The sequence below is a fragment of the Azolla caroliniana genome, unplaced genomic scaffold (genome assembly GCF_043228905.1).
Source record: "Azolla caroliniana isolate FFs.n. ecotype wild unplaced genomic scaffold, voAzoCaro1.0.p SCAF_17, whole genome shotgun sequence".
Classification (NCBI taxonomy): domain Eukaryota; kingdom Viridiplantae; phylum Streptophyta; class Polypodiopsida; order Salviniales; family Salviniaceae; genus Azolla; species Azolla caroliniana.
In genome coordinates this window covers 13187645-13253767 of record NW_028230452.1, presented here as the reverse complement: position 1 = coordinate 13253767, position 66123 = coordinate 13187645, and the positions used below count along the sequence as shown (strand labels likewise).

Sequence of the window (66123 nt, the reverse complement as noted above, 5' to 3'; positions counted from 1 at the left end):
ATCCCGAGGAAGTAATGAAGGTCCCCCAAGTCCTTCATATCAAATGATGCCGCGAGTTGGAGCTTTACGCGGTCAATTTCACCTAGGTCGGCGCCAGTGATGACCAAGTCATCAACATAAAGTAAAATACTAACCGGCTCGAGTCGACCTTGCCAAATGAATAGTGAGGAGTCCGATTTGGACGTCGCAAATCCCATCCGACGTAATCGTTGCGTGACTTTTGTGTTCCAAGCACGCAGGGCTTGCTTTAGTCCGTAAAGGAACTTCTTCAATCGGCAGACCGTCGAAGGGTTCATTCCGGAGTGAATCCGAGGGGTTGTACCATGTACACATGTGTAAGGATTTGACGCTATCAAATCTTTCGCCTCTCGGCCACAACCGAGACAACACGGATCAATGCAGCAGAAAATGGGAAAAAGACACAGAGAGACGAATACACAGGGTATAACATGGAAAACACTAAATGGGAAAAACCACGGGAGTGCAATACTCCAACTATCACTATACGCGGGAATGTACAATGGCGAGCTGCAAGGCGACGACCTTGAGCTCGCTGTCCTCGCCACAGGCGGCGGTATTACACAGAGGCGTCGACCTCTTCCTTCCTCCTTCTCTCTCACTCTCTCTCGGCTGCTCTCACTTCACTCCCTCTTAGTGGAAAACAGAAAATGAGCAACAACAGACTTAACTGTTTGCCCTAAGTCATATTTATACACATATGACTTTCGGGCTATTTACAAATATAGCCTCAAGGGCTCTTGGCAAACATATTCACAAATATGTCTCCACATCCGGATCTCTCTCCGGGTACATTCGTCATCCGGCTCCGTAACCGGGGTCTTCATCATCCGGCTCCGTAACCGCAACCGGGCTTGCCGTCATTCATCTCCGGACATCCCATCCGGAGGGACCGAAATCCCAACAAACTCCCCCTTCACTTCGGCATGGGATGTCTCTCTAGTCCGATCCTCTTCCGGCATGCTTCCAGCTTGTCGGGTGTGAGCACCTTGGTCAGCATATCCGACCCGTTCTCGTCCGTGTGGACCTTCGTCAGCACGAACTCCTTGTCTTCTATCCTTTCCCGGATCCAGTGATATCTTCGCTGGATGTGCTTCGTCCGGGAGTGATAAGCCGCGTTCTTCGCAAGGTGGATGGCACTCTGACTGTCGCAGTAGAGTCGGTACTCCTCCTGCTGGATACCGAGCTCTCTAATGAAGTCCTTCATCCATATTATTTCCTTGCCGGCTTCAACAGCCGCCATGTACTCCGCCTCCGTGGTTGACAACGCAACCGTCTTCTGCAGCCTCGACTGCCACGAAACAGCTCCACCTGCATACGTCATCACATACCCTGATGTGGACCGGCTGGTATCTGCATCAGCCGACATATCCGAATCGGTAAAGCCGTCGAATTCGGGTTTACCGGAGCCGAATCGGAGGCACACGTTTGCTGTGCCCTTCAGGTATCGGAGTATCCACTTGACCGCGTTCTAGTGCTCTTTGCCGGGATTGCTCATGTACCGGCTCACCACTCCAACTGCATATCCTATGTCCGGTCTTGTACACACCATTGCGTACATTAAGCTTCCGACGGCAGAGGCATATGGTACTTTCATCATGTCCTCCTTCTCAGCCTTTGTCTTGGGGCTTTGCTTGCTGGACAACTTGCAGTTTCCCGGGAGGGTTGACCCGACCGGTCTTGCTTCCGACATGTTGAACCGGTGAAGCACCTTTGTCACGTACTTCTCCTGTGACAGCCACAACTGCTTCTTCTTCCGGTCCCGGATGATGTGCATCCCTAGTATTTGCCTCGCCGGACCCAGGTCCTTCATTGAGAAGGTTCGGTGAAGCGCTTTCTTCAGCGTCCGTATCTTGACCTGGTCCCGTCCGACGATCAACATGTCGTCCACGTACAGGAGGAGTATTAGAGAGTCTCCTCCTTCGAACTTCTTCACAAACACGCAGTGATCAGACTGCGTTTTGTGGTACCCTTCGTCGGTCATGAAGGAGTCGAACTTCCGGTACCATTGCCGGGGAGCCTACTTCAGTCCGTAAAGGCTCTTCTTCAACCGGCATACCAGGTGCTCCTTCCCTTTCTTCTCGAATCCTTCCGGTTGCTGCATGTAGATCTCTTCTTCGAGGTCACCGTGAAGGAATGCCGTCTTCACGTCCATCTGTTCTACCTCGAGGTCCATGCTTGCCGCTATGCTCAGCACCGTCCGGATGGAGGTCATCTTCACTACCGGGGCGAATATCTCGTCGAAGTCGACGCCCTTCTTCTGCTGAAACCCCTTCACCACGATCCTGGCTTTGTATCTCGGGGGGTTTCTGGCATCTCCCGGTTTCAGCTTGAACACCCACTTGTTTCGAAGTGCCCGCTTTCCTTTCGGCAACTCCACAAGTTCATATGTGTGGTTCTCATGCAGGGAATCCATCTCGTCCTGCATGGCACTCAACCACCTGCGGCTCTGGGTGTCATGCTTTGCTTCTTCAAAGCTCTCCGGCTCCCCTTCGTCGGTTAGCAGCACGTGCTCTGGTTCCGGAAATCTCCGGGGGGCCCTTCTCTCTCTTAGAGGATATCTCCGTTCCGGAGCTTCGGTAACCGGTTCTTCCGATTCTTCTTCATCCGAATCCATTTCGGGATCGGGGCCGGTTCCGGTATCACTTTCATCTTCTTCGGCCGGTTCTGTTTCCTCATAGTCTTCGGCCGGATCCTCGAGTGTTAACCGGTCCCTTGCCGGTCGGGACTGCTCCTCGTAGAGTTGATCCTCACCGGTCGACTTGGAGCTCTTCATCTTCTTCTCCGACTCCCAGTCGGCGAGTGTCTTGTCCTCCATGAAGATGATGTCTCGACTCCTGAATATCTTCTTGTCGACCGGGTCCCATACTCGGTAGCCGAACTCGTCGTCGCCGTAACCGAGGAATATGCATGGCCGGGTCTTTGGATCTAGCTTTCCTCTCCGGTTCTTTGCCACATGCACGTATGCGAGACACCCGAACACCTTCAGATGCCGGTAGGACACTTCCTTACCGGTCCACACTTTCTGCGGTGTGTCTCCGTCCAAAGGTACTGAGGGTGATCTGTTTATCACGTATGTCGCCGTCGACATTGCCTCAGCCTAAAACCCCTTGGGTAATTTCGCATGCGCCAGCATACTCCGGACCCTCTCCATTATGGTCCGGTTCATCCTCTCGGCCAGCCCGTTTAGTTCCGGCGTCTTCGGCACAGTAAACTCGAGCCGGATTCCCTTCGAGCGACAGTACTCCTGGAACTGCCCCCGGTATTCCCCTCCGTTATCCGCTCGTATCGCTTTCAGCTTCTTGCTGGATTCCCTTTCCACTCTCGCGTGGAGTTCTTTGAAGACGGACAACACTTGGTCCTTTGTCTTCAACGGCGCCGTCCACAGCTTCCGGCTGTGATCATCAATGAAAGTCACGAAGTACTGGGCTCCGCCATGTGACTTCGTTTCTACCTGACACACGTCAGTGTGCACCAACTCCAATGGTGCGCTACGTCTCGTCGGTGGCCTTGAGCGGAAGGAGGTCCGGTTTTGCTTACCGGCCAGGCAATTGGTGCACTTCTCCAGGTGCACGTGCTTCACTGGAATAAGGTTGTCTTCTGCAAGCCTCTTCATCCCCTTCTCACTCATGTGGCACAGTCTCTTGTGCCACAGCTCACCGGCAGTGTCGGCTGCCACGTTCAGCTCCTCCGGACATAGCCGGGAATTCATCAGGTACAGGGTGTTGACCTTCCGGGCCCGAGCCACTATCAGGCTCCCCTTGCTGAACTTCATGACACCGTTCCGGATGCTACCCGTGTAGCCTTCATCATCTAGCCTCCCGGCCGAGATCAGGTTCAATCGGACCTCCGGAACGTGTCGCACATCCTTCAACAGCATCTTGCATCCGGTTGATGTCAACAGCCACACGTCTCCTATGCCGGCAATCCGGCATGTGCCTTCATTTCCCATCCGGACACAGCCGTGCTCACCGGCTGTGTAGGATGAGAAGTATTTCTTCTCCGGGGTCAGGTGGAACGACGCTCCGGAATCGACCACCCAGGTCATCTCTACACCGGCAAGGTTCAGCTCCCTCTCTTCGGTAATAAGCATTATCTCTTCTTCACTTGCCGCGAGTGCCGTCGTTCCTTTCCGGTCCTGCCCTCGCCGATCCGGACCTCTCCGGTCCGTGGCTCCCCGGTATGCACCGTTTCTCTCCGGTGACTTCTTCGAATCGGTGTCGTCGGCTCCGTTGTCCTTTCGGTAATGCCGACAATTCTTCCGGAAGTGCCCCGGCTTCCCACAGTGGAAGCATGTTGGCCTTCCTCTTGACTGCGACCGGGTCCCCGACTTCTCCCGTCTTTGCGGACTCCGGTTCCATTGTCTTCCCCGTTCCGATTCGGTAAGCAGCGCCTTCGAGTCGGAGGCCGGTTCTTTATCTCTCCGACGCGCTTCTTCGTTCAAAATACTTGTCTTTACCGTTTGTAGGGACAAGTTATCTTCCGTGCAGGAGGTGCTGAGAGTCACCACCAAGTTCTCCCAGCTTTCCGGCAATGTACACATCAGAATGATGGCTTGCATTGCATCCTCCAACGGGAACTTGATCGCCGCAAGCTGGTTCACGAATCCCATGAACGTGCTCACGTGTTCCACCATATTCTCGCCGTCCCGGTACTTGAGGTTCACTATCTTCCTCATCAGGGAGGTCCGGTTCAACGCATTCTTCCTCTCGTAGAGGCCCGACAGCTTCTTCCACATCTCATATGCGTTGGTGTCGTTCGCCACATGTTGCAGAACACTTACATCTACATATTGCCGGATCGTCGCTACGGCTTTCCGGTTCAGGAGCTTCCACTCCGACTCTATTACCCCCTTGGGTATCTCGGCATTGTCGATCGGTTCGTACAGGTCTCGGACGATGAGGAGGTCTTCCATCTTTATCTTCCAGTCGGCGTAGTTCTGTGAGTTCAACACCATCATGCCCGGAGGCCCACTACCGCCGCCTTCCATTTTCTGTGTTACCGTGCTCTGATACCAGTTTGTAAGGATTTGACGCTATCAAATCTTTCGCCTCTCGGCCACAACCGAGACAACACGGATCAATGCAGCAGAAAATGGGAAAAAGACACAGAGAGACGAATACACAGGGTATAACATGGAAAACCCTAAATGGGAAAAACCACGGGAGTGCAATACTCCAACTATCACTATACGCGGGAATGTACAATGGCGAGCTGCAAGGCGACGACCTTGAGCTCGTTGTCCTCGCCACAGGCGGCGGTATTACACAGAGGCGTCGACCTCTTCCTTCCTCCTTCTCTCTCACTCTCTCTCGGCTGCTCTCACTTCGCTCCCTCTTAGTGGAAAACAGAAAATGAGCAACAACAGACTTAACTGTTTGCCCTAAGTCATATTTATACACATATGACTTTCGGGCTATTTACAAATATAGCCTCAAGGGCTCTTGGCAAACATATTCACAAATATGTCTCCGCATCCGGATCTCTCTCCGGGTACATTCGTCATCCGGCTCCATAACCGGGGTCTTCATCATCCGGCTCCGTAACCGCAACCGGGCTTGCCGTCATTCATCTCCGGACATCCCATCCGGAGGGACCGAAATCCCAACAACATGTTCCTCAAACTCGCCTTGCAGGAACGCATTCTTGACATCGATCTGATGTAAATGCCACCCTTTTGCCGCTGCTACGGCTAGCAAAACACGCACGGTAGTCATCTTCGCGACAAGCGCGACGGTGTCCTCGTAGTCCACCTCGTGCTTCTGCGCGTAGCCTTTCGCTACTAACCAAGCCTTGTACCCGTTGACCGAGCCGTTGGTGTTGTACTTGACCTTGTACACCCACCTACATCCGATCGGCTTCACACCCTTCGGTGCATCAAATAGGTCCTAGGTTTCATTCTCCGCCAATGCGCGCATCTTTTCCTCCATTGCGGCACGCCAATTTGCGTTCGTCGCCGCTTCTGCGTAGCTCTCCGGCTCACACACTTCCGCTACACGCATCATGTACGCATAGTGATGCGCCATGTACTCGTTGTATCCGAACTGCACAACTGGGTTCTTCTGGTGGGTAGATCGGTGTAATTGCCTATTAGCAGATGTTGAAGCTCTCTTGGCCAACGCGGACTACGCTCTTGAATGTCCTTCATCATTCTTCTCGGAGTCGGATTCATGACGATCCAACTCGCCCTTATCCGTGCCGTACTCCAGCATCTTCTTCTTCCCTTTTTCCTTGCGTGTAAGCCGTCTCCACGGCTTCCTGTGGGGGGAATGCACGGCTAAGTCTCCACTACTCGCCGGCTCTTCTTCGAACTGGTCAAACCGACCCAGTCGCTCGTTCGGTCCACTTAGCCGAAATAAAATCGGACTCTCATCGAGGGTCTTGATTTCGTGGTCATCCGGAGTCATTTCAACCTCATTGACCTCATCATCAGAACTCGGGTCCGAAGGTCTAGAGTTGGTGTTGACGTCCGAAGTCGAAGGCAAGTACCAGGATGCGGACTCGTCAAACACAACATCATGGCTCACATGAGCTTGTTTGGTTCCGGGGTATAACACTCATAACCCTTCTGTTTGTCTGAATAGCCGACCAAGATACACTTCTCGACTTTCGCGTCCAACTTCCTCCGTTTCTCCTTCGGCACATACACATACGCAATGCTACCGAAAACTCTCAAGTGTCGTAGATTCGGCTTTCTTCCGAAGTACAACTCATGTGCCGACACTTTGTCTCCGATCCGATTCTGGATGTAGACCATGGTTCGTACCGCTTCGACCCAATAGAACTTGGACACACTCTTTTCTTCCAGCATTGCCCGCGCCACTTCCACAACCGACCGATTTTTCCTTTTGGCTACGTCGTTTTGCTCTGGCGCATACCTGCAATTGAATTCCCTCTAAATTCCCATTTGTTGCAGATAATTGTTGAATTGGCCGGAAAAGTACTCTTTTCCGCCATCCGACCGTAGGCACTTGATCTTTCTCCCTGTTTCCCTTTCTACGAAGCTTTTGAGGTCCCGGAAACAGTCAAAGACTTCACTCTTCTTTTCAATGAGATAGATCCACGTGTGCCGCGAGTAGTCGTCGATGAAGGAGACAAAATATCGACTCCCGTCAAGACTAACGTTCTATGTCAGCCCCCATACATCCGAATGTATCAAGTCGAGCTTGTTCCAACACCGGTTACGCTCGTTTGGGAAAGGAAGTCAGTGTTGCTTCCCTAGCTAGCAAGCTTCACAAATTTGGGCCTTCCGACCACTAAATTTGGGCAATCCGAACATAACTTGTTTGATTGCAAGTCTTGAAGCCTTTGATAGTTGACGTGGCCTATCCACTTGTGCCACAAGTCGATATCCGACTCGACTTTTTTTCCTTTCGCGAACATTGCGGTGCCAACATCGTTGGTGTCGAGGATAAACATCCTCCCGTCTCTACGCCCTTGCACAATAACTTGGCCTTCCTCCTCCATGAAGCACCCGAGATGCGTGAAAAGGACTTGCATCCCCTGGTCGACGATCTGCCCGACCGACACCAAATTCTTCGTGATTGTCGGGATGTGTAACACGTTCATGAGTTTTCCTTTTTTCCCGACATGGCTCAGGGGAACTTCACCGACATTCTCAATTGAATGCGGAGTGTTGTCTCCTGTTGCGACTAGTCCCGGTTGCATCGGTTTCTCAAGGTATGAGAACCACTCCTTATGGCTCGTCATGTGGTTTGACACACCGGAGTCAACGTACCACACCTCGTCCGATTTTGGGGTGGTCTTCTTCATCGAGTTTGCTTCGTATCTCGTCACGAAGGCTCCCCCCTTCCTGACTTTTTCGGATCCTTCGGCGTAGTGCGATCACTGTTGATTTCCTTTGTCGATTTGTCCGTATCCGGATCCGGTTTTCTCCGAATTGGCACGCTTCTTCCAGCACTCGCTCTCCTTGTGGCCTTTCTTTCCACAATACCAACATTCCGTGAAGGTTTTCCCTTGTCGGTTCTCGTCGCCTCGACTCCCCCTGTTTCCGGAGGGTTCGGAATTGCTGTCAGCATCACTTCAGTGCCTTCTTCCTTGATCCCGTCGGCCGCCTCCATTGTGCACAGACTCACCTCGTCCACCATGACCACGGGGCCTATCTCCCTCCATGTACATCATCTTGCTATCAGTGTGCGTACTCGTCGACGCACCCATGTGGTTCTCCTCTATAAGGAGCATCGATTGTAGGTCCAAAAACGACAACGTATTCTCACGTGTGCACACAGCAGTTCGGAACGCTCCGAACTTCAACACTAGTCCCCCAAGACAGATCTACACCATCTCGCCTTCCTCGTCGTTCACATCGATGGAGGCTAAGGAGTCACATATATCTTTCATCTTCCTGGTGTAATCAGCCACCGACAAATCGCGTTGTCACAAGTTGCTCAACTCCTATCGGAGTTGGAGCTTTCTGGCTGTGGTACTTGTGGTGAAAATCTTTTTCAGATTTCCCCAAGCATCCGTCGGCGTTTTCGAATCCCGAATATAGCTCAAAAGTTGTTTGCCCACACAAGACGTGAAGCAGTAGAGAACTCTGCTCGCCAACTGTTCCCAAGCCATGAAGTCTTTGTGTGTCGACTCGGGTGTTGTGTCATTTGCTCCGTCAACATAGCTCCAATATCCATGCCCGAGCAGGTACTAGTGCATCTTGTACGACCAAGACGCGTAGTTGTTTCTGTCAAGCTTCTCGATTGGAAGCAAGCTAGCCATGCCTCTATCCATTCTGTTTTCCTGTTCTTTACAAAGGTTAGGTTTTCTTCTCAAGTTAAGGTCGGTTGCAGAGGTTCTCAACCCTCGCGCTCTGATACCATATGAAAAGAACAACGTGCGGAAGCAACAGAGAGCAAAACGTAGGAAAACACAGGTTTAATGGAGAGCTTGGACACACACACAATACGCAGGAGAGAGGGAGAGAGAGAGAGAAATACACACCACTCTACTTCAAAAAATAATACTCAATCTGTACATAGGATGTGCTCAATGAGCACTTTTATACAAGTCCATACGGACTGACTGAAGTACTGACACGTACTTCAATGCTCATAACTGAGCTCTACACTAACTCCCAAAATATATTCCTACACGGAATATCTTTCCAACGGCCTCGCGGTTTATGCACCGCTACGGCTTCTTGTTGCGCACCGGTTTACGCACCCAGTTTATGCACCGGTCCAGCCTAACCGATCAGTCCCAACCAATCCGATTCTCGGCTTGCACAGTCGATCCAGCCAACGTTGAGCTTGTATCTCAACAAATACAACCTCTTGATCAAAACATACTTTGTTCTCTTTTAGGTTGTTAAGAAGAAGAAAAAAACACATACCACACCCAAATCATTTTGAGACTTATAAGTACAGGTTTTGATTGTTGTGTGATCCAATCACAACGATTTTCATATTGTGTTGACCGAATGGGAAGGTTCGTGTCAAGCAAGATCCGATCGTAGACCAGTGATCCAGTTGAGGTATTTCCGACCGATGAGAAGATCAATGGAGGAAAGAATGAATACACATACACACAATGCGATCTTACGATCCATGCCCCAGAAGACGAGCGGATTGGTATGTGATCCAAACGTGAGATGTGCTGACCGGACGAGAAGGTTCGTGTCAACCAAGCTCCGATCGAAGTTATCGATCGTAGAGAAGTGATCCGATCAAGGTATTTCCAACCGACGGGAAGACGATAGATTTCCGGTCGACGAGAGTTTGCCATGGCAAGTGGGTTCGACACGCAATGCACTGTCCCATAGGCGTGCCAGGTGTTACCCATATAGGTGTACAGGAGGGTTAAGGTGTAATGTGTGAGGAAGAGTGTGTGTGTGTGTGTGTGTGTGTGTACATGTGTACAAGAGTGGGGTAAGTAGGTGTAACTACTCCCATTTGACTTTTTGTACCCGAGAGAAAAACCCACTCAGTTGATTCGGCTATGATGACCACATGGCATATCATTATGCCTTTATGATGAAGGTGGCGACACTCTGAGAACCAAAAAATGTTTTCGAGCCAACCAAGGATCCACGATGGGTCGAAGGCATGAACGAGGAGATGCAGGCGCTATGCAAGAACGAGACATGGGATCTCATCCCTAACTCACCACACAAGAAATTGATTGGTGAAGGTTGATTTACAAGGTGAAATATAATGTTGACGGCTCGGTAAACTGCTACAAACCACGACTCGTAGCAAAAGGATATGCTCAAACGCTCAGAGTCGATTACAAGGAGACCTTTGCCCCGATGGCAAAGATGAAAACTATTCAGACAGTCATTGCACTCGTAGTTGCTAGAGGGTGGCGTCTCTATCAAATGAACGTGAAGATGCCTATCTTCAAGGAGAATTAGGAGAGGTGGTGTCATGAACTGCCCAGTTTTCAATTGACCAATTACCCGACCATAGTCTGCCAACTCAAGAAGCCATTGTACGCACTCAACCAAGCACCGCGTGCTTGGCATTCAATGATTACTCAGTATCTTCACCAAATCGGCTTCCGAACGTCGAAATCGAACAACTCCGTCTACATGAGAAGCGATTCCAAAAGCTTGATTGTCATCATCTTGTACGTGGATGATCTAGTCATCGAAGGAGATAATCTAGCCAACATGAGTAAGGTCAAATCCCTCATGCCTGGCAAATTCGAAATAAAAGACATGCAAGAGCTCCATTACTTCCTCAATATAGAAGTAATTCGGACACTAGTCAAGATCATGATCTTCCAACGACACTACATCCTAAACTTGTTATACAAGTTCGGGATGACAAAGTGCAAACCTATGTCAACCCCTCTCGATCGAAACCGAAAGCTCGATGTCGACTCTGCGACATAAGAGTGTGAGTTGACTCAATATCGTCATCTGTTTGGTAAGTTAATCTATCTTACCATCACACAACCCCACCTCAGCTATTTGGTCGGTCTACTTAGCCAATTCATGCAGAAACCTTAGAATATTCATCTAGATTGCGCTAAGAGAGTACTTAGGTACGTTAGTGGGACGATGGATTATGACATCTTGTATATGTCGGAAACGGTCGTTCGACTCAGAGGGTACACATATGCAGATTGAGTCGGCTACAAGTTTACAAATGATTGACCTTGGGATTTTTCTTCTCCCTCGGTAGAGGACCTGTCTCCTAGAGCAGCAAAAAGTAGCCGAGGTAGTTGCCTCGTTAATTGTGAGTGAGAGAGAGTGTGTGTGTGAGTGTAACTCTGTAGCCGTCTGTCAAACAAAGGAGAACTTGAGGTCATTGCCTTTGAGTTTCTCATTGTACTTCTCCTCTATCTTAGTGATCTGTTTTGGAGTTTGTGGACTCCACGTGGTTTTTCCCAGTTCGGGTTTCCACGTTAAACCTCGGTGTCTCTATTCTTTCTTTTTCTTTGTTTCTTGCCCCCCGTTTTTGTCTGTGCATTGCCTTGATCGTTTTCTTACTCACACACACACACACAGTTTCCTTGCGCTACACGAGATCACCTACACTCTCCATTTCTTTACAAGATTAGATCAAGTATGTTTCGGCTCCAATTGTGCTTGTTGGGGAATATAAGCTAGTGTTGCTTCCGTAATTGACAGGCTTCGTGAACTTGGCCCTTCCGGCCACAGAATTTTGGCAAGCCGAAAAAAATTTCCTTTGTTTGTATCTCTTGAAGCCATGGGAAGTTGATGTGGTTGATCTGCTTGTGTCTGATTCGACCTTTTGTCCTTTGGCAAACATACTAGTGCCAACATCGTTGGTATCGAGGATGAACTTCCTCTCGTCTCTACACCCTCGCATCATGATCTGGCCTTCATCTTCGATGGAGTAGCTGCATGTCTTAGTCGACGATTTGTTTTGTGGTTCACGCCCATTTGATTGGTTTTGTGCTATGACAAATGCACGGCCTATTCTGGCCTGCTTGAGCCCTCGGTGTAGTGCGATCTTTGCTTTCTCTTGGAATCAACTCTGCTTGATTCGAATCTATCGAAATTGGCCTTCTTTTTCCAGCACTCGCTTTCCCTATTGCCTTTCTATTTCTTTTCCTTGCCGGATTCTGAGACCACCCTGACTCCCCCTACTCGTGGAGAGTCCACTACTATCGGCACTCTTGTTGTGCCTTTGGTTCTAATCATATTGGCCATCATTTGTTCGTGCCGATCCGCCTCGTCCTCCATGACCATGGGCCGATCCGCCTCCATGTACAACATCTTATTGTTGGTGTGCATGCCCGTCGATGCACCCGCGTGATTCTCTTCGACAAGACACATCAACTACAACTTGAAGAAGTACAATGTTTTCTCCCTTGTGCGTACTGCCATTTGGAATGATCCCGACCTCTGTGCTAAACCTTCTAGGAAAATCTGCACCATCTCATCCTCATTCACTATCACATTGATAGATCCCAGTGTTCGTAGATCTCCTTGATTTTTGAGGCATAATTTGCCACTAACAGATCTCTCTACCGAATGTTGTTGAGCTCATGTTTGAGTTGCAACTTCCTGGCCATCGTGCTTGTAGCGAAGATCTTCTTCAGATTTCCCCAAGTATCTTTTGGCTTCTTGGGGTTCCAAATGTAGCCAAGCAATTGATCACTCGCACAAGATGCAAAGCAATACAGGACTCTACTTGCCGCCTATTCCCAGGCCGGGAAATCCATATGTGTCAACTCTAGTGTTGCATCGTTTGCTCCTTCTACGTAACTCCAATAGTCATGTCTGATTGCTCACACAAGATGCAAAGAAATATAGGACTTTGTGTGCCACCTATTCCCAGGCCGAGAAATTCATGTGTGTCAGCTTCTAAGCTACATCATTTTCTCCTTCCACGTAACTCCAATAGCCATGTCCGAGCAGATACTGATGCATCTTGTATGCCCAAGATGCATAGTTGCTCCCATCGAGCTTTTCTGTTGGCAGTGAATTACATTCCTCTATCCATGTTCCTGTCAATTTTTGTTCTAAAGATATTCGCCTTGTCTGTGTTAAAGTGCTTGTTGGCATCAAAGGATTCTTCTCAACTCTCACACTTTGATACCATGAAAAGAGTTACTTGCGGAATGTACAAAACAAACACTATCGGCTGACCCAGACAACAAGAGACAGTTAGGTAAAACAGGCTTGGTCACATGAGTGAGAGAGGCATGCATATCCTAGCCGAGAAGAAATTTCTTCGAGAAGTGAAAGGGATACACCTTGAGAAATGTGTCAATTGCCTAGTTGGAAAGCAAAACAAAGCTGCATTTCACTCTAGGCCACCAAAGAGAAGAGAATGTGCACTAGAACTGGTCCACACTGATGTATGCTACATAGATGCTCAATCATATCGTGGTGGACAATATTTTGTAACATTCATTGATGACTATAGCATAACGTTGTGGGCTTTCGTGCTAAAGTCAAAAGACCAAGCGTTGTTGTTCTTTAAGGAATTTCAAGCTAGAACTGAAAGAGAGTCTGGAAGAAAGTTGACGGTTGTCCAGACCGACAATGGTGGCGAGTACAGAGGACAATTCGAGGAGTATTGCAAGACCCAAGACATAAGACTCGAATATACGGTGCCTAAGACCCCTGAATTGAATGGTCTTGTAGAGAGGATGAATCAAACCATAATGGAAAGAGTGAGAAGCATGTTGTCACATGCAAAGATTCCAAAATCGTATTGGGCGGAAGTTATGTTGACAGTAATCTATGTGATTAACAGGTCTCCCTAAGTGCCCCTGAAAGGAGAAGTCCCACAACGGGTATGGATAGGTAAGGATGTGTCTTATCAACACTTGAAGGTGTTCGGATGCCTGTCATATATGCACGTTGCTAACGATCAAAGGTCGAAACTCGACAGCAAGTCGAAACCTTGCATATTTATAGGGTACTCTGAGGATGAATTAGACTACAGGTTGTGGGATAAACTCGACAAGAAAGTGGTGAGGATTCAAGACAAAGTATTTATGGAAGACAAAACGATTGAAAACTGAAAATAGCGAAATTCGGGGTCGTCTTCCTAGTCGACTCTCACTACTATGGACACAGGACTAGTCGACTCTACACGGTCGGTTGTTAGGAGACAGCCATTCAGCACAGTCGACTCGGAGCAACCGACTAATATGTATATGAGTCAAAGTTGGCTGACCTACAGAGATCAATTGATGCATACAAGTCAAAGTCAGTCAATTTCCAACAGCCGACAAATACATATGAACCTAAGCCTGATGAAGAGTCGGCAAGAACATCTGAACCTGAGCCGACTATGGGAGGAAGGAGATACCCACTCAGACAAAGGAGAGCACCCTCTTGATACTCCAACTAATATATTCTATTCACTGAGGAGGATGAGTCGGAATGTTACGTAGAAGCCATGGCAGATGAGCACAAGGAGAAGTGGCAAAGAGCAATGCAAGATGAAATGGACTCCTTGCATGAAAATTACACTTTCGACTTGGTAGAGCTATCGAAAGGTAAGAGAGCCCTAGAAAAAAATGGTTCTTCAAGCTGAAAATGGGGAAGTTGGCAACTCACCAAGATAAAAGGCCCGAATTGTAGTAAAGGGATTTCAGCAAAAAAAGGGGGTCGGCTTTGATGAGATTTTTGCACTAGTCGTAAAGATGACGTCCATTTGAATAGTGTTAAGTATTGTTGCCAGTATGAATCTAGAAATAGAGCAAGTGGATGTCAAAGCAACATTCTTGAATGGGGATTTAGATGAAGAAATCTATATGCAGCAGCTCGAAGGTTTTGTGGAGAAAGGAAAAGAGAATCTGGTATGTCGACTACGGAAGAGTTTTTACGGTCTAACACAAGCTCCATGACAATGGTATAAGAAGTTTGAATCCTTCATGTTGGAACATGGATTCCATAGAACACAAGTTTATCACTGTGTGTTTGTCAAAAGGTATAATGAAGGAGACTTCTTGATTCTCTTGCTATATGTGGATGACATGTTAGTGGTCAGACAAGACACCAAGAAGATTGTGAGCTTGAAGAAAGAACTAGGCAAGTCGTTTGCCATGAAAGATCTTGGACCGGCCAAACAAATCTTGGGGATGCACATAGTTCGAGATAGAACTAAGAATGTGCTATGGTTGTCACAAGAGAAGTATGTGACAAATATTTTGGAAAGATTTAACATTCCGGACGCAAAACAAGTAGGATCTACATTGCCGGCAAATTGCAAGCTTAATGTTGGCCAATGTCCGAAAAGCGAAAAGGACAAGACCAAGATGAGGAAATCACCATATGCCTCGACCATCAGTAGTTTGATGTATGCTATGGTCTATATGAGACCAAAAATAACATTTGCATTCGGAATAGTAAGCCGATATATGAGTAATCCAGGAAGAGAACACTAGGTAGTTGTGAAATGGATATTCATGTATTTGAGAGGCACCTCAAGGGTATGCGTTAGGTATGGTTTTGGAAAACCTATGCTCAAAGATTTTACCAATTCAAACATGTCGAGGGATATAGACTCCAGTCGATCCACATCAGGTTATGTAATGACCTATGCAGGGGGAGCAATTTCATCGCAGTCAAGATTGCAAAAGGTTGTGGCTTTGTCCACCACAAAGGTAGAATATATGGTTGCAGTAGAGGCCGTGAAGGAGTTAATATGGATGAAAAAATTTCTTAGTGAACTAGGAATGAAGCAAGAAAAATTCTTACTTCACTGTGATAACCAGAGTGCCATACATCTAACCAAGAACGTTGCTTGCCACTCTCGAACCAAGCATATACAGAGAAGGTATCACTAGTTACAAGAGATAGTGGATGAGGAAGAGTTTACCCTAATGGATCCGACATGCTCACAAAAATCCTACCTATGGACGAACTCAGAGCTTGTCGATAGAAGACAGGATTGACAGACTCTCCCTATGGGAGTGAAGGGGCAGTTTGTTAGGATTTTATCCCTTAGACGTCCTAATGGGAGAAGCCAGTTGTTGATTGGAAGAATCTGTTTTTCCTCTTGTATCTCAGATATATAGTGAAAATATGTTGCCTCGTGGTTTTCCTTGTTGTAGAGTTTCGATGTAAACGAGTGTGTACTGTGTTTTTTGTTTTTTGTTTTGTATTTTTTAGTCTATCTTTCTCGTCTATCTACGGTCCTAATCCTAGCACAATGTGCTCATAGAGCACTTTTTATACAAGCCCCTAACAGTGGGCTGACACAAGTATTGACAAGCTCTTTAATGAGCATAAGTGAGCTCTGACACTAAATTGTCTATATAATATTCCTATTACGGCTTCCAGCCGATCCGGTTTTCGGCTTCTTTAGCCAACTCGGCCTTTAGCTAGTTTGGCTCATATTGAGCTTGTCACTCAACATGGATGAACTCTAGGGGTTGTGATGTTGTCTCGTAGTGTAGAGAGTGAGGGCTTCAGGATTGTTTCCCCTATTGACAATGCCCGTAGAAGTCATTCTCAGCATCGTTGAGCTTTGGTATGTAGCCGATTGTTGATAGATGTTCGAATCCAGCTTACGACATGTGTCCTAGTTGGCCATGCCACAACGTAGGGGTTGGTAATTCGGCTATATTTAGTGATCCCTCCCATTCGATTACAGTGAGCAAGTACAAATTATTGTACTTTGTGCCATAACCGATTCGGAGATTTCCTCTCGTAATGTGCCATGATGACTCGCTCAGTGTCATCTTGTACCCTTCTTCGGCTAAAATTACGATGGAGATTAGACTCCTCTTTAGATCAGGTACATGTCGTCATAGTGCATGGTGATCATGCTTCCATTCAGTAGTTGAATGGGTATTTCGTTGATTCTAGCAATTTTGCACTCCTGCCTATTGCCAAGTTAGATTGCATCGGCATCTTCGGCCAAGTAGGACTTCTTCCGACCAGGATTCAACATAATTTTATTGGTTGATAGTTGGAGGGTGGTTCAAAATGGATTATCATAAATTCCAATCAAATTTTCATGCAATTCTCTTCCTTTTTAGCAACTAGTTGTCGACAACACTATGTTTGGCCTTTCCTGTAGTGTGTGCAGTAGGAGCATTTGGCTTGTCATTCTGTGACTTCGACCGTTATTGGTCATTTCTTCTCCTTGGTGGGCTTTGGATTTGGCCTATTCTCTGAGCCGTATTAGCAGAAAAATGGGCTATGACATTATCATTGATGGTGAGTCCCATCGATTTTCTTTGAAGATCTTTTGAGAGGATCTATCTGATCTCTTCCTCAAGCATTAGCTTTGTTGAGCTATTCGTGATCGTCTTGCAGAAGACTTCCTAACTTGTCGATAGGCTCGAGAGAAGTGAACGGGATTTGATTTCTTCTTCAAAGTTCAATCCTTACGAGGAGAGTTCGATCAACACCTAGCTGAAGGTGTTGACGTGGGAGGTTGCCAACTCAGTTTCATTCATCTTCATATTGAATAGTTGTTGAATCAATATGAGTCTTGATGAGTTCGACTTCTTTTCGTATTGGCTTGTAGCTTCTCTCACAAGGTGAATGCCATCGTCTCTTTTACCATGTTGAAGTAGATGTTTTCGGCCAAGTGCATCCGAATGGTTGATCTTGCTATTTCGTCAAGTGATGGCCATTCGTCAGTAGTCATCGAGGTCAGCTTGCTATTGTGCCGAATAGCCTCGATTTGATGCCGGATGATCAATACATCCTACATTATCTCCTTCCAAAGGGCAAAGTTTCTACCATCGAATTTTCTGATCTTACAACCAGTGTCCGATGTCAAGGCCATCATTCTTGTGGAAGTAAGTATTTGACCTAGTCCTTTCCTTTAGTCAGTTTTCCTCCTTGTGTTGTTGTTGAAATCCGAATTGTGGCTTAGCCAGCTATGGTATGATGATATGCCGACTAGATTGGAATAATATGGATCTAGTGTATGGAGTTAGCAAGCAAGTAACAAGAGAGATATGGTATATTGTTCCTGTCAATGAGATATACACAAAGAGAGAGAGAGAGAGAGAGAGAGATTATCATCTTCGGAGGTCAAATATGACATATGAGACCAAAAATATTACATTTCACGTGATACGTGTGAAAGTGAGTAGCGACTCTCAATGTTCAAGAACTTTATCAAGGAATGTTGCAACCGAGAGTGCACATTGTGGTTGTGAGAGAAATTCGTGCAAGGAGAGAGAGAGAGAGAGAGAGAAAGTGAGTAGCGACTCTCGATGTTCAAGAACTTTACCAATGAATGTTGCAAACAAGAGTGCACATTGTGGTTGTGAGAGAAATTCGTGCAAGGAGAGAGAGAGAGAGAGAGAGAGAGAGAGAGAAATAGTTACACAGTTGTAACGCAAGATGACAGTTGCATTCAAGAGTCCCTTCGAACGACTTTAAAAGAATATAGTTCCTCATATTTATAGTTAGGGAAAACTGAGCCCCAACTTAGAGGACGCGTTCACACTAGGAGTACAATAGGTGGAGTGGGACTTTTAGCCCAACACTAAATGAATGGAATGAAATAGAGAAAATTCAAAAGTTGTTCGTATGTAGACAACACATCCTATTTGGTCATGTTATCATAAACAAGTGCGCACATAGAGGTGCTAGTCATGCAAAGAGTATAAAAGTGTGTCTAAAGGTCAAGAATATGCATGATCACAAATTTTCAAAATAGGCTTGGAACATAGGATGCAATTCATAAAACACTAATAAGAACAAAATCCTCTCACATGGATTGTTAAGAATCTCTTACTAATCAAAAGACCAAATTAAAGTAAAAGAAAGGTGAACAGATTGTATAGAAGAACCTAATCCTCCCAACCACCCCTGAGTTATGATCAAGACATAACTAACCTACCAGTGACAGATATTAAGATGACTAGTACCTTGGAAGAGGTAACACGATCATCACAATGAAAGCCTAGCTTGCACCATTGGCGTCTCAAGACTTCAGCCTTTTGATGTAATATGTCTAATGAGGGTAGCTAGGCCTAATATTTATAATTCTTCCAAGGCCTCTTCAATAGATGTGCTTTTCTAAAACACTCTTCATGCATTGTTTGTCAAGATCATGATACATAACATGGAGAGGTGCTTAACATCATGAAATGGAGATCTCAAGTGATGCTATGAAGTAGGTGATCATCGAAGATAGATAATAGAGGCACTAGGATGAAGTGGTAAAATGCTAAATTGCCAAATTTGGAATATTGAATTGCAAATGTTAACCCTTAATATTCAACGCACTACAACGTAAAAAGGCCAGAACATATCCAAGCACATGTCACTACCCCAATGAGCTTTGGCTCTCCATGAGCCTTAACACTTCTTCAAACTCTCTCATGTAAGTTAGGTGTTAAGATAGCATCATGGCATCATCGCCCAAGCATGAAGATATGCAAGTAACTTAGGAAATGAAAACCTAGCGGAGGATGAACATAACTTACTTCTTACATGCTCAACATATACGATAATTTGTGAGAAGAATGATAGCTTGTTAGAGGCATAATAATTTAAGATTCATACTCAGAACTCCACCAAGAAAGATGAGCACATGCTTTTGTGCATTATTTTCACATATAGTGTAGAGTAATAAACCCCCCTCTTCAGAAGGAGTCACATGTAAGATGGTATGTTGATTTGGTCTCATAGATCAAATTTGTCTTCGTTGAAGATAAAAATATATTCTATTCGTTTCTTTTCATACATGCTCAAGTTGTTCAAATCTAGCACAATCTCCAACTAGTCTTTTGTAACAATGAGTGCCATCATTTATAACTTTGGGACATTAGACAACACAAATAGCAAAATGTATTACACAATGTCATTAGTGATGTGACGATGTTACTGAATCAAGAATGAGCAAAAGTGTCACAATTGTTATTAATCGTGGTACTGCCGTTTGTGGTACCACCATGAAGTTATAAACCCAAAACAAAGGGTTCAAATGTCAATAAAATTAACAATGGGGAACATAAATCTATGACAAGAACCACCAAGTTTGTCTTGAGACCTTTAATTAAGAGAAAGATGAGTTAACAGGATTACTCTCACTCATCATAGATTGCAAGCACCACAATATTTTTCCATTACAAGGCTTCCTTCTTTCTCATACTACATTTGATACAAGAATTAGAAAATCTAGGGAAAGAATTATAACTGAACCAATTGTTTATCACAAAGAATTTCATAATTAGCATGATACTATGTTCTCTTTGGTACGGCTAGGCCCTCAACCATTTTGCGCCTCTCACACTAGGGATGTAAGTTGTTTTGATTGTGTTGTTTATATTGTTTATGTTAGGTGGTTTCCAAGAGTGCTCTTGATTGTATATTTTCTACCTAAGGATGAGGATGGGATGGCTCATCCCACAATTACTACCAATGTGGAAGGTGCTAATAAGACTAAAGGTCTCAATATATCTATGCTTGACCTCGATTGAGAGCGGCCTCAAATTGGCACCTAAATCAATACAATTGGCATCAATGAGGATACAACAACTAGCTTTATTCACAATTTTTTGGACTCACATGTAGCTCACAACTATCAAAAGCAGATGAACCTATAAACACAAAATTTTGGTAAATAGGAGAGTCAAATTTTGCTCAAGAAAGCACTTACATTTCTTGAAGTAAAAAAGAGCAATGAGCGCACATCCCAATGTAAGTTCCAATGTTCAATATAAATCTAAATTTCTCTTTCAATTCAATTTGTGTGTTCTTGTATCGTGTTTTCGTAACTTTTGCTTTCTTCTTCAATCCAACTCCACAATTGGATAGAGGTTCAACACTTGTCTACACGCATGACACATTCATAATGCACCATCGACAAACATCATAACATTTTACACTAATTGAATATTTGTAATTATAAAGGGGTTATATTGTAGGACCAAACAATATAAGCAAAACCAATTATTATATGCATATGTAAATGAGGATGAAGGTCATAGTTTATCTCGTTAAGCTTGAATATATTAACCAAAGTACTAGTAGTCAAGAGCCAAATAAAACATGGTACAACTGGAAGTTGGGTGATTGAACCACCTTGGTTTCAATATAAGATTTGAAGTCAATTATTGTGTTTTCCCTTTCTTTAATCTCAACCACCTTGTGTATGAAGTGTTTTGTTTATTATCTCATAATTATCAAGTGATTGTGTAACCAAGTCCTTAATAGCAACAAAGTTTGAGTCCAATGTGTGTCCTAGCTGCCTTTGCCAAAGAAGTGAACATGATGGTTCCTTGCTAACCATTGTAGACCTCTACTGACTACCCAAATATTGTTATTGTGCTTCATTACACTTTATGCATCATGTAAGGGCAAGTTGCCTAGTTAGCTTCCTTAACTCCTAATTGAGCATCAATAATTTCCAATTAGCCTTCATTTTTTCGTTTCACTTCAAAACCACACTAACATCAGACAATGATATCACTAGCACTGGCAATATGGCACACCATTGAGATCATATTACCTCTCCTACATACCCATTCCCAGCTAAACATGCACCTTTGGTCCAAATAATTGGACATCACCCTACCTTGAACCTCAAAAATTTCCACCCCTCAGTTATCATTTCCCACCCATCACACCAGCATTGTTCAAGCCCTACTCAACCTCTTAAATGTCATACAACCATTTCCAGAAGAGGAAATCTATTGCATTGTTCATCCACATACAATAACAAAAATGACAATCTAGAGGCCCGCTATTGCCCTTCCCACAACTTGGCAAGCCAATCACATGTCCAAGAATAACAGCCCCCACATACACACATGCATCTAGAATTCTTCTATGCAACATATAAAGGGCATACTATAATTCCTTATTCAATTTGAACCACTCATAAATTTGCTCAAGATGGGAAAGTTTGTAGATGCCTACTAAATTTTGCAAGTAGTCTACATACTATACATAAAGCCAACATCAACACAAACTCACAATCAATTTGATGAGACAGATACAATATATCAGATCACGCTTTCAATTATTGAAGTAACAAGAAAATAATGAAACAAATACGGGATCCATTTTAATGTCAACTTAAGCTTCATAAATATATCAGATCACGCTTTCAATTATTGAAGTAACAAGAAAATAATGAAACAAATAGGTCGCTCTACGGTCGACCATTTTAATGTCAACTTAAGCTTCATAAACTTAAAAACACTGAGAACATTATAAATAATCATTTACATATTCTTTGATACTGATTTGTGGATAGATTTTGTGGCTTGTTTAGGGTTACCCAGTAAGCGAAAGATGAGATAAGGGGATCAGGCTACACCAGCCTACGAACTTTCCCAAGATGGTCATAAGCAAGGACATTGAACAAATAGTTTGAAATGATCAAGCGGTGAACAAAACAACACCATAAACATTGTGAGAGAGCCTTCAAAAATGATGCATATATGGCATTGTCCTAACTTCATGATGGTGCATACATGGTTCTTATCCTCATGTGGCTCATTTACGGGTAAGTATCCAGTGAACATGAGATCAGGGGTTGATTCCATCTTAATAACTTTCCCAGGATGGTTGTAACAAAGCACATCAAACAAGAAGTTGGTAATGATCGTGTAGTAAGAGCCATCATATGTGAAGTACAAAAAAGCCCCATAAATATTGTGGCAGTCTTTTGGTGCCATTATCCTATCTTTAACACTTCAAGAGTTGTGTAAGACACAGATTATATCATTGATGAAGTGTATTATATTCTGAGAAGAAACCATCTGAAGTTATTTGCAATGACCTGGCACATTCTTGCATTCAGAAACAAAATTTCAAGCTGATGTGATATTTAACCACCATGAGCTATTTGCTCAGGCAGTAAATAAGAAAATGGATCAAAGAAAGCCAGTGACAATCATGAATTCCTTCTGTCTGATTCTTGGCGTGCATATCATGTTGACACAAGCATGTTAATGTCCACTTGCTGATCTAAAATAAGCCGAACCTTCAGTGGAATAAGTTTCAATCACTGTATCATTCAGATTTTGTATCTGACTTAAGACATGTACCACGTCAGTCATTGATGGTCTCATTTTTGGGTCTCGGCTCACACACTTATAAGCCAGGTGTCCAGCTCTTTGTGCACCTTTGATTGAGTAATGGCCATCAAGTCGAGGATCAATAATACTTAACATTTTTCTTCGATCGCTTACATAAGGTCTTGCCCATTCAGCCAAATGGTGCTGCCCATTGGGTCTTGTTTTATCCATAGATCTTTTTCCTGTAAACAACTCAAGTAGAACCACACCAAAGCTATATACGTCGCTTTTTGAGCTTAAATGGCCTACATCAAGGGGGAAATCAAACAAAACAATTGTAAAACTGGATGAAATTGCTCATTGGAAATTTCATCATGATACTTTTGAGGGAAATAAGCATAATGAAGGAATCAAACTCTTACCTGTCATTACATACTCTGGGGCTGCATATCCATAAGTTCCCATAACACGAGTAGATACATGGCTCTTATCACCATGTGGCCCATCTCTTGCAAGGCCAAAGTCGGAAAGTTTGGCTTCATAATCCTGTATTGAACTTGTTAACACAAAGCATCACATATATACAAATAACTCTACATACGAGTGCATACCGCATCAAGAAGAATATTCGAAGTCTTCAAATCCCGATATATGACGGGCTTCTTTCCACTGTGAAGAAACTCCACACCCTTAGCCGCCCCCAAAGCAACTTTCATTCGGGTATTCCAAGGGAGTGGCGAGGCTCCTTCTGTATCAATAACCATTTTATGATACCCATATAAAGACTTCATGAATGTTAATAGTACTAGAACAAGTTTAAGAAGGAAAGAAAAAACAATTACTTCGAAAAAGATGATTTTCAAGGCTTCCCCGCTGCATGAACTCGTAGACAAGAAGGCGGTGATCATCTTCAATGCAAAAACCAATAAGCTTGACAAGATTTGGGTGATGGAGCTGGCCAAGAAAAGTGACCTCTGACTGCCACGCAATTAAAGTGAAGGACATATTAATAAGTAACCATCAAAATTTGGTGTTAAAGATAAACTACTTGGCCACTGAACAGTTACATAGAGTCATTGAGTTGAAAATATAGATTGCTGGGCAGTTTGTCAAAATCCCACTCTAGTCTACCATAATTCCCAAAATACGAACTTCTGCGAATGCCATAAAAGAATGCCTTGGCACCATATTCTTGTTTTATTTTGTCTGTGTGGCACTTTTCTTCTTTTACTTATCTAATTAATTTAACTTCCACATGTTTGAATCTTAACATTGCATTTAATTACAATGATTAGTTGTTAATTTAAACCTAACAAGGATTATTTTATCTATCAAAATCGATCAATCAATGGTGACTAATTTAGAGCACTCACCACCCATTCTTTGTGACCTTGCAATCCATGGTGGTTTAGAGTTTTCACTGCAACTGTAAGGCCAGTGCCAGGTCTAACTGGAGCGGTTCCATGCTCATCGATCCATCCTTTGAACACGCGACCAAACCCTCCTTCTCCTAAGATACTATCGGGCCGGAAATTCCTTGTGGCTAACTTGAGATCTGTGAAGCAAAACCTTCGTAAGTGTGAAGATGCAACAAGTTCGTCCTCCACTTTAGAAATAACCGAAGCAGCCGAAGAAGACTCTGTGGTATCAGACTTTCCAGAGCTGTCAGATTCGATGGATTGTTCAGTCTGCCTGTTTTGTGAGGAAGATGCTGTTGTGGAAACAATATTGTGAGAGCTCACATTTCCTGGCCAAAAATAAGTAAAAATAAACAAACGCTGCTTTTAATAGAATTTCCATGATTTGATTATAAAAAAGATAGTATCAAGATATGCCTAAAAAAGGACCAATAAGCCTAATTTAGGTTGATTTAGATGTTCTTTTCTGTCAGGGGATTCCAAATTAAGAAGAGCATGGTTTAGCTGCGCTTTTTTTAACACAAGCTTTCTCAATTAAACTTCTCTGGTATCTCAATTATGCTACATAGGAAGCCTATAGTTTATATACAATATTATATCATTAAAACAAGTTTGGCTTTCATTCCACAGCACAAGTTTCTCAATTAGAATATAACAAAAGGCAATCAAATCTAGACTCGCAAAAAGAAATAGTCAAATAGAACAGAACATAATTGCTACATACTTCACAAAAAAACCCTAAACCCCAAAATGTCATATCTACAGAGAAACCCTAACTAACAGCACTTCAGAATAACTATGGCGCTATCACTACTCCGATTACAATTCATGTACGAGAAATTTGTCACCACTAAAAATGCTTTGTATCAGTTAATAAAACCTACTATAGCTACTATATTACAGTACAACAAAACCATAACCTGAAAAGCCACCTTCAACTGTATATTTAGCCCCTGGTAAAATACTTGTATAGCTGAACAGCCCATAAAAACCCTAGATTCTCATTTATAGTACACAATAAATCTACGAAACCCTAGGTTCTCAATTTAATAGCTCTAGTTAAAATTGCTAAAACTTCATAGTACACAATAAACCTACGAAACCCTAGGTTCTTAATTAATAGTTTACAGTCCATGAAAACCCTACAAAGACGACGTCAGCTACACAGTTCCCCAAAGCTTAAGGTTCTCAGCAAAGCTACAGTCGCGATAAAGCTAAAGCGCCATAACTACAAAATTCAAGGAAAACCTAGCTTCTCTTATTAAGCATATATATTACAGTTCACGAAAAAGCTAGAAAACGCCATTGGTACACAGCTCACGAAAGCCTTAGCCCTCAATTAAGGTAAAGTCGATATTAACTACACAGTCAGAAAAACCCTTAGGTTTCCTGTTACGCTAAATATGCCAATCATGAAAACGGCTTGTACTACACCCCCACACAGTTTCCCCAAAATCACTAAATTCTCACAGACGCAAACGCAAACGCAATCCACCAAAAAACCCTAGCCACCACTAGTACACCGCATAAATTTTTGGATTCTTTATTGATTTACACGTACCTACACTCGATCCACCTGTTTTGGAGCTCTTAATGTTTATGCTCTCTGACGAGAGCTTTGATTTGCGGTTTCTAGACCAGAAGCTACCACAGTCGGGAATAAGAAAGGACCATATATTTATACATCCTTCGCTTTCCTTCTGATGCCCTTCATCACCATCAAGATGAGGATGGATGTTTTCCTGTTGCGTTAAATGTTTTCCTGATGCATCTTCCCACGATTGAGCCTGTGCCCCCATTGAAGCTTCTTCAAGCACAATCAAGCAGAAGCAACCATAGCCAGAGAAGAAGAAGAAGAAGATCTAACGCGTTACAGAGGACTGGAGAGCCTTACTGAGAGATTAGATTCGTTTTCCTGTGATTATGGATTTTCCCTGTGAGATTAAGACTTTCTTCTGCGAGATTAGTGAGCTTCCTCTGCGACACCAAGGGGCCGTTTTAATGAGATGGGGAGAGCTTTTTCATGGGGGATCAAAATGGCTTCTTCAGCTTTACAGATAGAAGATGTGAAGAAGATTGAATGAAGAAGAAGAAGCAGAAGAGATGGATAGAAGGAAAGAGAGACAGAAAGAAAAAAGCAATCATTAAAGGATGAGCTATAGACCTTAAGATGATCTGATCTACATACATACATACATATATACATATATACATATATACATATATACATACATACATACATACAAACATACATACATACATATGTACATATGTCATAGTCTATAGATACATCATACATACATATAGACCTTAAGATGATGATGGGCGATGGAGAGAAGGAGGATGACGACGGCTATGATGGTGATGATGGCGATGGCGATGATTGAGTCTTTATAGACAATATTCTACACATATGTATGTATGTATGTATGTATGTATGTATGCATACATATACATACATACATACTCCTCTTCTTCTATCCTTATTAGGGTTAGTTTGGCCAACAATACAAGAGAATAAACTATGAATACATATATAGATAGACACACATATAGATATAGATAGATGGGATGGACACCTCCTTTTACTCGACCCCTTTGTGCATGCCTACCCACCTCTCTTATGTTCATCTGATGCCCGAAGAATAGTGTTCAACTTAGGAGCATATGTATGCATTTCCATACCAACTTCATATGCTCGAGCCGTATCCGTGTGTGTGTGTGTGTGTGTGTGTGTGTGTGTGTGTGTGTGTGTGTGTGTGTGTGTGTTTGTGGATGCAATGCAATTTTCCTCTTGAGGGATTTCGTGGACTTTGGCTCGGGATGGTGTTTGGGAATATTTATATATTTAAAGTTTCCCTCAACCCCACGGAAATAAATGATAGCGATGACGGTGGCCCTCATGATGCCATTCCGCATTGAAACTATACCCCCCCAGCCTTGCTTTCGAAGAGAAATGGCCGACTCAATGGTCGCGTGCATTGAGTGTGGCTAGATGGCACCCATGCATTGACGCATCAACTACTTTGAAATGGAAAATAATATAAGTGTGCCATATCGATAAGGCGAGAGGGATGTTGATGTATATGAACGTGGTACCCAAGAATGTGACATATGAACCTAATAAAGCATGAAGTGACAATACAAAAGGTTTGTCTTTCACACTACACTACTTTGTTAGTATTTTCGTTATATACGTTGATTGATCATTGAATACGTTAGGTTTTCAATAGTTATAAATCTTGCTCTTGATGGGATCTTTTCGATAAGTTTTGATACATTGTCTTGACTCTCTCCAATAATGAATTAACACCATAATTTCCATTTATTTGTCAAATTCCAGATCAAACAACACTCAAGTACCAATAATTGGTTGAAACACTTTCATATCATAGGTTTGATTCAAGCAATTGTGATATGGTCACTTGCGGCTCACAAAACATTGATGACGAGAGTGTTTCATGACATTTTTACAAGCATATATGTGATCTTGTTATGGATAATTGGTTTTTCAAATAGTTTCCAATTATAATTGCTTGGAAGGAATCGATCAATGAGGCCATCCATATTTTTTTCATTGAACTATGGCATCATGTTAATACGTGCACCTTGCACACACATTACATTTGCACAACCTAAAATCAAACAAATTCCTTTATGTTTCCCCGTAATCATGATGTGCATGGATTGCTTTCATTTATGGGATCCTCAAACAACTCTTATTTACAATGGTGGGGTTTTCAAAAACATGAAAACTACCAAACAAATGCATTGAATCTTTGTCATAGGCCTCGATATCTTTGCACAATACATCAAAGTATTCTACAATCACGAGTAGATGTAGAATTATGTTATTGTCAGTATCTGTTTTTTACACGACGTGGGCTTTTAGGAATGTTGGATTACCCTTTCAACATTATTACCTTTGGTATTTATTTTTCTTTCCTTTTTTACATGGGCCTACGTCATTGTTGTTAGGATTTGGTATGACATGGGCAAGGGTTTGGATTTGACGCAAATACTACATACATATTTAGATAAATGTTAAGGTGCTTAAATGGTTATCAAGCATAAGAAACCTTTATTCATTCACGATTTGTGAAAGTAAGCGGAAATATCGGTTTATGCTAGACTATCACAGTTTAATGTTTAGTTCACCATCATTGGAAAATGTTTCATGGTTATCCATGTACATAAAACTTTATATTCTTTGTAAATGTGAATGATGGTTTTCATGTTATTCTCATAGAGATGGACACTCATTTCCCAAGCAAAAATGAGATTAGGGATCCTTACAAAGTTTGGATTCTCCCTTCGATTTAACATCTATAAAGCACATAGAACATTATAATCAAATAGCATAAAAAATGAGACAAAATAGACATACTCCATGCATATTGATGAGATGGATATACTTGAAATGATGTGTTATCGTCATGTGCAACTATAAAGAAAATATACCATCATGCTTGATTTCCAATACGTGTAGGGAAATGAGTGGCAATGAAAAACTCCGGCAAAGTGCTCGATGTGTTTCTTGTACCAAATAACATACACCTTTTGGTGATATGCAAGGCCACGCCCCAAAGTTTTAATCCATGAAGAAGCGCATACGTTCGAAGACACTTAAACCTGTGATGGGACGATCAACATATTTTGTTGGAAGATGTTGAATGATATCAAGGAAAGAATATTGGGCACATGTTTAACAACACAAATGAGTGGCCCACTTTTTTAATTGACAAAGCTTGATATAAATATAAGGAAAACATATGCCAAAGACATATACAAAATGCCTTGTTGATTTCAACTAATGTCTTCTTATGTGTGATCATAGATGTTGAAAATTTGGCACGATTTCTAAGGAGGATCATTTGTGATAACCCTCTTCGTTTTCATAATTGTGAAAATCACCTTAACTTTAAAAATGGTTTGGTTGGCATGCACTAAAATGCCCAAAATACCAATGCCCAAAAATGGGAAGATCAAAACACCAACTTGAGCACTAGCATCTAAACACCAAGTTTTAGAGCATCACTCTTGCATTTGAAGGAGTTTTTTGAAACTTTTGCTTTATAGAGTTTTTCCTTGCTGAATTTCCATTTCAAAACAATATTTCTTGAAGGCTGACTATAAAAGAGTAGTCTTTTTTTCTCCTTCCATTAGTTATAAAATTTTACAAATAAGAGTGTTATATACAAATCCCTATAGGGACGTGATAGTTCCATCTTATGTGGATGCCCACTGACTCAAGAAAGGGAGAGGACAACCATTGTTGGATGAAGGCTAGCTGTTATCTTTCAACTCTATTGGAGCCGACCTTAAAGCCATTGTATTGGCTCTTTAGAGTGGCTACAATTTCGCTCCATATCTCTTGCATTAACATTACTGGATGCGTTGTCTTGTTGGAGAAGACCCGTTTACATCGTTATTTCCATGGAATCCAAAGAGTTATTGGGCTAACCAATTCCAACACAACTTGAGATTTGGCATTAATAGGAGTTGAGTGGATATTGTCGATGGTGGAAAAAAAAACTATTGTGCTTTTATCACCAAAGTCATGCCCTCCTCCTGATGTTTGTACCTATCAACTAGGGCCTGCCATGATAACCAACATACATTTCCCCACTTGATTGTGCCTTGCACCTTGCATAATTGCAATAGGCGGTCAGCCCCCCGCCATATTCGATGGGTCTCTGGGCAGTTCCGCAGAGTGTGTCAGTGTCACAAGCACACCAACGCTAGACTACGACAAAGCACAAATGACAAGGCTATGACTGATAAGGTTACGAACGTGGAACTCGACGTGATGAAGCGAGAAACTCGAGAACGATGAGATGAGGAACTTAAGACGCTAGGAACAATACAAGAGCATAAAGACAGAGCTGTAAATCAAGGAGAGAAGATGGGGCTAAACAAGAATATTAGATTAATGTGTCAATGACTGGTGTTGAATCCCTTGAAAGAGACCAAGGAAGTTACAAGTATTTATAATGTGAGTTGAAGTACATGCATTACAATATTCTTGAGAATATTTTAGAGAATATTCTAGAACGTTCTAAAAACTCCTAGAACGTGAATATATAATGTATGAAAATATACATAACATGAATATGTACTTGGACCTGTTGGTTACAATATAACAATAGACTATAATACAAGAGGTCAAGAGGTCAAGAGTTTAAATCTTGACACAATTGTTGTCATGTCTGTCTTGGCAGTCAGGTTGATTATGTTGCATTTGGATAAGCTATACAATTAGGAGAGCTAAGGTTCCCACATGACCATGCTCCACCTGGTAGTGAGTTATGTATTAATAGCCATTGGAATGTGGTAATTTGCCTAGTGTGTTGTTGTTTCCAGACTTTTTGCCAAAACTCGGTGATTCTAATCCAAAAGCCAACCGAAATGGTGTCGACTGGATGCTTGTCTTGTAACTTGTCGGTATCCCCACAACGCACTTTGTGAATGTGTTCCAATCCGTCAGATTCTTGTTCACAATCTTCTTCAAAATATTCTAGAGTGTCTTGTTTGTAGATTCGGTAACAATAGTCTTGGCCGACAAGGTATTGGTGCATCTTGTATACCCAAGATGCAAAGTTTGATCTATCGAGTTTGTTGGTACAAAGAGCGTTTCCCATGTGAGTGTTCATGGTGTCATTTTTCTTCTCTGTTGTTGAGCTGGTTCTGTTTGATTGTCGGTGCGTGATACAACACAATTGAGCGAGTTTTTATTAGGTTACCACACGCTCTGATACCATGTGAAGGAATGGAGAGTATAGGTGATCTCGAGTAGCAGAAGGAAACTGTGTGTGTGTGTGTAAGACAAACAAATAGAGAGAGAGAGAGAGAGAGAGAGAGCTTAGAGATAGAGAACAAGAAGTTGTTTGAGCAAAAAACAGCTACAACCAAAAAATACATCCAATAGTAATTAGGTTTCAAAAGAATTGGTTTAAATACCAACTAACTTATCTACAAAACTAACCTAAACCTAGTGTGTCTTATTGCCAGTGTGAAAGACATTACATTGGGGAAGTTGGGTTTGACTCTTAACAAATATAAAGAGATAATAACACACCACTTCGATTATTAAAAGAGTGTTTTGCGCACATACGAGAGTTAGAGTGATTAGGGTTTGGCTAATTAGTACTTAACCTTAATCACTCTTAAGCTCTAATGGAAGATTAAGAGGAGAGAGTGACAACTCTATTGCAATAGGTGAAAGGAGAGTCCCTGGAAGGAAGAAGAGCTGCAAAAGTCACAGAAGGGCGACTTTTATAGCTTTTTACAAAGAGGTTGGGCTCCTTTGACATTAGGTTGTACATTTGGCTATAAGCCTCATAGTGAGATTTGCTCTATCCTCCATATGTACAAGCTTAACATACGATATGTGTGAATACACAAGGGGGTAGGGGGTAATGAAACAAACACACTCTTCTTCCAATGGAATACTACATACATTACATTATACATATATGCATAGAACGTAATATTCGTGTTCGTGGAGGCATTCAAACGTTTGAAAACGTACACGTTTGAAAGGGGAAAAATACGTGCTCCTTTTTTTTTTTCTTTTTTTCATTTGTTTGGATAGAACGTAATATTCGTGTTCGTGGAGGCATTCAAACGTTTGAAAGGGGAAAAATACGTGCTCCTTTTTTTCTTTTTTTCTTTTTTTCATTTGTTTACATTGCAAATTTAGCCCATAATATAGACCATAGTTAATCCAATCAAACGTGTCAAACCAATCCAACTTTTAGTTGATTTACCATTCACGTTTTATTGAATCAAACGCGAATGCGAATGCGCGTATGATACGTATGGTTCATTCTATGCATGATATATGTATAAACAAACCACAGACTCTTCCTATAAAATTATAATGGAGAGATTTGGGAGGGAGAGAGTGATTGGATAGACGAGAAAACAGGGGGTGTGTGTGTCCCTCACTTTGGCTTCCCCTCGTCACTTCACAAGTTCTCTGATGGTTTCATACACCGACTCCATGCCCTCCTCTGCACAGGGCTACCGTTTGTGGAATTCCAGCGTTTTGGAAAGTGGGCTCGGGAGAAGACGCCATGAAAGCTTCAGAATTAGATCGATTTCAGAACCAAGGTAACAATGCCCCTCCTTTTTAGAGAGAGAGAGAGAGAGAGAGAGAGAGAAATCCTTCTTAGCCTAAATGTGGCCTGTTTGATGAGCATAGCCTTGCAGGTAGGCTTTTTGGGCCATCTAAGGACAGGTGGGATGCCACATGCTTGTTCCACCCAATTGTTGTACAAGACCCACTCTCCTCACATTGGAGAATGTATTACTATGGGAGGGACTCTACTTCATGGCATAACAACGTCTCTCCCGCCCTCATGTCCACAGGCCGTATTGGCGTTGCAACGAGTGTGGATGGTGCCATATGGTCTCCGTCCCACGGTCCCCTCCCCAAAGGAGCGATCCTCGATCCACGCTCAAACTGTCCTTTGTCCTTTGACTGTGTGCATGTTGGATGCAGTGATGTCCACTTCTACCAAGGTATGTGGTGGATGTACTACTTTGGCGGTGGACTCGATGATTCCATAAAACTTCCTGGTGGGAAATCGCTCACTGGTATGAAACTACGTGTAGGGTTGTGTAAATCTCTTGATGGTATCCATGGTTTTGATGGGATACGATATAAGGACCCGGTTTTAGATGTGGGTGAAGAAAATGAATGGGATAGTACAATGGTTGCATGGGCACGTGTCATTCCTCCTTCGGCCACACATCCCATTTCGCATTGGCTCATGACCTATTCATCTATGGACATGTCCACCTCCTCATCCAGTCCAAGCTTTGCCATTGGATTAGCTATCTCTCAAGATGGTGTTAAATGGACAAAGATGGGTAAGATCTTAGAACGAGGAGAGACAGGATGCTGGGACGATGGTGGAGTTAGTCGACGACATGTCATTTTTTTGGCTGGCCAATACCTAATGTTCTATGAAGGTGTCAATAAGAAAGGGGTACATGCCATTGGACTTGCTAGCTCAAAAGATGGGATTACGTGGGTGAAGGATACCCATGGGTCTCATTCTCAACCTGGAGGTCCTATTTTTGCTCCAAATTCGCAAGAACAAGATGGTTGGGATAGTGGTGGTATTTCTTGTCCACATGTTGTAAATGTTGGTGATTCCTTGCGGCTTTATTATGTCGGCTTCGATGTAACAAAGAAGGTGTCTGCATTTGGCTTGGCTATTAGTGATAAAAATAATATTCGGCGCTTTTATCACGTGTAATACATGAGCATATATATATATATATATATATATATATATATATATATATACTTGGAGATCATGCGTAGAACCATGTGAGTGGGCAACATGTAATTGTCTCCTTGTGAAATTTACATTCCGTTTGATGTGTTGTATATTATTGTAATTCATCAGCACATATTTTGTACAAATAACATAATTACTCGAATGAATTGTGTCGATGCCCATTATACATTCAAGGTTATAAATGCATAATCTGTAAGTATGTTACAAGTCTTTATGCATAAAAATAAGTATAACGAAACTCATTCGCCTAATCTTAATGATAACTATTGTTTTGATTTGTTACTTTCAAAAACCAATAGCTTTTGGTATGCCATGTGTTAGAAGCCATGTATTCTTTGTAAAAGCTCAACAATGTTAATCCAATATGTGCTAGAAGCTAACCATCTTTATTATATAGAGTAAAGCAAAACAATTAAATTGAATTGTGTTAGATATTCGACTCATATTACAATAAAGCTATAAAAGTATACACTTCTCTAATTGCTAATACAACTGTTTTCTTGTATTCATGTGTTTGTTGACTAATGTAAGGATTTATTGTTAACAAGAATTTTGAAAACATCTGAAGACTAATAATAGAAGAAAGTAGGATAGATTAGTATCAGCGTTAAAGAAATCTATGCTTGTTATGCTCCAATTCTATTGAACTAAAAAAATGCATTCCTTTAGTAATGTTTCTTTTGTTTAATGCACCCTAATGGTAAAGCTCCAACCATAACTCTCCAAATGAATACCTTAGCTCGTAGCATGAATTGAGAACATGAACCTGGCATGATCACATGAAACCATTGCTTGTTATGCTCCAATTCCATTGAACAAAAGAAACACATTCCTCTAGCAATGTTTCTTTTGTTTAATGCATCGCCTAATGATCAAGCTCAAACCATAACTCTCCAAATGAATACCTTACTTTGTAGCATGAATCAAGAACATGAACTTGGTATGATCACATGAAACCACCACGGAATGGGTTTTATGAAAACCCTATATCAGCTTATGTTAAACATCCACTTATGTTTGTCAATCAACTTGTGATAAACATCATTCGTTGATATCATAGTCAATGTCCTATTTCTAACAAATGTCCAATCAAGCTCTTGAGATCCACCATCTAAATTAGAAAGTGGGTCATACGATGGTATAATAATCCTAACAACTTGTCCCATATAAAGATATAACCTCTTGGAATACAAAATGTTTATTTAGTTTTTCGAAAATCCATTAATCTTCTTTTACCCTCAACACACTATCCTTAACTATTACTAAATCCAATGTAGTCATTTGATTTAATTGAAGGTTAAGAAGTTGTTTCCTTCCTACCTCAACAACCTTGATATCACCAAAAGCTCCATTTGTAATGAAATTTCACTTCCCCTTTCTTGTGGAGGATGCCATTGCACAAAATCCAACATACTTTGCCATTATATCAACAAATGATTAACTATCACAAACCTTGCACGTTCTTGTTTTCCTCTCTTTCTCTTTTGTCCTCTCTCTTTTTCTCCTGCCCTCCCTCTCTTTGAAGACGATGATAGAATCTATCCATCTATCTATCTCCCTCAATTTACTTTAAGGAGTTGATTGGCCCGCAATTGTTAATGTCAAATGAGGTTTAGTAAAGCACGCCATGAATTTTATGATGTGGTTGGATGTATTGTTGCGCACGACCTCATTAGTCATGAACTTGATGCAAATTTCACAAAGGATGAGGTGAACACAATGTCATGATGTGGGAAATGCATAGAAGAAATTAAGTTAAACTAGGATTATTAAAAAGGTTGAATGATAGATTGAGGTCTAATAGGAAAGACATATTGTGAGTTGGAGGTGAATACAACAAAAAGGCGTAGCTCAATTGGTAAAAGCATCTGCCATGATTGGGAGGTTAGATTTTGGGTCCTACTTGGACCATAGGAGACCAAGTGCAAAAATTAATGTGATCGTGGACATTAGGATTACCCTTTTGCTAGCATCAGGTGCCAAAAGGAAAGATGGAGCATGCAAGCAAAAAAAAAGGTAGTGTGGTGCATGCAAAAATAAGAAACACCCACTGTTTTTATTTGAGAGAGAGCCTTTGAAAACCTATAAAAGGGTGAAGAGAGCTCATTGTTTGGGTGCGAGAAAGCTAGAGACGTGGAAGTGTTGTTGAATTTCTGAGAGAGAACTAGGGTTGTGAATCAGAGAGCTCATTATTTTGGGGGGGAAAAGCTAGAGACACAGAAGTGGTGCCGAATTTGAGAGAGAGCGAAGGTTGTGAATCAAGAGGGTGTGTGAGATCAAAGACGACAAAAGGCAATGTGGTTGTTGTACCAAAACTCGAGGATATCTCCCTATCTTCTCCATTTACTATTATCTTCTTCCTATGCTTCTTTAACTCTTGTTCACTTCATGTAACGGAGCCGAGAATTTTCTCCTTCTAATTTTCACTCTCTTGAACTTACTATTGCTCACAAAATCTTAATATAATTTGTACTTCTCTATTTTGTGAAAATCGTTTTTGAGTAACTGCCACGAGGATCACAAAAAAATTTCAGCTTGGGACATAAAGTTATGTGAACTTTGTTGAAAGAGGCTTAAAATAAGTCATCAAATTGTCTTGTCGGGAAATTCATCATGTCAATATGAAGCCTTCATTACAAGGTTTGTGATGGACTTTTCAGATCTCAATTGCAACAATAGAGCGAAGAATTACATTGACTTGTAAATATTTGGCGATGGAAGTCGAACTCGCCCACACTAACCAAAACTGAAATCTTGTCCACCATGAGGGAAGCAATTTCTAAAACTACCCCATCATCATGAGCGAGGGGTATTTATTATAATAATTATTATCATAAACATTTCTAAAACTATCCCCCCCCCCGCCTCCCTGTTGGAGGGTGGCAGCTCCAGACCTGCACTCTCTTTCATCTTTATTATCTTTGTACTACATTCTCTCTTTACCCCAGATTCTTCTCTCTCTAGAATCTGCAACTCTTTAAATGCCTTCTCTCTCTAGAATCTACAATGCTTTAAATGCCTTTGCTCTCTTCTACTTTTTCCAAGATATTCCCTTTTATTCCTACTTTTTTGTACCTGTTTGGTAGTACAAGGGTCAGTTAACTACCAAACAACCATTTCACCCACATTCCCCAATTTTGTATAAATAGGCTATACCAGCCTCTTTTATATAGTTTTCATTTTCTATTTTGCTACTTAAAAACAAGCTCTATTCCTTGGTTGTGTCTCTCCTCTTTGCAACCTTTTTTTCTACTGTTGTCTAACAGCCTTCTCACAACTTGGCTGTGTCTATTTTGTTTAACTCTTCCGCTGTTGCTATTAACAACTTTTCTCACATGGTATCAAAGCAGTGAGGTCTCTATATCCTCAACTTGATTTTGTTTTTGCCAAAGAGCACACAGACCTATATTCTTTTATCCCTCCCTCCCAACCCTACAAAGGAGGTTCTTCTGTTTTCTTTTCCCCTCATCTGAGCCTCACCTAGCCTCTAGGGAGAAGATTGTCCAGCTCTAGATCAAGAGGAGGATATCCATGGCCTCACATGCCACCATTGTTTCATCAACCATTCCCCAACTTCCCAAAGAATCCATCTTGGATGGGAACAATTACTTGGATTGGGAGCTACAAATAAAGACCTTGCTACAATACCATCGTTTATGGAATGTAGTCAATGGTAGTGACAAGAAACCACAAGCAACTTCATCCTCTTCCACCAAATCAGTTGCTGGCTCATCTAACGCTGAGATTGAAGCTTGGCTAGATAAGGATTCTCTTGTTCATGCTTTCCTCATGTTTAATATTAAACCGAGCATCACTCGTCAATTTCAAGATAAAGATGAAAAGACAGCCAATGAACTATGCATAACCATCAAAAAGAGGTATCATCGAGCTAATCATGCTCAAATGATAGCTATTGAAAGCCAACTAGCAAATCTCAAGATTCATGACACTCCCAACATCATGGATCAAATAACGGAATTTGTCACTCTCCAAAAGGAACTAGTTTCTTTGGGAAGCAAGTCCACTGAAGTTGAGTTTGTGCATTGTCTAATGATAAAGTTGCTTGAGTCATTCTCAGCCTTTTGTGACACCATTTCTCTTCTTCCCAACACACATGACATGAATACATTTCTTGGCATGCTACAAGATAGGGCAACAAGGAAGAACAGTGCTCAAATTTCCAATGAGACACTTCTACATGCGAAAAGTAAAGGCAAGTGGAAGCAAAATGGTAACTCCTACAACAAACCCAAGCCAAGACCACCAAACAACCCAGCCTACAAGGAGCTTACCTGTCATTATTGTGGCTACAAAGGTCACATTCAGCCTGATTGTCGGAAAAAGAAAAGGGACAATGCTAAGAACTCTTCTTCTACCGAAAATCAACCTACACTGAAATCCAACTCGGCCCACTCAGCCAAAGAAACAGTTTTCCTTGGCATTGAGGAACATACTTCACATTTGGCTGGACCAGCTACATCAACCATTGATGAGTGGTTAGTAGATAGTGGTGCCACTTCACACATGACCTATGACAAATCCATTTTGCATGATGTGAAGCCTAGCTCTTCCCAAATCTCTATAGGAGATGCCTCAAGCATTGCGGCTTCATGTGTGGGTAATGTGTTTCTTGACAATTCTTCAAATGAAGAACCCGTCGTTCTTCAAGATGTGCTACATGTGCATTGCATCTCTGCCAACCTACTTTCGGTCTACAAAATCGCCAAGCAAGGTTATGGACTCTACTTTGATAGCTCAGTTTTGGAGGTGATTGACACCAACAACCTACAAATTGTAGCTAGTGGCACACAAGAAGGGGGTTTATATCGCCTAAAAAGCTCCCATAGCCCCTTGGTAAAGTCCAAATCTCATCTTCTTCATCTTCTTCAAGGCTCTCATGCCTTGGTGGCACAAGAAGATCCCACGTTGTGGCATGCTAGGTTTGGTCATCTCAACTATGATTCTCTTCAAAAGTTCTCCTCTTCCCAACTAGTTGAGGGTCTTCCTATTTTCAAATCTCCCAATACCCCATGTGTTGCTTGTCTTCATGGCAAGCAACATCGAGAGCCTTTTCCTCATGAATCCACTCACCGTGCAACATTTATCTTGGAGTTAGTGCACATGGATCTTTGTGGTCCCTTGAAAACCACTACTCTTGGTGGTGCATGCTACTTCATGCTTATAATTGATGATTTCTCCTGCAAGGTTTGGGTTTATTTTCTTGTAGAAAAATCCCAAGCCTTCCCAAAATTTCAAGGATGGGCAGCTCTCGTGGAGAACGAGACATTGAAGAAAGTTCGAAAGATTAGGTCGGACAATGGTGGAGAGTTTATCTCCCAAGCTTTCCACCATTTTTGCTCTCAACGAGGCATTGCTCGCCAATTTTCTACACCCAATACTCAACAAAATGGAGTCGTGGAAAGGAAGAACCGGACAATCCAAGAGATGGCTCGTACGATGCTATCTCAATATGATCTTCCTCTCTTGTTTTGGGGTGAAGCTATCAACACAACAGTCTACATCATCAACTGCTGCCCAACAAAAGCAATTGATGGAATGACGCCTGCAAAAGCAGTTACAGGTGTAAAGCCCTGAGTATCTCATTTTAAAGTCTTTGGTTGTGATGCTTATGTTCACATTTTAGATCATAAAAGGACGAAATTTGAGTCCAAAACCAAGAAATGCAAATTTCTTGGTTACAGCACACAATCTAAAGCATACAGGTTATGGGATTTAGAGTCAAAGTCCCTAGTCATCTCTAGCGATGTTCATTTTGTGGAGTTTCAGTTGGATGATTCTAGGATTTCACCTGAGTTCATGGTTGAAATCCCAGCTCCTCTGGAATCTCCTATTTTAGACAAAGATGTCTCATCTTCAAGCCCCCCATCTCCTCCTACTCAATCTCTAACTTCGCCGACAATTCAATCCTCTCCCTCAACTCCACTTGTTTCCCCTCCCTCTACAAACCAGCTTCCACCACTTCCCAAGTGGCTTCAAGCCACCATTCGTGATTCTCATCTCTCAGATGCTGAACTTCATGAGTATACATCTGGTTCTCGAACACGTAAGTCACAAAGGCCTCTTCACTCATGCAACTTTGCCTTATTGTGCACTGTTGCGCAATCAAAAGAACCCACAACAACAAAAGAGGCCCTGGTTTTTCCAAAGTGGAAAGCAACAATGGAAGTTGAACTTGATTCCATTGCGCGGAATCATACATGGGAGCTGGTCCCACGACCTCCACATCGACAAGTCATTGGACTGAAATGGATTTTCAAGACCAAATACCATGCTGATGGTACTTTGGATAAGCACAAGGCACGTTTAGTGGCAAAAGGCTACTCACAAGTTGAAGGAGTGGATTATGAGGAAACTTTTACTCCAACAACAAGGTACACCTCTATCCGATGTGCGCTTGCACTTGCTGCTCACAACAAATGGGCCATTTTTCAAATGGATGTCAAGTCAGTCTTCCGTAACGGCGACTTGAAAGAGGAGGTTTATGTTGAACAACCTCCAGGTTTTGAGATTTTAGAGCAGAAAAACATGGTCTACAGGTTACACAAAGCCTTGTATGGCTTAAAGGAAGCTCCCAAAGCTTGGCATGATAAAATTGATAGCTTCTTTCTCTCTCTTCAGTTTCAGAACTGTAATGTTGATAGCAATCTCTATGTTTTTTCCCAAGATAATTTGCTATGCTTGATCATATTATATGTTGACAACCTTCTAATTACAGGATCCCTTGCATCTAAAATCGAGGAGGTCCGTGTTGACCTAAAAACAACCTTTGAAATGACTGATCTAGGACTTCTCCATTATTTCATAGGTATGGAGGTCTATCAATCACATGGTAGTATCTTTCTCAGCCAACATAGGTATCTCAGGCAGCTCCTTGAGACCTATAGCATGTCAAATTGCAAGCCACTCTCCTGTCCAATGGATCCAAACTCAAAGCTATCTCGTGAAGACAATTCTCCCATATTTGAGGATATCACGAAATATAGAAGGTTAATTGGGTCCCTTCTTCACTTAACTTATACCATGCCTGATTTTTCCTATAGCGTGAGTATCCTTAGCCAATTCTCAAGTGCTCCAAGATAAAGTCATTGGCAAGCAGTTATTCGAGTTCTTCGGTATTTGGCCAACACACTCGACTATGGTCTGTCTTTTAGAGGCGGCATTGAGCTTGTTGGCTACTCAGATGTTGATTGGGCAGGTGATATTGATTCTAGAAGGTCCACATCTGGCTATTGTTTTATGTTAGGTTCAAGCTTGATTTCTTGGAAATCGAAGAAGCAAAACTCAGTTTCTACTTCATCGACGGAAGCTGAATATTGCGCCTACTTGGATACTTGCTATGAGTTGCTATGGTTGATGCAATTGTTTTCTCACATTGGTGTTTTGCAAGACTCTCCTATTGCAGTTTTCATCGACAACCAAAGTGCCCGTCCGTGCCTTGGCACATAGCTCAGCATTTCATGGTAGAACAAAACATATCGAAGTGCACTACCATTTTGTTCGTGAATTAGTGGAATCACAAGTCATCAACTTGGAATATTGTCCTACCCAAGAAAATGTGGCCGATTTATTTACTAAGCCCCTTCCAAGGCAAGTCATTGACCAGCTCCTCGATCGACTCAATGTTGGACCGCCGTTCTGGAGCTAAGAGGAGGTGTTGGAGGGTGGTAGCGCCAGACCTACACTCTCTTTCATCTTTATTATCTTTGTACTACATTATCTATTTTCCCCAGATTCTTCTCTTTCTACAATCTACAACTCTTTAAATGCCTTCTCTCTCTAGAATCTGCAATGCTTTAAATGCCTTTTCTCTCTTCTACTTTTTCCAAGATATTCCCTTTTATTCCTACTTTTTTGTACCTGTTTGGTAGTACAAGGGTCAGTTAACTACCAAACAACCATTTCACCCACATTCCCCAATTTTGTATTAATAGGCTATACCAACCTCTTGTGTATAGTTTTCATTTTCTATTTTGCTACTTAAAAACAAGCTCTATTCCTTGGTTGTGTCTCTACTCTTTGCAACCATTTTTTCTACTGGTGTCTAACAGCCTTCTCACAACTTGGTTGTGTCTATTTTGTTTTAACCCTTCCACTGCTGCTATTAACAACTTTTCTCAATATAAGTAATTAAATTAATAAATTCAAAATATCTAATATAATAATAATTAAAAACCTACCTCCATCGTTGACAAATACCCACACACAATTTACCTACAATTCAAAGAACTCATAAATTTGTACATCGGCATACTTGACCATTGTATTTGAAAACCCAAATCAACAGATCATAACATACATTAAATTGTTGACAGCCAAGGCATATAGTACTTTCCTCATCTCAGCCTTGTCCTTCTCCCTTTTTGGACATTGCCTAACATTCAACTTACAATTAGTCGTCAACGTAAACTCGACTAGTTTTGCTTCCGACATGTTGAATCTTGTTGAGAGATCAAGCACAACTTAGTTTAGTTAGTTAGTTAACCATGTAACTTCTTAGTTACCTAGATAGAATCTAGTTAGAAGTGTTGACTATAATGCCTTAGATAGGACCTTGTACTTAAGTGGGATATTCTAGATCCTCCACTCCCAAGTACATTTAATATAGGACTTACACCCTTGTACCTGTATTCTCCTCACACATGTGCACCCTTGCACATGAGATCTATATATACCTCATTGTGGGTATTTTTGTATGTTGTCTGTCTGGCCGGACTAGCCTCAACACGGGTGTCTATCCGACACTTCTCCAAAGGGGTGGTAAGGATTGGATGCTAGGTTACACGCGTAAGATGATTACCACTAAGGTGACCCCCCTTTGGAGATGAAGTCGAAGAATGATACGCGGATGTGCAAGCCATAGCGACTAAGTGCAAGAAATGGCGAAACGTAAAAATGACAGTGAAGATGTTGGAGGAAGTCTATGGAGGAATGCAGAAATGGAAACAACGTTTTGTGCAAGTCAATGTGTCAATGTGCGTGGTTCCGAATGCGGTTAGCGACAATGTGTGTGTTTTGAATGCGTGGTGCAAGATGCACGGCTGGACAAACAGCGACGCAGAGGGAACCGGCGCCAACACGACCGGAAAGAGAAGCCCACCCGGAGACTGCAGTGGAAGACGCAGTATGTGGAGCGGAGGCCGGCAAAATGTGCTGAGAATGCACGAGAGATGGTTCCAAACGAAGCAACACAGAGAGAGTCGGAACCGGAATCGGAACCAGACCCAAAGTTGGTTAACATAGAGGGGCCAACGTAGACAGAGAAGGAGACGCTGTCATTGACGAGACATTGACGACCAGAAAAACTGACAACGCCCAAAAGACATGGAGGACTGACTATACAATATCAAAACAAAACGAGGCAACCGGACAAGCTAGACTGCACAAGCACAGACAGAGACGAATGGACGGGCGAAAAGGAAGCATACAGACTCAAGCGACACAACCGAAAACGGGTAGGAAAGAACCAGACAGATGACCGAGAAGACAGACCAGACGCACAGCCAAAAGACAACGGACAGACATCCGGATGAGCGGCTGGACAGGAGCCGGAGAGCCTGAATGGCCGGACAACAACGGCCACAACGGCAGTCTAACGTCATCCGTATGAAGACCGAATGAAGACCGATGGAAACCAATAGAGTCAGCGACATAGGATGACCGGATAGAGACTGGCAAGGACGAGCAGAGACGGACGAATGACGGCCGGCAATAGCGATACTGGAATGGTCCAAACAAATGAACAGAATGACAAGAACCGACAGGACAGCGACAGCTACGGCCGGAATATGGTGATGATGCCGAATGGTGGCAAAATGTTCATTGAGAACGACGGCGGCAAAAAAAGCTACGGACAACGGTGAAAGACAAGCCAGTGTGGCCGGATAGGAGCGGAAGAGCGGTCGACTGTATCCTACCCAGGGGGTGACACCGATAGATATGGAAGAGAGGCCGGAAAAAGTCGGCTGAAGTGCGACCGAAGAGCAATCGGAGTGGCCGAATGGCGCTGAAATGAAGGCGCTGGACCGGACGACACTGGACAACGACAAACATGGAGATGGCCAGACATCGGACGGTCTAATGGCGGAAGCGTAATCGGTGCAACGTCTGGATAGGCGGCCGAAGATGGAGCCAAAGACAGAGATAAAGATGGCGACGACGCAAGACACCGACGACCGGATGACGGTTGAAACGGTGACAAAGATGGACGACCGACAGAGGCAACGGACAACGATGATGATTGCCGGACGAGGCCAAGCGATGGAAACGACGACGACAACGGAAACAGAGATGGCAACGATGATGGAGGCATCGACAGCCGACTAGCAGTAGGCAGACAACCGACGAAAGAGACGGTCTATGGGAGGAGAAAAAAAAAAGCAGCAAACGATGCCGGAAACAGCGATGGCAGTAGAAGAAGAAAGAAGAAGAACAGAAATGAACAAGAAGAAGAAAAACGCAGACCAAAGCAACACGAAAGAAGGAAACAGAGAGGAGGAGCAAAGCAAGATTCGGGCACTAGAGATAGAGGCATGGACAGAGAGAGAATCAAGCGGGAGAATCAGAGGGAGAGAAGAAGCAGAAGGAGACACAGACAGACAGGAGGAAGAGAAGAGAGAAGAAGACAAATACAGAAGGGAAGGTAAAAATGACCTAAAAGCAAAAGAGAGGGAAAAAGATAAAATAGGGGTACGAGACAAATTTTGAAACCCTGAGGGTATCGAGTAAAATTTCAAAAACTAGAGCGTACATAATTAAAATTTTAAAAATCAAAGGGCACCTACGAAATTTCGAAAACTCATCAACCTAAAAGAAATGGATGTGATCGACACACAACTCACAAAATCAACAAAAGGAAGATACATATACACAACGTTTTTGGACCCATGATATCAATGTTCGTGAATCGACAGAACGAGAATGTTCGTGTCGATGAAGTCGCTGACCGAAGGAGATATTCGAGTCAAGTGCTCCGATCGAGGGAGTCGATCGTTGAGAAGACCGATGGAAGTTCCGGTCGAAGAAATATCATCATCAAGGCATGTGGGATCGGCGTGCAAGGCACTTTCCCACGGGCGTGCCATATTGTGTTACCCCGTATGAGATGTACGGAGAGTCAAGTGTGATGAGCGAGGGTCGAATGTTATCATGATGTTGTGTGTGTGTAGGGGGCATAAATGTAATTGTGAGTCGATACGTATTGAAATATGAAATAATCATTTTCTCTCTCTCTCTCTCTCTCTCTCTCATCTCTCTTCCTCTCTCTCCCCTTAACGTTGAACCCCCTTGGGAGGGGGGTGGAGCCATTCTAGGCACCACCCCCCTCCCAAGGGGGTTCAACGTTAAGGGGAGAGAGAGGAAGAGAGATGAGAGAGAGAGAGAGAGAGAGAGAGAAAATGATTATTTCATATTTCAATACGTATCGACTCACAATTACATTTATGCCCCCTACACACACACAACATCATGATAACATTCGACCCTCGCTCATCACACTTGACTCTCCGTACATCTCGTACGGGGTAACATTGTATTTTGATGATGATGATGCTAATTTAATATAAATATAGAGTTAACCATCCCCCATCTTGTGTTGTTCATAAGTGTAACTTCCTCTCTCTCTTCCTCTCACACACATACACACACATATCACTTAATCTTCCGCTTAACTTAATCACATAATTAGGTACTAATTAACCCTTGCTTAGTTACCTAATTCTTAACATGGTATCAGAGCATGTGGTTTAGAAAATCCACTAAGCCCACTCGACTCTATGATTGTGTGTTCGAGATGCCGACGACAAAATCCGGTTATCGGCTACCGTAGTGCCGCTACGTAGCACGTGTATGTGACCGAAGGAAGGAAAGAAAAAACGGAAGACACGACAATCAACATGAACACACAAATGGGTAGCTCGCTCTCTAGTGGAAAGCTAGACTGGAGCAATTATTCATCTTGGGAGTACAAGATGAACCAATACCTTGTCGGCCAAGGGTATTGGAGCTATATCAACAGCGCTCAAGAACATTGACCCGACCCAAAGAACGCTGACTACTCAACATGGGAGCAAGCGGCTAGTCAAGTCATGTATTGTTTGGCAACATGTGTCCACGACCACATGCTTAGCCACATTCGAGAGGCCAAGACGCCTAAAGAAGTGTGGGCAAACTTAAAGAAAAATTTCGCCGCCAACATGACCGCCCGAAAGCTTCAACTCCGACAAGAGTTGAACAAAATTTGGCAAAAAGATATGTTTGTGTCGGACTACACCACCAAGATCAAGAGCATTTGTGATTCGCTTGGCTCCATCAACATAATCGTCGACGAAGACGAGATGGTTCAAGTATGCTTGGGCGGCCTCGCACAACAATTCGACTCGTTGAGGACGGCAATCTTGGCGAGGGAAAATCCTCCTTCGTTCTTCAACCTTCAATCAATGCTAATGGTTGAAGAGAACCACGTCCAAACCAAAACCAAGACATCGGAAGGATAAATGTTCTTCTTGAATTCGGATGGTGGCCGAGGACGAGGTCGAGGTCAAGGCGGTAGAAGAGGTCGACTTGACCCATCACACGAAGGGAACTCAAAACTTCACAGAAGCCATCAAGGAACCTTTGGAAGAAGGGGGAGCTTCCATGCTGAACAAGGTCGGCAAATGAGGCCCACAACTTGCAACTATTGCGGAAAAATCGGCCACCGCGAGGAGTGCCGAAAAAGAAGAAGTGAGTCGGCGTCGACAACTCACGAATTACGCCACCAACTTCGAATACGACGACTATGGCGGACTATTCATAATGAGGCATAGAGCGAACTCTATATCGGCCTTCGACTCTGCAAGCACCTCCAATTCGGAAGACGTGTGGTTCGTGTTGGGATTTCGGTCCCTCCGGATGGGATGTCCGGAGATGAATGACGGCAAGCCCGGAGGCTGTTACGGAACCGTATGATGAAGAGTACCCGGCATGAAGCAGGATGAAGAGTACCCGGTTACGGAGCCGGATGCTGAAGACCCCGGTTACGGAGCCGGTTGACGTATGTACCCGGAGAGAGATCCGGATGCGGGGACATATCTGTGAATATGTTTGCCAAGGGCCCTTGAGGCTATATTTGTAAATAGCCCGAAAGTCATATGTGTATAAATATGACTTAGGGCAAACAGTTTTAGTTGTTGCTCTTTTTTTTCTGTTTTCCACTAAGAGGGAGCGAAGTGAGAGCAGCCGAGAGAGAGTGAGAGAGAAGGAGGAAGGAAGAGGTCGACGCCTCTGTGTAATACCGCCGCCTGTGGCGAGGACAGCGAGTTCAAGGTCGTCGCCTTGCAGCTCGCCATTGTACATTCCCGCGTATAGTGATAGTTGGAGTCTTGCACTCCCGTGGTTTTTTTTCCCATTTAGGGTTTTCCACGTAAAACATCCAGTGTGCCCTTCTCTCTATTGTTTTCGTGCATTGTTGTATTTCCCGTTTTCTGTGAATCGATCCTGTTCCTCGGTTGTGGCCGAGCACGGAATTCCGACAAAGTGGTATCAGAGCGACGGTAACACAGAAAATGGAAGGCGGCAGCAGCGGGCAGCCGGGGATGATGGTGCTGAATGCGCAGAACTACGCCGACTGGAAGATAAAGATGGAGGATCTGCTCATTGTTTGGGACCTGTATGAACCGATCGACAGGTCGGAAATACCCAAGGGGGTACTTGAGACGGAGTGGAGGCTTCTGAACCGGAAAGCCGTTGCAACCATTCGGCAATACGTCGACGTGAGCGTTCTACAACACGTGGCGAACGACACCAACGCATATGAGATGTGGAGGAAGCTGTCGGGCCTCTACGAGAGGAAGAATGCGTTGAACCGGACCTCCCTGATGAGAAAGATAGTGAACCTCAAGTACCGGGACGGCGAGAGTATGGTGGAACACGTAAGCACGTTCATGGGATTCGTGAACCAGCTTGCGGCGATCAAGTTCCCGTTGGAGGATGCAATGCAAGCCATCATCCTGATGTGTACATTGCCGGACAGTTGGGAGAACTTGGTGGTGACTCTCAGCACCTCCTGCGCCGAAGATAACTTGTCCCTACAAACGGTAAAGACAAGTATTTTGAACGAAGAAGCGCGTCGGAGAGATAAAGAACCGGTCTCCGACTCGAAGGCGCTGCTTACCGAATCGGAACGGGGAAGACAATGGAACCGGAGTCCGCAAAGACGGGAGAAGTCGGGGACCCGGTCGCAGTCAAGAGGAAGACCCACATGCTTCCACTGTGGGAAGCCGGGGCACTTCCGGAAGAATTGTCGGCATTACCGAAAAGACAACGGAGCCGACGACACCGATTCGAAGAAGTCACCGGAGAGAAATGGTGCATACCGGGGAGCCACGGACTGGAGAGGTCCGGATCGGCGAGGGCAGGACCGGAAAGGAACGACGGCACTCGCGGCAAGTGAAGAGGAGATCATGCTCATCACCGAAGAAGGTGAACTAAACATTGCCGGCGATGAGACTACCTGGGTGGTCGATTCCGGAGCGTCGTTCCACCTGACCCCGGAAAGCAGATACTTCTCATCCTACACAACCGGTGAACATGGCTGTGTTCGGATGGGAAATGAAGGTACGTGCCGGATTGCCGGCATAGGAGACGTATGGTTGACAACCCCGACCGGATGCAAAATGCTGCTGAAGGATGTCCGACACGTTCCGGAGGTTCGATTGAACCTGATTTCGGCCGGGAGGCTAGACGATGAAGGCTACACATGTAGCATCCGGAACGGCGTAATGAAGTTCAGCAAGGGAAGCCTGATAGTGGCTCGGGCCCAGAAAGTCAACACACTGTACCTTATGAATGCCTGGTTGTGTCCGGAAGAGCTAAATGTGGCAGCCGACACTGCCGGTGAGCTGTGGCACAAAAGACTGTGCCACATGAGTGAGAAGGGGATGAAGAGGCTTGCAGAAGACAACCTTATTCCAGTAAAGCATGTGCACCTGGAGAAGTGCACCGATTGCCTGGCCGGTAAGCAGAACCGAACCTCCTTCCACTCAAGGCCACCGACGAGACGTAGCACACCATTGGAGTTGGTGCACACTGATGTGTGTCAGGTAGAAACGAAGTCACATGGCGGAGCCCAGTACTTCGTGACTTTCATTGATGATCACAGCCGGAAGCTGTGGACGGCACCGTTGAAGACAAAGGACCAAGTGTTGTCCGTCTTCAAAGAACTCCACGCGAGAGTGGAAAGAGAATCCGGCAAGAAGCTGAAAGCGATACGAGTGGATAACGGAGGAGAATACCGGGGGCAGTTCGCGGAGTACTGTCGCTCGAAGGGAATCCGGCTCGAGTTTACTGTGCCGAAGACGCCGGAACTGAACGGGCTGGCCGAGAGGATGAACCGGACCATAATGGAGAGGGTCCGGAGTATGCTAGCGCATGCGAAATTACCCAAGGGGTTTTGGGCTGAGGCGATGTCGACGGCGACATACGTGATAAATAGATCACCCTCAGTACCTTTGGACGGAGACACGCCGTAGAGAGTGTGGACCGGTAGGGAAGTATCCTACCGGCATCTGAAGGTGTTCGGGTGCCTCGCATATGTGCATGTGGCTAAGGACCGGAGAGGAAAGCTAGATCCAAAGACCCGGCCATGCATATTCCTCGGTTACGGCGATGACGAGTTCGGCTACCGAGTATGGGACCCGGTCGACAAGAAGATATTCCGGAGTCGTGATATCATCTTCATGGAGAACAAGACACTTGCCGACTGGGAGTCGGAGAAGAAGGTGAAGAGCTCCAAGTCGACCGGTGAGGATCAACTCTACGAGGAGCAGTCCCGACCGGCAAGAGACCGGTTAGCACTCGAGGATCCGGCCGAAGACGGTGAAGAAACAGAACCGGCCGAAGAAGATGAAAATGATACCGGAACCGGCCCCGATCCCGAAATGGATTCGGATGAAGAAAAATCGGAAGAACCGGTTACCGAAGCTCCGGAACGGAGATATCCTCTAAGAGAGAGAAGGGCCCCCCGGAGATTTCCGGAACCAGAGCACGTGCTGCTAACCGATGAAGGGGAGCCGGAGAGCTTTGAAGAAGCAAAGCATGACACCCAGAGCCGCAGGTGGTTGAGTGCCATGCAGGACGAGATGGATTCCCTGCATGAGAACCACACATATGAACTTGTGGAGTTGCCGAAAGGAAAGCGGGCACTTCGAAACAAGTGGGTGTTCAAGCTGAAATCGGGAGATGCCGGAAACCCCCCGAGATACAAAGCCCGGATCGTGGTGAAGGGGTTTCAGCAGAAGAAGGGCGTCGACTTCGACGAGATATTTGCCCCTGTAGTGAAGATGACCTCCATCCGGACGGTGCTGAGCATAGCGGCAAGCATGGACCTCGAGGTAGAACAGATGGACGTGAAGACGGCATTCCTTCACGGTGACCTCGAAGAAGAGATCTACATGCAGCAACCGGAAGGATTCGAGAAGAAAGGGAAGGAGCACCTGGTATGCCGGTTGAAGAAGAGCCTTTACGGACTGAAGCAGGCTCCCCGGCAATGGTACCGGAAGTTCGACTCCTTCATGACCGACGAAGGGTACCACAAAACGCAGTCTGATCACTGCGTGTTTGTGAAGAAGTTCGAAGGAGGAGACTCTCTAATACTCCTCCTGTACGTGGACGACATGTTGATCGTCGGACGGGACCAGGTCAAGATACGGGCGCTGAAGAAAGCGCTTCACCGAACCTTCTCAATGAAGGACCTGGGTCCGGCGAGGCAAATACTAGGGATGCACATCATCCGGGACCGGAAGAAGAAGCAGTTGTGGCTGTCACAGGAGAAGTACGTGACAAAGGTGCTTCACCAGTTCAACATGTCGGAAGCAAGACCGGTCGGGTCAACTCTCCCGGCAAACTGCAAGTTGTCCAGCAAGCAAAGCCCCAAGACAAAGGCTGAGAAGGAGGACATGATGAAAGTACCATATGCCTCTGCCGTCGGAAGCTTGATGTACGCAATGGTGTGTACAAGACCGGACATAGGATATGCAGTTGGAGTGGTGAGCCGGTACATGAGCAATCCCGGCAAAGAGCACTGGAACGCGGTCAAGTGGATACTCCGATACCTGAAGGGCACGGCAAACGTGTGCCTCCGATTCGGCTCCGGTAAGCCCGAATTCGACGGCTTTACCGATTCGGATATGTCGGCTGATGCAGATACCAGCCGGTCCACATCAGGGTATGTGATGACGTATGCAGGTGGAGCTGTTTCGTGGCAGTCGAGGCTGCAGAAGACGGTTGCGCTGTCAACCACGGAGGCGGAGTACATGGCGGCTGTTGAAGCCGGCAAGGAAATAATATGGATGAAGGACTTCATTAGAGAGCTCGGTATCCGACAGGAGGAGTACCGACTCTACTGCGATAGTCTGAGTGCCATCCACCTTGCGAAGAACGCGGCCTACCATTCCCGGACGAAACACATCCAGCGTAGATACCACTGGATCCGGGAAAGAATAGAAGACAAGGAGTTCGTGCTGACGAAGATCCACACGGACGAGAATGGGTCGGATATGCTGACCAAGGTGCTCACACCCGACAAGCTGGAAGCATGCCGGAAGAGGATCGGGTTGGAGAGACATCCCATGCCGAAGTGAAGGGGGAGTTTGTTGGGATTTCGGTCCCTCCGGATGGGATGTCCGGAGATGAATGACGGCAAGCCCGGAGGCTGTTACGGAACCGTATGATGAAGAGTACCCGGCATGAAGCAGGATGAAGAGTACCCGGTTACGGAGCCGGATGCTGAAGACCCCGGTTACGGAGTCGGTTGACGTATGTACCCGGAGAGAGATCCGGATGCGGGGACATATCTGTGAATATGTTTGCCAAGGGCCCTTGAGGCTATATTTGTAAATAGCCCGAAAGTCATATGTGTATAAATATGACTTAGGGCAAACAGTTTTAGTTGTTGCTCTTTTTTTTCTGTTTTCCACTAAGAGGGAGCGAAGTGAGAGCAGCCGAGAGAGAGTGAGAGAGAAGGAGGAAGGAAGAGGTCGACGCCTCTGTGTAATACCGCCGCCTGTGGCGAGGACAGCGAGTTCAAGGTCGTCGCCTTGCAGCTCGCCATTGTACATTCCCGCGTATAGTGATAGTTGGAGTCTTGCACTCCCGTGGTTTTTTTCCCATTTAGGGTTTTCCACGTAAAACATCCAGTGTGCCCTTCTCTCTATTGTTTTCGTGCATTGTTGTATTTCCTGTTTTCTGTGAATCGATCCTGTTCCTCGGTTGTGGCCGAGCACGGAATTCCGACAGTTCGTTGATTCCGGTGCCTCATATCACATGACATCCCACAAAGAGTGGTTTAATGTCTTGCGTATACCGGATCGACCCGGCTTCGTAGAGACGGGAGACGACACCACACATCCCATTCGGCACATCGGCAATGTCCCATTCGGGAAAGAAGGCAAGCAAACTTGCATCAAGAATATTTTACACGTGCCCACAATAATGAAGAATTTGGTCTCCGTTAGCCAAATCGTGGAGCAAGGCACGCAAGTCCGCTTCAACAACAAAGGTTGTTTCATCGAGAAAGATGGCTGAGTCATAGCCAAGGGACGGAGAAACGGTCGAATGTTCATCCTTGATTTGAACGAGGTGAAATCGTCCATGTATGCCAAAGGTCTCAAAACCGAGACAAGCATCGAGTTGTGGCACAAAAGAATCAGCCACATAAACCTCCAACGGCTTCGAGCAATGCAATCAAAGGGAGTCATCATCGGACTTCCGACATTCGAGTCGAAACAAGTCGACCGAGTATGCGAAGCATGCCAACTCAACAAACAACATCGACTCACATTCTCGAAGGAGAGCTACGCAAGCAAAGGCCTCCTCGACATTATACACTCAGATGTATGGGGACCGGCTCAAACGCCGACGATTGGCGGATGCCGATTCTATGTCCCCTTCATTGACGACTACTCTCGCTACACGTGGATCTTCCCAATGAAGAAGAAGGGTGAAGTGTTCTCCCACTTCCAAAAGCTCAAGGGCCAAGTCGAAAAAAAAACCGGTCGGCACATTCGATGCCTATGATTGGATGGAGGCAAGGAGTACTTCTCCGATGAATTCACCTCCTACCTCCAAAGTGAAGGCATTCGGAGAGAATTCTCATGTCGACACACACCCCAACAAAATGGAGTCGCCGAAAGGAAGAATCGGCAAATACTCGAGGTAGTACGGGCCATGTTACATGAGAAGCACATGCCAAACTTCTATTGGGCCAACGCGGCATCCACGACTGTCTATCTCATTAATCGATGCACCACTAATGGAGTGCATGAGCTAACTCCGTACAAGCTCGTCAGAAGGAAGTTGATCCTGTCTCACCTCAAGGTGTTCAGAAGCATTGCGAATGTACGCATCCCAAACGAACAACGACAGAAGCCCGACGCGAAGTCGGAGGAATGTATTCTCATAGGATACTCGTCTGAGAAAAATGCATACAAGTGCTACAGCCATTCTACCCAATCAGTTTGGGTAAGTCGAGACGTAGTCTTTGACGAGTCCGCATCCTGGTACGCACCAGAGACAACTTTGATTCCGATTCCGCTCGACCCGGAATCCGCCAAACAAGAGGTAGAAGATGGAGATCGCTTCGAACACATGTTCGAAGAAAGTCCGATTACGACAAGGCTTAGTGGGCCACAAGAGCCCCCGTGCGACCCAAGCACATCGCGACTAAGTACGACCTTGGACAAAGGCAAAGGTGTGGTGTACCCATCATGCGGACACCCGGAGTAAAGAAGGCGCTCACATCAGCGAGCAAAAAACTTCGACTCTCATTTAGAACTAAGAACCCCGTCACTTGGCACGGCTACAACGAGTACATGGCCCATCACTATGCCTTCGCAATGAAAGTGCCGGCCAAACAAGAGCAAAAGAGCTCCACCGAAGTGGCTCGTATCCCACAATGGGTGGAAGTAGTCGGCCTTCGCCCACACACTACAAGCCTTCATCACCGGCTTGAGGGGGAGGACCCAACATTGCCACGTTGAAGAAAGTCGAAGGCCAGACGGAAGCCACACAGAAACCGCACAGAAGCCGACATCGAAAGTCGGACAATGCCGAAAGCAGAACTAGATGTTAGAGGCCTCACACTTGAGCTTGAGGGGGCGTGTTGAGAGATCAAGCTCAACTTAGTTTAGTTAGTTAGTCAACCATGTAACTTCTTAGTTACCTAGATAGAATCTAGTTAGAAGTGTTGACTATAACGCCTTAAATAGGACCTTGTACTTAAGTGGGATATTCTAGATCCTCCACTCCCAAGTACATTTAATATAGGACTTACACCCTTGTACCCATATTCTCCTCACACATGTGCACCCTTACACATGAGATCTATATATACCCCATTGTGGGTATTTTTGTATTTTGATGATGATGATGCTAATCTAATATAAATATAGAGTTAACCATCCCCCATCTTGTGTTGTTCATAAGTGTAACTTCCTCTCTCTCTTCCTCTCACACACATACACACACATATCACTTAATCTTCCGCTTAACTTTATCGCATAATTAGGTACTAATTAACCCTTGCTTAATTACCTAATTCTTAACAAATCTTTCCAAGATCTTTGTCACATACTTCTGTTATGATAACCATAACATGTTCTTAGTTCTGTCACGAACTATGTGCATCCTTGATATTTGCTTTGCCGGTCCAACATCTTTCATGGCAAACGACTTGCCTAGTGCTTTCTTCAAGCTCACTATCTTCTTGGTGTCTTATCCAACCACTAACATGTTGTCAACATAAAGCAAGAGAATCAAGAAGTTGCCTTCATCTTACCTTTTGAAAAACACACAATGATCAACTTGTGTTTTATGGAACCCATGTTCCAGCATGAAGGATTCGAACTTCTTGTACCATTGGCATGGAGCTTGCTTCCGACCATACAAGCTTTTCCTTAGTCAACACACCCGATTGTCTTTTCCTTTCTCCACAAAGCCTTCGGCTTGTTGCATATAGATCCCTTCATCTAATTCGCCATGCAAGAATGTTGTCTTGACATCCAATTGTTCTATTTCTAGATCATACTGGCATCAATACTTAACATTGTTCGAATGGATGTCATCTTTACAACTGGTGCGAAGATCTCATCAAAATCGACCCCTTTCTTCTGTTGAAATCCCTTTACTACAATTTGGGCCTTGTATCTAGGTGTGATACCATCTTCCCCATTTTTCAATTTGAATACCCATTTGTTCCTCAAGGCTCTCTTGCCTTTCGATAGCTCCACCAAGTCGTAAGTGTAACTTTCATGTATGGAGTCTATTTCGCCTTGCATTGCACTTTGTCATTCCTCTTTGTGCTCATCAGCCATGGCTTTTTCATAGCATTCTAGCTCACCTTCATTAGTCAACAGATAGAACATATTGACTGGAGTATCGAGTGGGTGCTCTCCTTTGTCTGAGTGGATATCACACCTCCCATAGTCAGCTCAGGTTCGGATGTATTTGTTGACTCTTCATTCGGCTCGAGTTCATGCATGTCGATCAGTTGCTGAAGATCGACTGACTCCAACTCATATGCCTTAATCGATCTCTGAAGGTAGAACGACTCAGACTCATATGTATCAGTCGGTTGCTCTGAGTCGACTAATTCCGATTTGGCTAAGTCGACTAGCTATCTTCTAACAGTCAATTGTGTCTAATCAACTAGACATGTGATCATAGAAGTGGGAGTCGACTAGGAAGCCAATTCCGACTTCTATTGTTTCCAATCCTCGATTTTCTTGTCTTCCAAGAACACGATGTTCCGACTTCTCACCACTTTCTTGTCGAGTAAATACCACAACCTGTAGCCGAATTCATCCTCTGAGTACCCCAAGAATATGCATGGTTTCAACTTGTTGTCGAGCTTCGACCTCTGGTCTTTTGCAACATGCATATATGTCAGACATCTGAACACCTTCAAGTGTTGATAGGAGACATCTTTACCTGTACATGCCCTCTGTGGGACATCACCTTTCAGGGGCACTGAGGGATACCTGTTGATCGTGCACTGATAAACAAACGTGTACATTGCCTCATCCCAATACGATTTTGACAGCTTTGCATGCGACAACATCCTCCTCACTCTTTCCATGATAGTTCGATTCATCCTCTCTACAAGCCCATTCAGCTCAGGGGTCTTAGGCACTATATATTCGAGTCAAATACCTTGGGACTTGCAATACTCTTCGAACTGTCCTTTGTACTCGTCACAATTGTTGGTTCAAACAGCCTTCAGCTTTTGACCCAACTCTCTTTTAGCTCTAGCCTGAAACTCTTTGAAGAACGACAATACTTGATCCTTTTACTTTAGTACGAAAGCCCACAACTTTTGACGGTACTCGTTAATGAACGTTACGAAGTACTGTTCGCCAAGTGTGATGGAGCATCCACGTAGCACACGTCTGTGTGTACCAGTTCCAGTGCAATTTCTCTTCTCTTTGGTGGTCTCGAGTGGAACACAGCTCTATTTTGCTTTCTGGCCATGCCGTCAACACATCTCTCCAAGTGCACTCCTTTGACTTCTGGAAGAAGTTTCTAGTCGACTGGGATATGCATGCCTCTCTCGCTTATGTGGCCAAGCCTCTTGTGCCATATCTCTCCACTCGAGTTGGTTGCCACGTTTGCTTCGTCCTTGCACAGCTTGGCATGCATCATATACAAAGTGCCACGTTTCTATGCTCGGGCCACTATGAGATTTCCCTGATAGAACTTCCATTTGTCGTTTCGAAAATTACCATTGTCGCCTTCATCATCCATTCATCCATTCGATATCAGATTCAGCCTAATATCTAGCACATGTCGAGCATCCCTCAAGGTCAACCAACAACCGGTCAACATTTTCAAGCATACACTTCCAATGTCAGCTATCTTGCATTCTCCATTGTCTCCCATCTTTACATAGCTATAGTCACTAGTTGTGTAAGACGAGAAACACTCTCTCGAGGGAGTTATATGGAATCATGCACTGAAGTCGATCACCCAAGCACACTCTTCACTTGCAAGGTTTGCAATTGCCTGCTCACAAATGAATAGAAATTCTTCTTCACTCGTAGCCATAGCTGAAGTGCCCTTCTCCTCAGAAATCTTTTTGGGTTCGACATTGTTTGGAGCACCTTTGTCTTTCTTAAGGTGTCAATAGTCTTTCTAGAAGTGTCTAGGTTTTCCACAATAGATGCATGTGAGCTTTCCTTTGGATTTGGACCTAACATGAGATTTGTCTCTCTTATGTAGACTTCTCTACTTGCTTCTTCCTTTGTCGAGATTTTGAGCCACATTGACCTCCGATTGGGATATGATGTTGGTTTAGTACTAATGTAGCACTATTACAACCTAACGTAGAGGCACACAATTTGTTCAATACTAAATTGATTTTGTACATGTATATTAGGGTTAATTAGTATTGACTCATTTTTTGTAGAGGTATAATTTTGTATTTAAAATCACTCACGTTAGAATTGTTTGAGTGAATGTTGTAATATCTAACAACAAAACACCAAGTACGGGCATAGAACCAACCTTACACATCGAAGGGCTCTTGGATATGTTGAGCATCTAATCTCTAAGGTTGGCCCTACAATTAGATGCGTCAATCTCCAAGGTATAATGATTGTTCATACTTCATTTTATTATTCTGTGTACGTCTACTAAAGATATTTTAGACTATTAAATATGTCAACAAGAAGCACGTCTACTAAAGATATTTTAGACTATTAAATATGTCAACAAGAAGCAGCTTATACACCACAAAAATTGTATGAAAAAGGGAAGAAGTGCAAGGATATAGAAGGGATGGGTCATGCATATTCTCATATATATAAGTTTTGTTTTAGCCATTAACCCGTGATTAAGATTAATACAGTCTTATGTGTTTTTAGATATAGATGATTTGTGAAGCTAGAGAGGATAGGTAAGAACATCATAAAGACTTTAGCATTATCCCATGCACCTTTGGAGACTCCGATTATGCATCTTTTCACATGTGTTTGTTTCGATCGTTATCCCCATGATTGTGAGTTTTGATATTGGCATGTGATTTCAAATGTACTTGGGACAATGTGCAGAGGATGATGTTGAATTGCAACATGATGACTTTGGCACCCTCCATGCACCATTCTGGCACCATCATAAGTATATTCAAGAGAAGATTCCAAACATAAACACTGATGAAGAGGTCACTATGGATCGTTAGTATGAATAAGATGAAATAGAGAGTATGCTATCTCCTATATTGTGTCCATAGGTGTGGGTGTGGATGGGTGTGAGTATGTTGTGTGAGTGTGTGGCGCGTATGTGCAGCACAATATACTATTAAAACGAATTGAAGAATCAACCAAAAGAACGGCATTAGATTATGAACTTTCTTTTATTGGTGAGAGCAAGCCACAAATAAATTATTTGCAGTATGTGGTTCAATGGCAAAATGAAATGATACTGTTTTTTTTCTAAAGGCGGCTGATTCTTTTGTATATATACATGAGTAAAAATTTCCTTTACTCAAAAGCTGATATTTTCCTTTGTTAAATATACACAGCAGCAAAGAGAAACCTAGTCAGCGGGCTTTACTTGGCTTGTCATGCGTATAATCTCTTCATAGATGGTCCTGCCATATTTGTTTTTTCCATCTTAGAAGCTGAAATATATTAGATCCATATGCATATTGTATAACATCCCTCCAGTTTTTAGCTGTTTTAAGGATAGATTTCACATACCAGGAAAATGCTTGATGAACAGCCCTCCTCCCAGCTCGAGGAAGGACTCCAGCAAAGAAACCACTAATTCCATGCACCTGAATCATTACCAAAATTAAGCCTTACAGAAAAAAATTAATCCAAAGAAACTACTGGACAACTAGCAATAAATATAATGGTAGATATATATATATATATATATATATTTGGTTACCTTGAATATAGTACGTGCCGCTGAAAATATACTGACGTGGCCTGTATTATGCAACTGCATCCTCGTCCTTACCTATGTTCAAAAGAAATCCAAGAAATATGAACATTTTGTAGGAACTATTTTCTGGACCAAAATAAAAAACTTGCAGAGCAAAACCATTATTAGTTTTTTAATCCCAACCTCATAAACAATGAGGATCTGTACATGTAATCCTCCCTCTCTATTAAAAATGGCGTTTTTCATTTATTTCTCATGATGATAACCTTCTTTTACCCATTTAGGTTAAATTGAAAATACTTTCTAAAATAACAAAAATTCCATGTTTTTCAGGTATTTTAGCTTTACGCCTCTCTACCTATGATTCACACGATGGGATTTTGAGGATGAGTAGAAATGTCATTTTACCAGGGAAGATTGGGGCATAGAATTGTTCATATTGGAAAATAGATAATGAGATAAATGAATTTGCCGTGGACAAGAGACGTGCTCTGTGCTCCTCTCATATATTGCATACTTCCAAATAATGACTTCTAACTGCAGACCAATGGTTTATGCAGGTATATATAGAGTTCCATGTAGTTGGTACCTTGCCTTTTGCACATAGCTATCATCATTCCACGAAGTTATTTCCCTTTTAGGAGCTCCAAATTCAACCCACCATGGAGATTCCCAGGAAAGCCCTTCGAATTCAATGGTTTTGATACCATAACACCCACAAGTTTTGCTCTTCACAAAATTATTATAGCATAGATCCATGTGAACAAGAACAACTTGTTTGGATGAACATGAGTGTTAAATATTAAACCTTGAGCACGTAAGCAATAGTTCAGGGATACAGAGGGAACTGGAACAGACACATATCACACATTCATAAGCGAAAATCCAATTTACCCCCATTAGTTGCTCAGCTTAATGATTTAGGAACTTAACTCTATACAACATATAGCCTATTTTAACTACCTCTACCCACTGATTCATTCACATTTGTGTAGTTTCTGCACTCTTTCAAAACTACTTAGGACTGCATCAATATCAAATATAGGATATATATTTGATTATAAGACACAATTATGCCATCATTCCTTCTAGAAGAATATTAACTGTAAGAGCACAGTATTTATATATATTTGTTTATAAGAAAGACATAGCTATGCATAACTATCCCATTTTAGAAAACTCAGTTCCAGACATGTGCCATTATTCCTTCTAGAAAAATATTAACTGTGAGAAGCACAACGAGAATAGACCCTTACCACATCAGGTGGATGAGTCATAACAGTTGCAGTTGCTCCCGCTACAGCTCCTGAACAAGGAGGAAACAGAGCGCAAAATTAGTGGTCAAACGCACAATGTCCATAATTTAAAACAAACTTTGATAAATAATTATATATCCCATAATCAAGTGAAAGCTTTACCAGCCAGAAAATTTAAATGCAACTGTGAATTTTTCTCTTGACCTTGCCACTCTAAAACATCAAATAAATAACAATAACAGGATCAGCATGATATAAATAGATTAAAAACTTCATGATAACCTTGAAATACTTCGAACAATGTGCCTAATGATTTGAAATTTTCAGATTTATTCTTCCTTACTTTAGCATCATCACAACGTTCATAAATACTTCAGAATCCAGATTAATCTCGAAATGGCTCAATACATAAATGACACTAACATTCACACACATACCGAGAGAGTGGCAAAGCTAGACCTGTTAGGTTCCTTTGTATGCTGCTGTAGAAGAGAAGATATAGACCAGAATAAGGTGCATCTCTCAGGATTGTTGGAAGCAAACCACTGTAAAGGCCTACAAAGAACGGGAGACTATTAAACAATGTCTATAAATATCTGAATTACTAACCACTAGTTTGTTTAAGATATTACCTTTCAACCCTTCTGCGCGGCTAATGACAGTTAGTGCACTTATGATGTTAGAGTATCGCATACCTGATGCTGCTTCATACTGCAATCCCCTGCATTGTATTGTAAATCAGATTTAACTGGCTAACATGAAGTTCAAAACTAGCAAACTAGTTCCCTTAACACATAGCAATCTCAGCTCAAAGTAGTGGTTCAGTTCAGCTCAAACCAGATTGGATGACTCAAACCTAGTTTAAAATGGAACAATTTAAAATAATCAAAACTTAACCAAACCGTCAAACTGTTCTTTTTTTTCCAGAAAACGGTTTTAATTTAAAGTCGAAACTGTTTAAACCAATATCATTTAAGAGATCCTCAAACCTAAACACTTTAAAACCAAACCATTTGAGAGACCCCCCGATCTGAACTGTTTAAACCCATAGGCATAAACCATTCAAAGCGTTTCACAAATACTTTGCATAAAAAATAAATTTGAGAGTCAAGAGCTTTAAAATATGGAAAAGCTACATTCAAAAAATATGAAAAAAAAGTTCTCATAACATTGAAAAAATACTCATAATTCATAAGAGGTTCATAAAGTTAATAAAACATCAAGTTTATTGGAGTTCAAAATCTTCAAAAGTTGAGAGTAAGGAAATAAATAAAAATCAACATTAAAGAAACATATTCATTTTAATGTCAAATAGCCTTAAGGTGTTTAAACCACAGTTTCAAACTTGATAAACCGTAAACCGTTAAGCTTAACATTTTCAAATCAAACAATCAACCTTCCACGACAAGCAAAACAAAACCAAATTGTTCAAGTCATTTAACCATGTTTGGCTCAAACCAAACTGTCACCTATTGCTATTAACATATATATACATATACATATATACATACATATATATATATACAGAGGCAGAGATGATGAATGAATATGTCTTATATACATATCCAACATCATTTGAGAAACAATGGGATTCATGTGGTGAGGGAATGCATTGAAGAAGACACATTCATATCACTTGCATCATATGCTAGGAAAAACAATTATATAATAATCATATGATGTGCAGAATAAATCAAATAAAACAATTTCAACCAATCCTCCATGTCCTGCATAATATGCTAGAGAAAACAATTAAATATGTATAGTGTGATGAGAAAAATACATAAAAAGGACATGTTCATTGATCATATGCTAATGCAAAAAATATATTCATTCAGCCCTTAGTAAATGCATCACTTATATGCTGCAGAAAAACAAATCAAGGATTCAATCAAAATCAAGTAGCATAAAACTTGCCACTCAAGTCTTGACAACCGTGATGAAGCAAATGAAAAATGCTACAACAAACCAAAGAAGACATACTCTTTCATCCCCCTTTGAATATTCTTGCAAGATATTCATAGGTAAAACCAAAATCAAGCCCTCAAATGACCAGGTCTAAACTGTTTGCCCTACCATATGATGCAATAACATCTACCAAACATCAAAATAGAAAAAGAAAATTCAAAATAGCAACTCTACCTCCATGCGAGTCTTGACGACAGTAATGGGGCAGACGAGGAAAGCAGCGACAGATCTAGTTAGCGCGCCCGCACCAAGGATAACCGAATTCGGGAGCGTCTTGCGGAGTTGTTCAGTCGATGCCCCCCCTGAGGAAGAAGGGGAGGTGAAGCTACCTGTGGAAAGCAGTGACAAGATGGGGCCGAGCATAGAGAAGTAAAGTCCAGCACCAATCCCAACGCGCACGAATGCAGGAGTTGTGCCCGCCCATAGCCCCAATGCCCCTTTACGAGAAATGATATATTTTACTACATCTCGGATCCCAGGGTTTGTGGAGGATGGAGATGCTTGAATGTGGGTCTTTACGACATCGAATGGTTGGAAGAGAACTGTGGATGTTGCTCCTGCCATAGCTCCTGCCAAGAAGTTCTTGCCCACCCCGAGCCCTGACTTCTGGGTTTTTCTTTCTTCTACTGCATTTGATTTTTTTTTGACTTCTACTCCACTTGGTTCCGAGTCGAAGCCTCCTCCTTTGCGACTTCCTGCTGCTGCTGCTTCATCTCCAGCCATAGCCCTCTCTCTGTCTCTGTCTCTGTCTCTGTCTCTGTCTCTCTCTGTCTCTTGCAGCAAGCTAACAGAGAGCTTCTCGCTCGCCAGCGATCCAACAATCCGATTGCACCTCCCTCCTTCCCATAAAAATGTAAATAGATAAATAATTAATTAATTAATTAAATAAATGTATATATATATACACATCATCATGTATGTACATACATACATGTAAGTTGTAACATATCTATCTATGTATATATATGCCCGCGCGCACGCGTGTTGTGTATGTACACGTGCCTGGAACGGACGGTGCAGGGAGAGGGATGAATGGGCTTTCATCTTCTTCTTCTTCTTCTTGTGCAAATCTGGACCGTCCAATCATTATCTCGAAGAACGCGAGCGCCCATTTCTAACCCGCCTCCATCACGTTGTCGCACACGTGCGTGTGTTCCTCGAGCGGGACCATGAGGGTCTTGGATTAGGGGAGGTCACAAGAACTAGGAGGGTGTGGATGTTAGGTGACTCGAAGGCTCATCAAAGTCGAAAGCTCTTCAAGACTCGAAATCTCATTAGAGTCGAAGGCTCGTCAGAGTAATGAGTCGAATGAATATTAACGCGCAAGGTTAAAATCGAAACACGCGAATAGCACAAAAATATATGAGATTACGAAGGGATTGATTGCACAATAATAAGAAATAAATGGGCCACTCTGTATGCCGAAATAGGGTTTACAAAGGTTCTAGATAAATGATTATAATGGTACTAATGTCGAGTTAACCACTAATACAAACGGAAACAAAAATGAGAGCATTGAAGCTTTCGATATAGACGAGTTAAGTGGGATGCCGAGACCATGACCACCTCCAATGGTTACACTGCCTTGAATCGGAGTAGTGTTTGTTCTTGGGTCACATTGTCCTCCCTTCAAACGACCGGTATGTGAGCTTGTCGAAACCCTTCTTTGAAGCCACCAACACGTAATGGTGCTAGCTAAAGAATTAGTCTCAAGGTATGCTTGAGAACAACAAGAAGAAGAAGAACCCTAAATGCTCACGAAGAAGAGGAAAATAAAACCCGAATACCTCAAGGACATTGAGGAGAAGAAGAATGGAAAAACAATCCTCACGAAGCCTAATGGTGCACTCTTAAAACACAACATGAGCGACACGAAATAAGCTATCTTCTCTTTCTTTCATATAAAAAGAGCCACCTAATTTCGACATTTAATGCTTTTATTCTGTATTTTTCTTCGAAATAGAAAAAAGGATAAATAGTCCTTAATTTGCACCACGCTAAAATATTCAAACTCTACACCTTTTAAATCAAATGAAGGCCATATCCCCTAATCTTATTCATATTTTTATGTTTTCTTAAATATGTGTACATACTACAATCTATGGCCCCTTTGCTTTCCTTTTTCCTTTCCCCACATTTTATACACTTTCTTTTTCCCCTCTTTATCCATGTTTCTACCGTTAGCCATACCAAATCACGGCAACATCAAATCTACTTCAATGTTTCTAACACCACATTTGTCATTTCTATCCAAGGCTAATGAATTTTGAAACGGTCAATGGATTTTCTAACGAGATCATGCAAGCCATGGCACGAACGACCTTCCGTCTTTCCCTCGCGGCCCTCCTCCTCCTCCTCTCCTCCCCACCCCATCCCTGCAGACAATTTCAAACATACCCTCTCACTTCCCATATTCGTTTAACCCTAATCACGCCCCTCCCCCCCCCTCCTTACTTCCTACAAATTTGATGCATGCCCCCCCTTTATTTTCTATAAACCCCCCTCATACCCCTCCCCCATTTTTTAACCATGCCCCTATGCATTTCCCCCCTAATAACCCCCACAACGTTTCCCTATTTCCAAACTATACCCCTCCCCCTTTTCATGCATTTCCTACACATACCCCCCCCTTCTTTACTCATAACTCCCCTTCTACTTCTAGTAGATTTCAATATTCTACCGCACCCTCAAAATTTCCCCCACACTTATATGAAATCCCTCATAGAAAACAACCTATCCGTACTCACAATAATCGGCCCCTTCCCACAAAACTACAAACTTTCCCATGTAATAATGTTAGGACAAAAAACGTGTAGCTAGGCGTGCCAAACGCGATAGTAAACAGTTTCGGCACGCCATACATCCCGCGAAACGTCTCTTTTACCTTCTCGATAGACCTACTTCTACTTTAGATACTTTCATGTGGTTAGGACGTCATACACCTAATTTTCCCTTCTCCCCATATGTGAAAAAGACCCATAGTAGGAAACCCCGTAATAAATTTTGGACACCTCTCCTTAATAAACCTAGAATTAGTAGGATCCACAACCACTCTAATTATTCCCTCTCTAAACATGAGACACAACTCCTTAGCCTAGGTTTGAAACACATCCTCCCATCTTCTCCACCATCATCCCCTACCCTACTTAAAGAATTTGATAGCCTAAGTAGGACCCTTCGACTTAAACATTTTTTTAAAGATGTGGATAATTTGCCCCAAAATCCCTTTAAGCTACCTAACCCTAGTTGGCAACCTCCTACTAAGTACACTCCCTTAGAAAACATTATATCTAAACACCAAACTATCTTTAGGGACACACTTCATACACTCAAATTAAAACCCACTAGGATTGCACCTCACTTATCACTAGCCTTACAATCTCTTAAGAAAAACAACAAAATCATAATCCTACCTGCTGACAAGAATGTTGGAGTGTGTGTTCTTGATAAGGACACGTACTATAACAAAGCTATAGAACACCTTTCTGATACTAATACATATAAAAAAGTCTCCCACTATCCACTTGAGGAATTATCCTATAGATTGAAAAACATTGTTAATAACCATCTTGGTACCCTATCCAACATAGAAGCCAATTACATACTACGTAAACCCTCAAAAGGGTACAAAGTATGCAATATCTATTTCCTCCCAAAACTCCATAAAAACCCAATAGGTTTTAGACCTATTTGCTCATACAATAACTCCCTTTTTGAACAAACATCAAAATGGCTTCACCACCAACTCATGCCTATCCTTCTCCTTCAAAAGCAATATTTGAAAGACTCACATTCCCTTGTCCAGACTTTAGAACATCTCAACCCACCCCCTAATAGCTTTATCTTCACCTTTGATGTTGAATCTCTATATCCCAGCATACCCCCTAGGTTAGGACTCCAAGCTTTACGAAAAATGATTACCCCACATTTTTCATCTTCTAAAACTAACCTTATCTATACACTTAGCGCACTCACATTAGAATATCACTTTCTATCCTTTGATGACATGATCTATCAACAAGTCAAGGGTACAGCCATGGGTAGTAATTTTTCTGTAGTTTATGCATGCCTATTCTTAGCTCACTTAGAGAACTCCCAGCCATCACACCCTAATCTTTTTTATTTCACTAGATATATAGATGATGCATTCGGGATATGGACAGGTACTAAACCCGAATTAGAAAATTACCTCCAGTTCTATAACACCTCCACTAATAACTGCATCAAAATTACCATCACCACTTCTCCCTTTAGATTACCGTTCTTAGATTTATGGATTAACCTAAAGAATTCACATTTCTCCTTTAATTGCTACCAAAAGCC

At 43.0% G+C, this 66123-nt stretch overlaps 3 protein-coding genes across 4 annotated transcripts; 1 reads left to right on the top strand and 2 right to left on the bottom strand.

The window, feature by feature from the left end:
• Positions 1-22275: 22275 nt before the first annotated feature.
• Positions 22276-26391, bottom strand: LOC147853188 (receptor-like cytoplasmic kinase 176). 2 transcript variants are annotated; one of them, XM_087333070.1, is made up of 6 exons: positions 25888-26391; positions 24282-24655; positions 23751-23886; positions 23520-23653; positions 23331-23454; positions 22276-23213 (listed from the first exon to the last, which is right to left on the bottom strand). In XM_087333070.1, the coding sequence occupies exons 1-6, from the start codon at positions 26123-26125 to the stop codon at positions 22840-22842; spliced, it is 1380 nt and encodes a 459-aa protein (XP_087189196.1). In that variant the 5' UTR covers positions 26126-26391; the 3' UTR covers positions 22276-22839. The 2 variants fall into 2 exon arrangements, with proteins under 2 accessions (XP_087189196.1, XP_087189195.1); XM_087333069.1 differs by having other exon boundaries at positions 23520-23656; positions 25888-26389.
• A 5878-nt stretch (positions 26392-32269) lies between these two features.
• LOC147853187 (uncharacterized) lies at positions 32270-33813 on the top strand. Its single transcript, XM_087333715.1, has 2 exons — positions 32270-32441; positions 32533-33813. Exons 1-2 carry the CDS (start codon positions 32311-32313, stop codon positions 33593-33595), a joined length of 1194 nt encoding a protein of 397 aa, XP_087189841.1. The 5' UTR covers positions 32270-32310; the 3' UTR covers positions 33596-33813.
• Positions 33814-58017: 24204 nt separating this feature from the next.
• On the bottom strand, positions 58018-62538 carry LOC147853186 (uncharacterized). The gene is made up of 8 exons (XM_087333709.1): positions 61975-62538; positions 60465-60543; positions 60292-60387; positions 59995-60045; positions 59833-59882; positions 58580-58651; positions 58387-58463; positions 58018-58277 (listed from the first exon to the last, which is right to left on the bottom strand). The coding sequence occupies exons 1-8, from the start codon at positions 62521-62523 to the stop codon at positions 58223-58225; spliced, it is 1029 nt and encodes a 342-aa protein (XP_087189835.1). The 5' UTR covers positions 62524-62538; the 3' UTR covers positions 58018-58222.
• Positions 62539-66123: the final 3585 nt, after the last annotated feature.

What these genes read in the sequence shown, in the direction of transcription:
- LOC147853186 (XM_087333709.1), bottom strand. Translation starts at nt 62,523, where the DNA reads ATGGCTGGAGATGAAGCAGCAGCAGCAGGAAGTCGCAAAGGAGGAGGC. An exon ending in CCGCGCAGAAGGGTTGAAAG is followed by an intron (nt 60,388 to 60,464) that starts GTAATATCTTAA and finishes CGTTCTTTGTAG; the next exon opens with GCCTTTACAGTGGTTTGCTT. An exon ending in GTTCATCAAGCATTTTCCTG is followed by an intron (nt 58,278 to 58,386) that starts GTATGTGAAATC and finishes CAAATATGGCAG; the next exon opens with GACCATCTATGAAGAGATTA.
- LOC147853188 (XM_087333069.1), bottom strand. Translation starts at nt 26,125, where the DNA reads ATGGGGGCACAGGCTCAATCGTGGGAAGATGCATCAGGAAAACATTTA. An exon ending in AAGGTCACAAAGAATGGGTG is followed by an intron (nt 23,887 to 24,281) that starts GTGAGTGCTCTA and finishes ATTGCGTGGCAG; the next exon opens with TCAGAGGTCACTTTTCTTGG. An exon ending in CCCAGAGTATGTAATGACAG is followed by an intron (nt 23,214 to 23,330) that starts GTAAGAGTTTGA and finishes CCCTTGATGTAG; the next exon opens with GCCATTTAAGCTCAAAAAGC.
- LOC147853187 (XM_087333715.1), top strand. Translation starts at nt 32,311, where the DNA reads ATGGTTTCATACACCGACTCCATGCCCTCCTCTGCACAGGGCTACCGT. An exon ending in AGATCGATTTCAGAACCAAG is followed by an intron (nt 32,442 to 32,532) that starts GTAACAATGCCC and finishes TGATGAGCATAG; the next exon opens with CCTTGCAGGTAGGCTTTTTG.